The 72,089-nt window shown below is 38.2% G+C and overlaps 1 protein-coding gene across 6 annotated transcripts; it reads left to right on the top strand.

Annotated features, from left to right (window-relative positions):
- Positions 1–27,866: 27,866 nt before the first annotated feature.
- Positions 27,867–71,542, top strand: SAC3C (SAC3/GANP/Nin1/mts3/eIF-3 p25 family). Of its 6 annotated transcripts, none has more exons than XR_014361564.1 (10): positions 27,891–28,315; positions 39,791–39,891; positions 51,966–52,187; positions 58,803–59,024; positions 59,149–59,234; positions 60,316–60,412; positions 64,063–64,155; positions 64,256–64,410; positions 65,026–65,092; positions 71,211–71,542. XR_014361564.1 is itself a non-coding variant. In XM_028268056.2 (10 exons), the coding sequence occupies exons 2-9, from the start codon at positions 38,361–38,363 to the stop codon at positions 64,406–64,408; spliced, it is 1,053 nt and encodes a 350-aa protein (XP_028123857.2). In that variant the 5' UTR covers positions 27,950–28,315; positions 38,221–38,360; the 3' UTR covers positions 64,409–64,410; positions 71,211–71,542. The 6 variants fall into 6 exon arrangements, 5 of the variants coding, with proteins under 5 accessions (XP_028123853.2, XP_028123858.2, XP_082771597.1 ...); XM_028268056.2 differs by lacking the exon at positions 65,026–65,092 and adding an exon at positions 38,221–38,439 and having other exon boundaries at positions 27,950–28,315; XM_028268052.2 differs by lacking the exon at positions 65,026–65,092 and having other exon boundaries at positions 27,867–28,315.
- The last annotated feature ends 547 nt before the right edge of the window (positions 71,543–72,089 follow it).

Genomic DNA, 72,089 nt, shown 5'->3' with positions numbered 1-72,089 from the left:
TGGCATGCGTGTCACACTTGTCATCGCACTGTTTTGTGCATTTCGAAATTGTTCGCGCTGTTCTGCGCATCGCACTGTTTTGTGCATTTCAAACCGCGCGCTGTTCTGCGCATCGCACTGTTTTGTGCATTTCGAAATTGTTCGCGCTGTTCTGCGCATCGCACTGTTTTGTGCATTTCAAAATTATCGCGCTGTTTTGCGCATCGCACTGTTTTGTGCACCTCACTTGCATCTTACATGTATCCATTTCGCGCTATTTTGCGCATCTCATTGCATTTTGCATGCATTCCATCGCACTGTCCTGTGCACTCGCGTTGCCTAACGCATTGCGCTATTTTGCGCATCATACCGTCGTGCAATACCACGGTCTGGCGAGACCTTAAACACGCACGGTCTGGCGAGACCTTAAACACGCACGGTCTGGCGAGACCTTAAACACGTACGGTCTAGGAGACCTTAAATCCTTGGGAGGTGCGAAACCTCCGGTGCATTGATGTGCACGTTTTTTTTTATTATTTGGCATATAAGTCCATTCGCATCAACTTACATTCCATACGGCATGCGTGCCTCATTCTTGCATTGTCATGCATATTGCTAACAATATTGTACCTGTTAAGTTTGTTTTCTTTTCAGGAACGATATTGTATGTACGGTTCATTTGAGGCTGGAGCGACCAGACGAACCGGACAGGTATTTAGCGGTCTGGCGAGACCTTAAACACGCACGGTCTAGGAGACCTTAAATCCTTTGGAGGTGCGAAACCTTCAGCGCATTGTCACGCGTCTTGTAAATACCCCCGTGGTCTGGCGAGACCTTAAACACGCACGGTCTGGCGAGACCTTAAACACGTACGGTCTAGGAGACCTTAAATCCTTGGAAGGTGCGAGACCTTTATTGCATTGGTGTGCACACTATTGCTTTGTACATATCTTAAGCCGCGTGTTGTCGCGCATTCCATGCAACATGCATTTTATACATCATTTGCATTTCAAAAAAACAAACAAACAAAAACATGCATTGTCATGCATACATTTTGCATTCCGGTCTAGGAGACCTTAAATCCTCTGAAGGTGCAATTCCTTCGGTGTTTGTCGTGCCCGAACGACTTTCGGTGGTCTGGTAAAGCCACCTGTCTGTGTTTGCGATGAGTTCCTAGAAGACCAACTGGGACGGTGGAAACTAGAGTTCGAACGGCTTATGCCTAGAACGCAAAGGTTCGGGAGTTCCGAGACTAAAGTCTAGTTTAAATACCCAGAGGTTTACCCTCGGCTTGAAATCTGTATGGAAGCCCCATAGGTTGAGGCGGCATGTCTACGCCTCAATTCTGGATACTGAACCAACCTAGTATATCGCCATGTTGGTAAGATAGGGAAAGTTGCAATCACAGTCATTGCATCATAGTGCATTGTCATGCATTTCTTTTGTAGCTTGCATGCATCCATTGCATTTTCCCCAGTAGGTCGCATTGCACTGCATTGTCATGCATGTTGTAAATATCCGTTCCATTGCATGTTTGTAGATATTGCATTGTAGTTTGCATGCATTCATTGCATCACCTTCCGCCTATGGCTTGCGCCTTTCCAGGTTGAGCTTGGTCTGGTATGTGCCCTTACTTTTCATGTTAAAACACAGTTCTGCATGTGTATCGCGCCGATTCCACGTTGATATGTTGGTTGAGGGTTGCGGCACCTTTTCTGTGTTACACATGGCCCGTATGTGTACATGCCTTTCCTAGGCAAAATTTGGTTTGGCTTGTATGCCATATCCATTGTATCCATATCCGTTCCATTGCATATTTGTAGATATTGCATTGTAGATTGCATGCATTCATTGCATCACCTTCCGCCTATGGCTTGCGCCTTTCCAGGTTGAGCTTGGTTTGGTATGTGTCCTTACTTTTCATGTTAAAACACAGTTCTGCATGTGTATTGCGCCGATTCCACGCTAATATGTTGGTTGAGGGTTGCGGCACCTTTTCTGTGTTACACATGGCTTGTATGTGTACATGCCTTTCCTAGGCAAGATTTGGTTTGGCCTGCGTGCCATGTTTACATATTACATTGTAGTGTAATTTTTGCATCTGGCATTAGGATCGTAGTCTTTTCTCCAGCAGGTCGTTTCCCCACTTATGTCAATTCCACCCAATACTTGTTCTTACGTCTGTCTACAATACTCATAGTTCAGTAGACAGTTCTATGGTAGACAGACTTGTTACTTCCATCAATCTATTTGACATAGGTGTGGTTTTGAACCGCTCGTGATTGGATCACGATTCAAATGCTTTGCATGTAGCTTGCATTGTTTCAATTACATTGCATCTTCATTTGCATTGTTTATACATTGTTTTGTATATATTGCATTTCGTTTTGCATCCACATTTGCAATGTCATGCATGTTGCTAACAATATTGTACCTGTTAAGTTTGTTTTCTTTGCAGGCACGATATTGTATGTACGGTTCATTTGAAGCTGGTGCAACCAGACGAGCCGCACAGGTATTGTATCTCCCGAGTGAGACGTATTGAGAATTCCATAATTCTCTTACATCCTTCCTGCATTGTAGTGTAGTTTGGTATGCTAGCTTAAAACTGTCGCATGTTTGCTTCGTTACAGCTTTCTTTGCATGATCATAAGTTATGCTCGGCTCCGTGCATTGTCTTGCATTTTGCCCCTGCCTTCGGGCGCATATCTTATTTGTCTTGTATGTTTGTCTGAGTCTTCGGCCTTGTCAAAAATGGGTCGTCTCTGGGCTTTGACATTCACTCCCGTCATTGTTATGACTTTCGAGTTCTGTCAAAGAGGGGCAACTGTAGACACCCCATTTTTGACCGTCCTCAAGACCTGGACGTCACCGTTTGAACACTCGGTGATTATCCATGTTTGTGTTCGTTTGGAGTTCCCGAAGGCCTCGGCCCGCGCGCCTTGCCTTAGGATCCCCGAACTCGACTGTTTAGTGTCTGGTTTTGCACCAAACACTTGCTTTTTGCCCTTGAGAGGCAAGGTGGGGTTTGTAGACCATCCCCACCCATCACCGGCAGTGGCTAGATGCCACCGGCTGGTTTTTGCTGCCACCGGCAATGTAGTTTGCCGGCCGGCACTATTTGTTGCCGGTCAGCACTTTTTTGTGCCGGTCGGCACTCTTTTTGGCCAAGATAGCATTTTTGGCCGGCCGATTGCTGTTCATCTGCTTTTGCAGATATTTTTAGACAGCTGTCTTGCTTTTGCATCCCTCCATACACGTGTATGGAGGGATCTCCCTCTTGCAAAGCTTGTCTTGTAAGCTTTACAAGACAATATAGAGAGAAGCTCTCTCTAAGGCAAAAAGAGAGGCTTGGTTAGAGACTTAGGATTTTTTTGAGAGCAAGAACAGCCATTGTTAGGGTTTGAGTTCTAGGGTTAGAGTTAGATACACACTCTATCTCTCTTTCCCTCTCTTTTGTTCACTAGGTGCTTTGTGTCTTACTATTGCACACAAACACATAGTGTTTCACCTTCCTTTGGCTCTTGAGGTTCTAAGGGACTGGTTTTGAAGTTTTGGTGCTGGATTCAAGCTCAAGGAGGCCATTGGAGCACCATTTGTGAAGGGGTCTTCAAGGGTGAGATTCTAGTCCTTTTTTTTTCCCCATTTTTGCATTGATTTTATACCTATCTTAGAGCTGTTTTTGTGATTATTGTATAACATAAAAAAGTTCTGTTTTTAGGCCCTCTTTATTGTTTATTCAGAGTGTTTTGTTGTTTGAGGGTTGTTGACCACCCTTAGGCCTCAAAAGGCCTCATTTTGAGCCATTTTGTGTTAGCTCCGGGATTTTGGTGTTGAGGTCTCTTCACCACTGAAATCTTGAGGGATTTCAGTAGTGAAGATGATGCTTTGAAGTCCCAAGAAGGAGAGGGCCACCCCCTCTCCTTGTTGTCCTTGAAAAGGACACATTTTGGCCTCTTAAGGAAGCCTATGCTTAAGTGTGTGTTGAGCATGTTTGGTTTGTTTTTCATGCTTATATATCCATAATATAACATGATCTTAGGTTGGTTTTGGAACTCCATGCATGCTTAGCATAGTTGCCATGTAATGCCTTGTTGATGCCTTAATGTGCCTTAGGTTGTTAGCCTTTGTTAGAGCATGTTTTAGGCTTAGTCTTGTGAAGATTTTGTGCATATCTTGCCATGTTTTAGCTCTGTCCATAGTCGTTTGGGTTGATCTTTGCATGCTTGATATAGCTCCTTTGTATTTGGGCTTGTTAGCCTTGAGTATGTGCATGTGTAGCATGGCATCCTTGCATTGTTTTGGTGATTTGGGATCATTCTATATGCCATTTCAGTCCCATTTCCATGCTTGTTTGATTGCCTTGTATGCCTCTTTAATGCTTTGGTAGCTTGTGTAGCGATGCTCCATGTTTTGGTGTTTATGCATGCCTTTGTTTTTGAGTCACTTAGATGCCATCTAAGTAGTCCTTTAGCTTTGTTTTAACATGCTAAACCTCTGATTTTGGTCCTTCCTTTCATGCCATGTTTGGTCTTGTTAAGTGTAGTTCAATGCCTCGTTGATTCGCTTTGAACACTTAGGCCATTTGGTGCATGCTTGGCTTGATTTGTTGCTTGGTTTGGCACCATGTATTGGCATGATTTCAAAGATTATAATGCATGCTAATTGTTCATGTTTGTCCCTTTCAAGTGTTCTTGAATGTTGCTTGCTTTATGCCTAAGTATTGGGTCTTAACATGTGTGTGTGTGCATGCCATTTAGCCCTCACTTTTTAGCACTATGGCCACTGTTTTAGGCCTTATTAGAGCTGCCTAATTCATGAATAAGCCCATCTTGCCATCCATTTGCATTGCCATATGTATGCTTGTATGCTTGCATAAGCGCCTCGCCATGCCATGTTGCATCCTTAGCTTGTAAGCCTAGGTTGAATTGCATCTTGCATGCATTCCTTGTCCCTTGACTTAGGTGATAGGGATTGGGAGTTTTGTTTAATTGGTTTGCATACATTTGAAATCAAAGTTGCATACTTGGTTCTTTGGGCCATCATGCATGGAAATGCGTGATTGGTGGTCCGAGAACCGAGGCACATGTCCCTTTGAGTCATTACAATGATAAGAGACATGGTTGGTGCATACATGCTTTGAATTGTGCTGCCATGCTTTGCCTTGCCCTCTGTTGCTGTGAGTTGCAGGTTCTGCAGGAATACTCTGCCGACCGGCAGTGTAATGTGCCGACCGGCAACAATTTCTCTGCCGACAGATTCAATTTTGTGACGATGGCCATACCACACTGCCGGTGGCAATCTCAATCAGCCGGTGGTGATCCTCTCTGTCCAAGGGATCAGTCCTGAGGCTTTGACAGCCTCCAGAGGAGGAAAGGAAGGAAAACAGAGGCAGCCCATGCATGGTGGCGCGCTTCCCGAGGCGTTTTCCTGTTTTAATTAATTTATTTAATTTGTTAATTAAATTAGTTAATTTGTAATATTAATTAGCTTGCGTAGTTAATTAATTTGTAATATTTATTCGGTCCCTCCGAGCGAGGGCAAATCTGTAATAAGTGTGGGTGAGTGTGTGAATGTCTTCCAACCACCACTTCTTTCTTCCCTTTTACTTACCCGCTTTAATGGTTAGTATTAGGACATGTTTAAATTCAGCATACCTTACGCTATGCATGCGTGCATTCATGCATTTTGTATTACATGCATTGGGCTCGGTACATCACACTAACTGCATTCGTATTTCAAATTCCAAACTGAATATGTGATAATTGTGCATTTTCACATGACATGTTTAGGATAGCCGAGCCTATTCTAGCAACATTTTGTATGCGATGCATTAGACACTTAACATGGACTTGGATCATGCATGTTTGCTAACAAGTTCTTTGTTTTGGCATGGAGTACTATGTAAGTATTTCCGCTTTAGCATATCGCGTGAGTGTAAATATTGCCATGACAGCATGCTTAACATGTGGCTAGATGCTTATGTGTTAAACTGTTTTGAACGCCTGTGGGTGAAGGTTGGATTGTTTGAGTTGGAAGAACTCATTGAAATCCGTGTTTTAGCCTACTTGCGAGTAGCAAATTCCAAAGCATTTTCAAAACGAACGGATATGCAATGTCTCTTTCCAAATTAGGGAATCTAGTCTATACTTGTTTGCTGCGCGCATAACATAGTAATTCTAGGCTAATAATTGGTTTAAGAACACATAACATTTTCAAAATCGGATATCACGGTTAGTAGAGGCCGGTCTTCGGACCGGGCGAAAGGGGGTGCTCATAGCTGACCTTCCCCGATCGTACCCAAGCTCCCGAGCCGAGACAACTCCGGTGATGACGGACATGTGGCCTTCGGCACCGAGTCAGGGTTTCCTAAATTTCCCCATTTTAAAAATATTTAGGTGGCGACTTTGTATCTGGCAAAGCAGTCCATGTTTGGCACTACTTTTTCAAAAATCTGTTTCTCAAAACGATTTGCCAGATTTGGACTCTTTGGTTCAGATTAAGAACCGTGACACAAGTCGAGTCCGAACTGTAGTAACCCCAAATGAATAGAACGGGACTCATCCTCCCGGGGCGTTCGGGGACGTCTACATGTACATACAGAACAAGAAGCCACACTGGAGCAGTAAGAAAAGAGCGAAGGTGATCAGAAAGCTGGAATAGCTCAACGCCTTGCGAGAAATGTTTCTGCTGAGGGAACGCTTAAACTGGAACCGGACAATTGCTTGTCGGTTACCGGGGGAATGTGGTAGGAAGATAATGATCTGTATCTTGCCTACATTAATGAAGATTGGGGTGAGGGCCTTCCAGACAATACCTGGTATGTGGAGGAAGTCAACCATATGACAAGAAGTGGCCGATATTTCAAACCACTACATCTAGACCAACCCGAGGCATCCAGAGAGGATAAAGAAGTCGAGAGGCAGAAGGAAAAGCAGTTAGAAGAAGAGGTTGTGCTGAAATAGTTGAAGAAGATTCAGGCCAATATTTCTATCTGGGGTTTGCTCATGGCTTCGCGAGTGCATAGACAAGCTGTACTGTCGGTGATGCATAAAGCCAAGTTATCTATTGTGACTACCCCGGAACAACTTGTGGGATTAGTCTTCCCAGGAGGCGTTGTGCCAACTTTGACCTTTTCTGACAAGGAGTTACCGCCAGAAGGCTCTGCACACAACAAGCCTCTATACATATCCGTAGAATGCCGGGTCAGCAATCAACGTCTGTCCATACCGCACAGCTTATGCTATTGGCCTGAAACTGACCGATTTTGTGCCTATAGTCCAGGTGATCTGGGGATATGACAATACAAGCAGAGAGGTGATAGGAACAGTGCAGATCAGAGTACAGGTTGGACCCGCACAATAGGATATTGAATTCCATGTCTTGGACGTTACAGCCACTTTCAATGTCATGACCCGAACCCGCCCCTATGGGTTAAGGACATAACCGGCCAGTAATCCTAACTTTACCTACGGCCTCAACTGAAACAAACGTAACTCAACAAAGTAAAGGGGCCAAACGAAAGCACAAATTTAAATCTTTGTCCACATAACCGTGCTTATATGCACATCAAAACAAACCACTTACTTATACGTTAATAACCCACATCAAAAGTACAATACCATAAAATTCTTTACAGACAAGATCATCCAAACTGAGTCAACCCCTATCAAAATATATACAAATGTACAGATATGCAAAAAGTCCTTGCCAACAAGACAAAATATAAATACATAACAAAATGGCAAGGATAAGTCTCGTGCGTGAGACACAAGGCTGACTCTCGAAAACTTATGTTGTTCCTGGCAGACTTCACTGGGGCTGGGTTTGGACTTCTCTTGGCTCACCTACAAACACATGAATGAGCGTGAGCGATAGCCCAGTGAATAATATCAAATCAAATACAGAAGTTACATAACAATATAGAACAACATGTTCTAAACGGCCTTGGGCCCAATTCATATTCCTATTTAGCAGATATATAACTATGCAAAATTCAAATCAAGTGACTGTAGTTCCCAACATTCTGGCCTTTGGCCCATTCAGATTTTTATTCATGTCAAAACGGCCTTTGGCCCATTCATTTATGTCAAAACAGCCTTCAGCCCATTCGTTTACATCAAAACGGCCTTCGACCTATACATTCGTGTCAAAACGACCTTAGGTCCATTCATATATGTCAAAACGACCTTCGGTCCACTTATTTCTATCAGAACGACCTTCGGTCCATTTATTTCTAACAAAACGACCTTCGGTCCATTCATTCCTATCAAAACAACCTTCGGTCCATTCATTTCTAACAAAACGACCTTCAGTCCATTCAATTCTATCAAAACGACCTTCGGTCCATTCATTTCTGTCTAAACGACCTTCGGTCCATACATTTCTGTCTAAACGACCTTCGGTCCATACATTCGTGTCAGAACGGCCTTCGGCCCACTCATTCATGTCAAAACGACCTTAGGTCCACTCATTCGTTCATGTCAGACTTTTGTCCACAATCCCAATTAGCAACTCATAAAGCTTATAAGGGAATAAACAATTGGACATTGATAAGCTTTCAAATATTGATATTACTCACAGTGATCGGCTTGTGGATTTGCCCTGGAGCTTGACCATACACATTTCATGAACACAAAAGGGTCATTAACAATTCAATCTGTTCCTTAATTCACATATTCCTCTTTAGGCTTTATTCTTATCTCATTAACTCATTTACAATGCTTAACATATGCCTAAGAGTGATCACAAGTGAAAGAGAACGGAAAACGAAACACAGAACACATGAACAAAATTTCAGAAAACAGGGTCCCCGCTCGAGCGTGGACTTCCCCGCTCGAGCGGACCCAAGAGGCCTGCAAAAGTACTGGTTACCTCAAAATTACGCTTGAGTGTGAGTTAGGGCGCTCGAGCGGAAGGCATGTCTACCAAAGCTCCCCGCTCGAGCATGAACTATCCCGCTCAAGCGGACATCCAACTCTGCAAAAAGTGCTGGGAGCACGATTTTTCCACTCGAGCGGCATTCACCCCGCTCGAGCGGATATCAAAAATCTGGGTTTTCCAGATTAAGTTTTTGAGCTCCAATTTGACTTTTAACCAACAAATCATGCATGTTATGGCTCAATTCTCAAATATAATTATACCAACATGATGCAAACCCCAAATCACAACCCAATGAAGCTCAATTCACAATTAATTCACATGCATGCCCCAATCTCCCATCAAACTCATTCTAACATAACAAATTCATACATTCAAGCCCGTATCTTCATAATTTGTACATACATGTGATGAATTAGCCACATTCTCAACTTAGATGCACAATTGGTGATCAAAACATGAGTTTCAACTACAATTTACATGAATCATACCCTTTGAGCTCAAAACATGCAATATTCAAGATAATTACACACATGCATGCATATATGGGTCTCCATTACAACAAATTCAACTTAATTTCCTTATGATCAAACAAATCCATGCTCTAGACCCTCTATCAAACTTGAATTCACAAAATGATAGTTAAAATTTACATGAACTACTCACCAAGGAGTTTAATCTTCACAATCTATGGCAATTCTTGTGTTATCTTCAAGGCATTCAAGGATTAAGAGCAAAACTTAGATTTTTCTCCCCTCCCTCTCTCTAATAGCCGACCCTCATCTTTTTCTCTTAGAGTTGATCAGCCAAAATCAATGTAAAGGGAAGGAATTGGTTTTAATAAGGCTTATAATAGCCCCACTCACATATTATTTCAACATAAAATAATTGGGTACTCAATTCACCAATTTAATCAGTTTAATCTGACCAGAATCAATTTTCTAATTAAATTTCACCGTAGGTTCTAAAAATTATACCAATCACAATGACGTAAACAATTTCGGGTTCTGTGGCCGATAGGGCCCTCAATTTAATTCCCAAAGCAAGATTATTCAAACAGATATTCCTACGGTGAACAGATAGAACTCAAAATCACATACATTCACATAATGGCATACAAAATCATGTTAAACACATAATCATGTTCAAATTAAGGACCAATTAGCATATTACGGAACAGGGGTATCACATTCAACCTACTAGTTGGGCGACCCTGGCTACACCAAGTAAGAGTTGGCTTTTCCACTCTCCACCAAATGCTCAAGTACCCCCATGGAAAATGAGTGGCCTTAGTGTTCGGGAATTCATCTATACATTCTCTACTAGAGGTCACTACACTTCTGTTGGAGATTGTGCATGGCGAAGAAGATGTGTTTATTTCAAAGTTTACCTTGGCTGAGGCCTGAGTGGTGCAGAATATTTTGGCTGTTGATGAGAGCCTATATGCCAGTGCCCAATCTATATATCTCATGAACAAGTTACAACACATGCCCCGAAATGGGATTAGGCAGAAGTGACCGAAAGGGCGTTACTGTATTGGCTGACGTGCCACATAACCCTCATGTCTTTGGTCTTGGCTATGCGCCCACCAAAGAGGATTGGGTGAGAAAGGGAAAAGAAATGGCCGAAAGAGCCAGAGCAAAGCAAAGCGAGAAGCACTATGAGCTTGTGAACCGACCAATCCGGGGAACCCTGAATGGCTATTTTGTTCGGGAGGGAGAAGACTTCCCATTCTGTGGTTTCCCCGAACCTTGGTTCAACTCTGAGAAATAGCGGGTTCCAGGCTTTGAGATTTTCTTCGACTTGCAGTTACAAGAGAGCAACACAGAGGAACAGGTTGAACTAACTGTTGAGACTGTAAAGAGCACAGAAAGTGATTCCGACAGCAGTGAACTTGAGGTAGGAGCAGCATTAGCATGTCTCCTTTCAGGTCCTCAAATTAACCTAGAGAGCTTGGGGGATGACCTAACCATTTCCATGATCAGAGACCAATCAGGTGTGGACCCTTTGCAGTGGTATCTTGGATGCATCTGGCGCACCGTCCCTCACTTGGTAGCTGGAGGAGGGCTTCCTGTCCAATAGCTCTGAGTCAGGTAGTGAATCAGAATCTGATTCCACAGAGTCTGTGGAGTCAGAATTAGATTCCGGTTCATCTGAGTTTGGGTCCGGTATTCCTGGGGTTAATAACCCCGGACGCCGAAGTTTTGTCTAGATCGCCTTTTTCCTTTTCTTTTGAGTCGGTTGTAACCGAGGAACTGGATGAACTGGACTTTGTGAATAAGAATGCCACTGCAGGTTTTGAGTACTTCTCTGTGCCACTTGTATATTGCATTGATCATGACTTTCAAAATTTTAATGAAAATGACAAGGAAGGAATTCCTCTGATTTTGAAACATTTGATTGATCGGGAGGAGAGGTTTGTAAAACCCCTTGTTGATGAAATTATTCCAATTAATATGAGTACTGAGAAGGATTCGCGTCTAGTCCTGATCGGGTCGCGTGGTCCTACGAAGACGTGCCTGGAATCGATCCTGAGATTGTACAGCACCAGATCCCTCTTGACCTCGAGGCCCAATCCGTCAAGCAAAAGCTTCGGAGAATTGTAGACACTCCATTTTTTACCGACCTTAAGATTCAGACATCATCGATTGAGCGCTCGGTGATGGTGCATGTTGTGCTCGTTCTGAGGTTTCGGAGTTTTGGCTGAGAGCCTTGCCTCTGGGCCTCGGAACTCTTTGTGCTTTGGCTCGGTTTGCGGACCAAGTCTTGTTTTCCCTTCCCGGAGGAAGGGAGTGGTCTTTTAGACCATCTCTCTATGGTCGTAGACTACTTTCATGGTTGTAGGCCTCTTTTCCCATTTGGAGACTAGTTTTCAGTTTTTGGAGCCTTTGGTCGCGCACCTTGTCTCGGGACTGCTTAACATTCTCCGTTTGGTGTGGTTTTTGAACCACACCTTGTTGCCTCTGCTTAGAGGAACACTGTGGTCTGGGAGACCACTTTTGTGATTGCATACCACTTTTGATGCTCGTCAACTAGTTTTCGGGGCTTTTGGCCGCGTGCTTTGCCTCCCGATTTCTCGTCTTGCATCTGCTTTGGTTTGTTTTTGGTAAAAACCTTGTTTTACTTGTTTGGAAGGTGGTACAAGGGTGGGAGACTAGTATTTCTCCTTGGAGACCACTTTTCCTTTTTCTAGTCGGTTTTCTTGTCAGATAACTGGCTTTCTTGGTCTTTGAACCATCTTTTCTGGTCGACCACCACACCACCACCTTGCATTTAGTGTGTTGACCTTTCCCACCTATGGCCGACCAGGTTTTGCTTTGGTTGACCACCTAAAGTGGTCGGTCGATCACTTTTACTAGCAGGCCAAGTGGTCGGCTGCTTTTTGGCACCTTTTTAGAGATATTTTCCTCCAGCTGGCACAGCTAGAGGACATTAGACCCATCCTCCATACACGTGTATGGAGGGATTGCCTTGGTGCTTAGCTGCTCCTAGAAGCTTTGCCTTTCCTTCTCTATAAGAGGAAGTCTCCTCCTCATTCCTCCAGGGTCAGAAAATCTAAGGGAAGATGATAGATATAGTGTTGTATCTATATTGCCTTGTTTACTTCATTTTTGTGCTTTAAAGTGTAGATTTGTCTTACTTTAACACACAAACACACACTCAAACACCATCATTTTGCTACTGAGGTGCTTAGGGGCTGATTTTGGTGTTCTTGGGTTGTCTTGAGCTTGAAAAACCTACTGGATTTGCAGTTATAAAGAAGGTCATCAAGGGTGAGCTTTTGACCTTTAAATCTCCCTTTCTTGCTTAAGCTTTTAGCCTATCTTTCATGCTATTTTAAGCTTAACTTATAATTGATAAAAGTTTTGTTTTTGCATGCTTTTGATCTTTGTTTAAGATCACTTTTGTGTTTGGGGTTGTTTACCCTCGCTTAGGCCTTGTTTGGCCTTGTTTTTTAGCCTCTTTTGTGAGCTTCGGAACCACCTTGTTTTGGCCTTCTCACCACTAAAATCTAGAGGGATTTCAGTGGTGGGGATGGTGTTTTAAGGTCCTAAGAAGGAGAGGGTCATCCCCTCTCCTTGTGTCTTCTTTACATGCCTTAATATGCCTTATGTTTGAGCATCTTTACTAAGCTTATGTTAGCTTGTTCTTAGCATGTATTTGTGGTTATTTTGCTAAGGCATGCCACTGTTTTTGCATGGTTTGATCACTCCATGCATGCCTTATACACTTGTAGTGTAAATCACACACACTAGCTTTGTATGCTTCATGAAGTAGCATGTTATTCTAGCTAGGTTTGTGTCCATTTAAGCATGTCCTTGGGCTTGTTTTATCATGTCATACCTCTGTTTAGGTTTGGTTTGGTTAGCTTAGCCTTTGCATGCTTCATGCACTTGTAGTGCATTTCCATGAAATAGCCTAACATGCATCATGTTGTGACATGTCATTCTAGCATGCCTTTGCTTAACTTCATGAAGCTTTTGTCCGTGTTTTAACATGCTTTAACTCCGATTTTGGTTGTTTTGGCCATGCATGACTTGCTTTGTATAGCTATAGTTCAATCTAGCTTGTTAGCTTTGTACACCAAGTCCACTAGCATGCTCTACTTGGCCTATTTCAATGATTTGGCATCATTCATAATATGATTTCAGCCCATGTTTCATGGCCATGTAGTCACATTTATCACTCATTCAATGCGTTGGAGAGTTTGCCCCTTTATGCCTTAACATGAACCATTGCGTATGCCTTCATGCCCTTGCTTGCGAGCCACCATTTCAGTGTGTTTTTGGGGTTATTTTGCCATGATATAACTCTGATTTTTGTTGCTTAAGTCATCTCAGGCTTGGTCTTAATAGGTGTAATGTAATCCACCTTATTTGCCTTGTATGAATCATGCCTTGTGCCAATCATGCTAGCTTGTTTTGGCATCCTTCCATACATATTTTAGACTCATTTTAACATGTTCTAGGACTGTTTTGGGTTGCCTTAATCACATGCTTCATCTTTTGTATACTTGTAGTACAAGTGCTCTTGCTTGCTTCAAGCTTTGAGTATCATGGCATACTTCATTTGTGTTGTGTACATGATTTAGCATCATCTAGCATGATATTTTAGAGCTTATAACATGCTTATGTTCCTACTTCATTCATGTTTTGAATGCCTTTGAGTATTGTCCATGTTTGCCTAGCTTATGGCTTAGCTTGTATGCTTGCATGCCTAGGTACTTGGGCCCTTATCTCAGCATGTTTTGGTCCATGATTGGACCTACTTGAGCTCTGTCCATGCTTAGTTCATGCATTTGTGCCATTTATTGCATGTCTCCTTTGTGTTCCTCTTCACTAGCCTTCATGCCTTAGGACTCTTGCATGCTTTGCTTATGTTGTTTGAATGATTTGGCATCATTTCTTACTTCATTTCAATGTACTTAGTGTTGTTACACTTCCATGCTTTTAGCTCTTTAAGTGTTCTTGTGAGTTGCAACTTAGTGCCTTAATTGGTGAGCCAATTGGCATGCATGTTTGTATTTGCTTTCGGTGCCTCTGTTTCATCACCAATGGCCACTGATTTGGGCATGACTGAGGTCTACCCCTTTTAGTTTAAGTCCATTGAACATGCCATGTATATTGCATTAAGTATGCCATGTTGTTCATCGCATTAGGTATGCCTTGTACTTTGCATTGTGCATGCTTAGTTTACATCATTGCATTGTGCATGCTAACTGATATTTGCATAGTGCGTGCATGTCCCTAACATTGCTAATTTGTCCTTGTAGCATTGCATTGTGCATGCATGCATTAGCATTGTTCGCATGCCATTAGCTTTGTTAAGTTAATCATGTCACATTGCATTAAGTATGCCATGTAGTTCATTCGCATTGTGTATGCCATGCTTGCTTCCATTGTGTTTAGAATAGGTGTTAGTCCAAACACGGGAAACAAGGGACGTTTCATACTTAAAGTGATGAAACGTGCCTTAATTCCCGAGCGCCGATGCTCTTGATCATCCATGATAGAGTTTTAGGTTTTATGTGTTTACTTGTGCATTCATTTTCATATTGAATTATGCAACTTCGCCTCTCGGTCATCATGCATGAAAATGCACGATTGGTGGCCCGAGGGTCGAGAACCTACACTCTCTTGAGTTCATGACATGATAGGAAGAGCGGTTGTGCACACATATCTTGCAAATACATTGCCATGCCCTTTCTTGCTCTCTGTTGCAGCAAATTGCAGTTCAGCAGCAACAACTGGTCGGCCAAACAGAAAAAGTAGTTGGCCGACCACTTTTCTTGGTTTTCAATAACAAAAAGTGGTCGACAGGGGGCTGGAGAGACCAAAAGTGGTCGGCCACCCTCCCACTGGATTCCCAAGGTGGATTTTCATCTTTCTGGAGCTTGGTGCAAGTTTCTAAAACAAATGAAAATAGAGGCAAATTGGGGCATCGCATTGGATTTTCGAACGAGGCAACCGGACATGCATGTATTCCTCTACCTCTGAGGCTCCTTATTTATTGCTTTCCTTAGCTGCCATGCTTAGATAGCTAGCTTTTGCTTTGGTTTGTACTTTAATTAGTTAATGCGTTAGCTATTCAATTTGTTTTGTAATAATTAGTTAACTAGGATTAGTTAATTAATTGTGTTGTAATAATTAGTTTAATTAGCTTAGATTAGCTAGTTAGCTTCTTATTCGGTCCCTCCCTCGAGATGGCACACTGTTGTAATAAGCGTGCGTGTGTGTGATACATGTCTTCCAATCCCCATTTCTTTCTCTCTTTTACTTAACTGCTTATGATGGTTAGTTTTAGGGCATATTTTGTTTAGCATACCTTATGCTTTACATACGTGCATCCATTCATCTGTATTGCATGCACCGGGCTCGGCGCATCATACTAACTACATTGTATTTCAATTCCAATTTGAATACATGTTATCAAGTTGCATTTCATATGCCATTTCTTAGAATAGCCGAGCCTATCTTAGTAGCATTTTGCATGTGTTGCATTAGCCATTTTAACATGAACTACGATCATGCATTTATTTCTAACTAGTTCTTTGTTTTGGCTTGGAGTACACTGTGAGTGTTTACGCTTTAGCATATTGCATATGTGTTAATGTTGCCATGAAAGCATGCTTGCCATGAGGCTATTTGCTTATGTGATTAACTGCCTGAATGCCTGTGGGTGAAGGTTGGGTTACTTGATTTGGGACAATTCATCAAAATCAGCATTTTAGCCTACATGCGAGTAGCAAACTTCAAACTATTTTTCAAATACACGGATATGCAATGCTTTGTTCCAAATTAGGTGATCTAGTTTATACTTGTTTTGTTGTGCGCATCACATAGTAATTCTAGCTAATTAACCAGAATAAGAACGTATGTATTCTCAAAAACTCGATATCATGCTTAGTACAGGCCGATCTTTGATCGGGTGAGCGGGGGTGCTCATTATATGACCTTCCCCAATCGTACCCAAGTTCCCGAGCCGAGGCAACTTTGGTGATGACAGACACGTGGCCTTAGGCACGAGTCAGGGTTTCCTAAATTTTCTCAAAATAAAATATTTAGGTGGCGGCTTTGTATCTAGCAAAGCAGTCCATGTTTGGCACTTCTTTATAAAAATCAGTTTTCCAAAACGATTTGTCGGATTTGGACTCTTTGGTGATTTATAGGTCTCACATCGCACATTGTGAGATTAGATTCAGAATCATGACATTTGAGTCCGAAGTGTAGCAGCAAGCTTGATTCGGGCGCGTCTACAAGAATACACCCGGATTGGGCTTTGAAGATTAAGGAAGAGGTCACCAGGGAGATAGACGCAGGGTTCTTGCTGGTATCTGAGTATCCGACATGGTTGACCAATATTGTTCCGGTGCCGAAGAAAGATGGTAGAATTCGGGTGTGTGTGTGGATTTCAGAGATCTGAACAAAGCCAGTCCGAATGACGACTTTCCTCTACCGCACATTGATGAATTGATGGACTTCACCGCAGGCCATGCGTTGCTCTCCTTCATGGATGGATTTTCCGGGTATAACCAGATTCTGATGGCACCCGAGGACAGAGAGAAGACTACCTTCACCACGTCGTGGAGAACCTACTGCTACAAGGTGATGCCGTTTGGGTTGAAAAATGCTGGGGCCACTTATCAATGGGCTGCAACCACAATCCTACATGATATGATCCACAAAGAGGTCAAGGTATATGTGGATGACATGATTGTCAAATCCAAGGAAAGAGAGGGCCACTACATCGTTTTGAAGAAATTCTTCCAACGGATTAGAGAATATCGGTTGAGGTTGAATCCACAGAAGTGCACTTTTGGCGTAACAGCAGGAAAAATGTTAGGTTTCTTGATCACACAGAGGGGCATCGAGGTAGATCCTTCCAAAATCAAGGTCATTCTAGAAATGCCACCACCAAGGACTGAAAATGAGGTGCAAGGCTTTCTGGGTAAAATGCAATTCATAAGACAGTTTATTTCAAAATTAACCTTGACTTGTGAACCACTATTTGATCTCCTGAAGAAAGGAAAGAAATTCCAATGGGATGACTGATGTCAATTTGCTTTTGAGCAAATCAAGCAGTACCTTCAAAACCCATCCGTGTTGTCGCCGCCAGAGTCGGGAAAGCCATTGATTCTGTATCTGTCAATAATGGACACAACGATGGGATGCATGCTTGCTCAGGAATCTGAGGATAGAGTAGAGAAGGCCATCAATTACCTGAGTAAGAAGATGCTGGATTATGAGACCTGTTACACCCCGCTGGAGAAGGCTTGCTTAGCCTTGGTATAGGTTACCAGGATGTTGAGGCACTACCTGTTAGCTCACTTTGTAATTCTGGTTTCGAGATTAGATCCCATCAAATATCTCTTCGAGAAACCAACGCTTACGGGTAAACTAGCTCGTTGGTTGCTTCTTCTCTCCGAATTTGATCTAAAGTATGTCACTCGCAAGTCTATCAAGGAGAGGGCAGTAGCTGAGTTCTTGGCATATCTGTAAAACCCAAGTTTTGTATATAATTATTTTTGGATAGATTAGTAATTAAATTAATTTATGTGGGTCATTTATTAATATCAAAGAATTAGTTATGAGATGGCATTATATTTCCTATTACTTAGATGGGTAATTTTGTAACTTTGAGATATTAGGTTAATAAGCCCACCTATTGTGGCTTTAAGTCTTGGAAACAAACAAAACAGAGGCTATGAATTGCTACATAGGCGGCTAGGGTTTGAGAAGGTAAAAGAAAAAAGAAAAGAAAAAGAGAAGAGATGTTCAAGTGAGGCTGCAATAGGTATTGGATGCCGTTGGTGATTTTGGGACACCCACTGGTTAAGGTAAAATCTGTCTTTATTGCTAATTATTAAGTTTATGTTGATGAATTTAACAATCAATGCATTAAGGGGATTTGGAAGATCTATAGGTGCCTACTTAGGTTTTGAGAATTGGGTGCAATGTGTAAGCATAACTTTGGGTGGGTAATAGAAACAATGGAGTTTTGTATCATGGGTAAGGGTGTGTTTGGCTATAAAGTTGGGTTGAATGGTTTGATCTCTTGGATATTAAAGCAATACATTAATCTAATATAGTGGGGCTTTTGTGGGTGTATGTAACATGTAAAAAAATATTAATTTATTTGAGGTTTTATTTATTAGGTTTGTGTGATGGAATTAGTGGAGCAGAGTGTCTGGAGGTAGTGTGGTGGAATATTATTTTAGCTGTTTGAGGTAAGTAACCCTCTATCACTATTGGTTCATTTTTATTCCTATCGAATCGTTTAAAATCATAAATATTTATCTATAGCGTTCATGTTCTCTTAAAATAAAATATAGGTCAAGTATAAAACAACATCGAATATTATTATGAAAATTATTTGAATATTTGGTGAAACTATTCTAAAAAATTGTACTAAACGTTTATTCTAAAAATATCGAATGTTTTATTTAAAAATTGTGTATTGTTTGAATTTTGAACATCACTCGAGTTTGACTATGATTTGGACCCTAGCCAACGGGGGTTATTTATTGGCACAGAAACTGGTTTCTTTTGGGGCTTTACCACCGGCCTATGTGTGGTTCTGGGCCTTATCACGGGCTAAGTGACCGTAGTCATTAAGACTTGGGTTTTGTGAATCAAATCATTGAACCATCTGAATATCGAACCATCGATTTGAACAATGAATTACTTTGAATTATCTTGTTGGCTTTTCATTTAAAATGTATTGTACTTTGTTTATTTTTAGCTATGAAACCATCTTACAAATAATTGTTCATTTATTGAACTGTAGAAAAATTTATATTTATTGGTTATCGATTTATTTATTAATTTTTTTATACTTGATCCAGCTGGCAGTGATGGTTGGTTATTTACTAGGCTGTCTAGCTTACCCTTATTTTATTTTTCAGATTCTGAGGAGTAGAGCTGCGCGGGGTTTTTACTTGTGGGAGTGCCGAGAGTAGGACTATGATTTAAGTACTTGGATTATTATTATTACTTTTATTAGTGAACTTGGTGGACAATTTCATATGATAAGAATTATCTATTTGTATGGTTTTTAGCATTATGATATTTAAGGATTTAATCTGAGTATTTTACATTGTTGGTTATGTGTTGGACTCTTAGCCTTGCATGCTCACTTAAATGAGTGTGCGACGTTGTCATGGAGTTTGGGGGGTGACAATATCACCCGGTGGAAGGGGATGAAACGGTAGAATTCATGTTCCCAGATGAAGTTATTCTGTAAGTCGAGGAAGAGATTTGGACAATGTACTTTAACGGAGTATCTAACTAGTACGGTTATGGGATAGGGGTGTTGCTGATAGCACCCGACAATTCCCTTATATCTTTAGCTTTCAAACTCCAGTTCAAAGTATCCAGTAACGAGGCATAATACGAGGCGTGTATCGCTGGATTGGAAGCCGCCCTAGAACTAGGGGCAAAAAGGTTGGACGTCATTGGGGACTCGAACCTAGTTGTGTCTCAAGCAAAAGGAGATTGGAAGGTCAAAGAAGAAAAGATGAAAATCTATCATCAGACCTTGGACGTTCTGATTCCTAGGTTTGAGAAACTAACCTTCACGCATCAACTAAGAGAGAACAACAGGTTCGCTGACACATTATCAACTCTATCTTCTATGATAGACATTCTATTTGGAGTCTGGATGCATCCTATCATTATTGAACAGAGATATACGTCGGCCTACGAGTTGATCGTCCCAGTAGATGAAGTGCAAGATCAAAACCCCTGGTATTATGATATCTGGAACTTCTTGGAAAATGAGGTTTATCCACTAGGGGAAAATGCCAAAGATAAAAGGGCAACACGGCGGATGGCCGTTCAATTTATCATTTGCAAGGGTAAGTTGTATAAAATGAGTCATCTAGGAATGCACAAGCTGTGTGTTGACGCAGAAGAGTCGAAGTGCCCAATGGAGGCCATCCATGGGGGAGAGTATGAAGCACACATGAGCGGAGTAATGTTAGCCCGAAAAATTCTCAAGCAAGGTTACTATTGGTCTACCATGGAGGAGGATTGTATTGGTTTTGTTCGGCAATGCCAGAAATGCCAAATTCATGCAAATCGCATGAATATCCCGACGTCGAAGCTGTACAACATGACTTCACCATGGCCTTTCTCAGTCTGGGGAATTGATGTCATTGGGGCAATTACACCGAAATGGTCAAATGGACATGAGTATATTATGGTGGCAATTGATTATTTCACAAAGTGGGTGGAATCTCAGTCTTATGCAGTGTTGAAAGCATCGCATGTGGCTAAGTTCATCCGCAACAACATTATTTGCCATTATGGAGTCCTGAACGAGATCATTTCAGACAATGGCTCCCATTTCAAGAAAGAAGTGATCGACTTGTTGGAGAAATACAATGTGGCTTTTCATAAGTCATCTACATATCGGCCGCAAACCAACGAAGCTGTTAAGGTTGTCAACAAGAACTTCAAGCACATTTTGTAGGAAATGGTTGAGACCTACAGGGATTGGCCAGACAAATTGCCATTTGCTCTCTGGGGCTACAGAACTTTAATTCGAACATCTACTAGGGCAACTCCGTACTCTTTTGTTTATGGGATGGAAGCTGTTCTGCCGATTGAAATAGAGGTTCCGTCGCTGCGGGTTATGGTTGAGTGCCAGATAGCAGAAGCGAATTGGGAGCAGAGCAAGTTCAAGGAACTAATGTTGTTCGATAAGAGGAGACTGAAAGCACTGTACCATGTTCAAGGTTATCAATGCAGGATTGCCAGGGCTTTTAACAAGAAAGTTAAGTCTAGAAATCTTAAGGAAGGGGATTTGGCACTAAAAGATAGTCGAGCTCCCATCCATGACCCAAGGGGCAAGTTCAGACCCAATTGGACTAGTCCTTACATCATCAAAACCATTTGGTCGGGTGAAGTCGTTATTCTTATGGACTTGGATGGCCTAGAATTTTCCCAACCAATCAACATGGACAAGTTGAAAAACTATTACCCCTGAGTGGCTCGCTAGGTCGAAAACCTGAAAGGGCGACCTAGGAAAAAATTAGAGCATAAAAAAGTTAGAAAAAAGAAAAACTAAGCTCGCAAGGTTGAAAACCCAGAAAGGGCGGCATTGGCAAAAGTTAGAGCGCAAAAGGAGAGCGTTGATACCCGAGCAAACCCCCACCAAACTATGTAAGGTCTAATTCTCATCTTCGGGATACGTAGCCAACTTCATTCTGAAGTCTGGCTGTAAATACCTCCAAATCAACTATGTCCATATGTTTGCTCAACGCATCCTTGTCTGTTCGTTATTTGAAAGATCGGCTGTGATCCTTACCCTGAGAGAAGAGCTGATTATAGTGCTGAAACCAAGAGTTGGCTTAAGGCATGAGAGAGATGTCATGCTATTGATAATGAATCCCTAAAAGGGATAAAACCATTAAGCATGACAACCTCAATCTCAAGCTTAAAAGAACAATAGGTTTGAAACAACTCTCAAAGCAACGCAAAAGTTAAGAAATGAGAGAGGTTGCAGAGGTGATTAAAGGTGATCATAAGTAAGGAAAGTATGAAATAAATGCTATCTACTCAAATAGGATGGTGGCTAAGGCCTAAAACACCAAACCTATGAGGACAATTGCACTACAAGCATACAATACAAGGCTCAAATGCAATGAACACTTACAAACAGTCCTAAAACAGTGCTAAATAAGTTCTAAAACATGTTGGAATTAAGACAAATATAACTAGAACAATAAACTAAAACATGGAGCTATGTAAGCTAGTAAGCAAGCACAAGGAAGGGAGGCTAACCCCTCCATTTTTGGGATTTCAAAATAACATTTTAGCCACTGAAAAAGCTCTGAAAATCAGTGTTAAAAAGCTCAAAAAAAGTTGAGGAAGAGATGGGAAACACAAGTGTAAAGGCTTAGGAGACAAGGTGTAAAGAAGGGTGGTTAACCCCTCTAACCTTTAATAGCCTTAAACCACAAGCTTCAGCCCATAAAAATAGTCCAAAAATAGTTCAAAAATAGCAAGAAAAGATGAAAGAGAAGTAGTGTAGAGATGCTCAAAATTATACCTCTTGAGGCAAGGTTACTCTTTTGTTCACAAACCACAAAGCTTACACTCTCAAGGGCAGAAATTGGACTCAACAATCTCAGCAAGGAGAGCTCTAATATTGGTTTAGTAAGTTTTTGGGTAAGGTGTGTGTGTGTTGTAAGATAGAGATAGAGAGAGAATTTTAAGTTTTGGATCTTTTGGAAATTTTTGTAACCCTAAACCATGAAGGAAGGTCCCCTATGTATAGAAAAACAACCTCACAGGTCGAAAATATCATGCCTGGAATAGCTGGAGCTTTTGGGGGATAGTTGGCTAAAAATATCTGTGTTTTTCACCAGTGGCCGGCACGCCAGAAGTGTGAATTGCCGGCTACAGAAAATCTGCTTTTAGGCCCAACTTCAAATGGGCATATTTCCTTTATCCGGATTTGGTTTTAGGTCATTCTTAAGTCTAAATTGAACCCCGGAAGTCTAATTTCCAAGTGTGCAAAGAGATATGTCTATTTTAATGAAGATTACTCATTTCTATCTTAATCGAATTGATGCCTAACTTCAAACGGCCATATCTCCCTCATCCAAACTCGTATTTAGGAGATTCTTGAGTCTAAAATGAAGCCCCAAAAGTCCAATTTCCAATGGTGGTATCCTCACAACTAAAGTCTAAGTGTATAAAGAGATAGGCCTGATTTAGTGAAGGCTGCTCAGTTTTCTGTTAACGGTTTCATGCCTAACTTCTTCCCCAACTAGTTTTCTTCCCTCTCCTCCAATTTTCTTCAACTCCAAACCTATAAATAAGAAGTTTAAAAGATTTTTCAAAGAGTTCACCTCTCTTTCATTTATTTTCATTTGTCCTTACTCAGTTTACCGAAAAGTGCAATTTTAATGAAATGCGAGCCTTGTTACATCGTAGTAACATTTTCAAAAACATTTTGAAAAAAAGGGTTTTAAGATCTAAAATAGTTTTGGTCCAAAATGAGGTGTAAGATTGGGATTTAGAAGCTCTTCTTGCTGAAGAAATTGAGCGATTGTACAGCGTAACTTTCATTATCGAGTGATCAACCTGAGGCGCACAAGTCTTAAGGGCGGTCAAAAATAGGGTGTCTACAAAATGAAATGAGGAATAATTTAGAATCGGGTTAATAAATTTAAGATGATGTTCCTTCTTAAGTGTATTTGTTTTCAAAGAGAATTTATGGCTTCCTAATGATTAGAGACAACATTTATGGCAAGGAGTTTTCTTAAATGTTCAAATGAAATTTTAAGAAAAAGATACTCCACGTATAATATTTTGAACTTACAAAATGTCACCTCACTATATGGTATCACCCTGCACGCATGATTATTTCTATCTATGTGATAGTTATTGCTTTAGAACTATGAGATTTTCTACTGGGCATTAGTGTTCATCCCTCGTTGTATTTTTTTTTTTTTTTTCAGGAAGAGAATTCGAATTCATTAGTTGAGACCATGAATCTCTTATATGTAATCTCATTGTAGATGTGAAGGAAATTAATTTTGTACATTAATGTTTGTAATTATTTATTTGTAGCTCCGTAGCGAAAGTTTGGCACGTATTATTGTTATTGTTGTATTCACTGAGGGAGAGAACATGTATTTATTATGTTTCTATTACTCAAGGGTAATAGATATTTGAAGAAAAAAAATGGACCTAAATTAAAGGCTTTTAGTAATGTTTCGAGCAATTAAAATTTTAGGGCGTGACACCATATGAAGCTTTTTACGGACGGAAGTATAGATCACCTATTTGTAAGGATGATATGGGTGAAAGGAAGTTGTTAGGGCTCAAGATTGTGCAACAAATAGTGGACAAGATCAATCTTATTATTGAGCGACTTCACACTGCACATTGTAGATAGAAAAGTTATGCAGATACTAGGAGACGTGATTTGGTGTTTGGGGTGAGAGACCATGTGTTCCTTAAGGTGTCTCCTATGAAAGGAGTAATTAGGATTGTTGTTTTTGATAAATTGAGTCTGAGATTTGTTGGGCCATTTGAGGTTTTAGGTCGAATTGGAGAGGTAGCTTATAGACTTGCCCTATCACCTTCACTTACTGGAGTACATAATGTCTTTCTTGTCTCCATGTTGAGGAAGTATATACCAGATCCCGATCATGTGATTGATCATGCATCGTTGCAATTAAGAAAAATTTGACTTATAAGGAACGCCCTATAAGAATCGTAGATAAGAAGGAACAAGTTTTGAGGTGTCGAGTCATTCATTACATTAAGGTTCAATGGAGAAATCATTTGGAAAGATAAGCTACTTGGGAACTCAAGGATAAAATGAGACAGAAGTATCCACAACTTTTTAAAACCTCAGGTATGTCAAATTTCAAGGATGAAATTTCTTTTAAGGGGGGAAAGAATGTAAAACCCAAGTTATGTGTAGAATTATTTTATTAGATAGATTAGTAATTAAACTAATTTGTATGGGTCATTTAGTAATATCAAGGAATTAGTTATGAGATGGCTTTATAATTTCTATAACTTAGATGGGTAATTTTATAATTTTGAGAAACTAGGTTAATAAGCCAACATTTTGGCTTTGGGGCAAACAGTGGTCTTGTGATTGGTTGCGGAGGGTTTTGGAGGCCATCGCTTAAGGGTTTGAAAAAGAAAAAAAGATGAGGGAGGATTGGTGGTTTTGCTCTATTCATCTCTTAAAGGTAAGATTTTTGTTATTGTACCCCTATCTATGAATTTAGTTTCAATATATCAATAGATGATTTGTATGGGCATATATGATTAAATAAATATATTGATGCAGTCCGTGTTGGGGTGTCAATTTTGCTAGAATTTAGAGTGTACCTAGCATTCCTTTTAGGTCTTTGTATATTGGGGCTGATATGTGATTGGTATACTTAATGGTGGTGTAACTGTGGGATGCAAGCTTGGTTTCTAGCAATTTGAAATTTATATATGCATATAAACAACAATAGAATAGTGTAAGTTTTGAAGAATTGTTGAAACTGTAATGGCTCTATTTTGGTGCTGGGGTTTGGAAACTACTAGTAGACCATAGGATTAGTTTATTCTATTATAAAAAAAATGATGGATGCATTATGATGGTCAATAATAATTATTTATGTGGTGTAATATTTTGTTAGGTATTCGGTTACAACTTTAACTGTGACTAGCACTGAGGATATCATCTTTTACAGGAATTGGATCACGACCTCAACCCTGACCTCGTCCTCGCCCACTCCCTCGTCCCCCGTTCACGTTCAACATCCAATTCATGACGTCTTCTATTTGAAGCAGTAGGTGGCAAACATTGTTGACGTTCAGAATCCATATTATCTGCAAAAATAATATATTTAATGAGCATACAATTATAAAAAGAATATGCAAAATAGAAAAAAAAAATTTATATCGTACGGAAGTTGAAAATGGCCAATATCTCTACTATTCGGAAGTTGAAAACTGGAAAAATAAATTCCTTGAAAGCCAGATAAAATAATAAAATTCGGAAGTTGAATGTCGAATGAAAGTATAAAATTCGGAAGTTAAATGTCGAATGAAATGTTAATTTTTAGACTTTGACTTTTGAACAAAAAATTTATTTTCGGAAAACCAGTTCCAAATGAGGAACAGAGTGTTTGAAGCTATGCGTTCCTTTCGTAAATGGTTAAAGCAAACCCTACATTACAAATGAAATAAAAATGAGGATTAATATAAATAAACTAACCTAAATTCTCCAAATGTAAAGATTTCCCTTCAATGCTTCCCATGATTTTCTTCAGTGCTCTTCAATGCCAATGCTTTAATGAGATGTCTTCAAGGATGTATGAAGTTTTTGGAGATGAATAGTAGAAAGTATAAGAGATGGGTGTGTGTGTGGGAGATGGGTGGTAATCTGACAGAGATGACGTGTGTACGATGGGTGTGTGTGTTCTCTAAGGGTGTCTAAGGGTGTGTGCACAATTTACTTTTGAGGGTAAATTTGGAATAACAGGTGTCTGGAGTGAGCAAAATAAATTGAGATTAATTTTTTAAGTGTGTGAACTGAGAAAGATGTGTGCAGAGAGGAATGTGCATGTGGAAATAGAAGCTCCCTGGGATGAGTTATCCTAGGATTTGTGTGCCACCCCCCATGGGATAGAATAATCCCATATATTTGGGATTAATAGTCTGGATGGACTATTAGTTTGGTGTAAAATTTTTGAACTGAACAATAGACTATTTCATTCACTGAATATGAATCCTATCACATGGTTTAATCTCTCCAAATAGACACCCCCTTATTGTACAAAAGATTATTTTATTATTTTTGTAAAATGACGATTGTCTTGTCTTTTCATTTTCAATCCCATGAGATAGGATTGTGAATTCCACCTTCCGTAGGATTATTAATCCCACATTTTACACTGTGCTTGGTTTAGAGATTTGTAAAGCAATTTAGAAAGACAAAGAAAAAAGATGTATAAAATTAGATGAAATATAAGTATACTAGTGTATACCTGTGCCTGAAGGCACAGTGTAAATAAAAATAAGTGAACAAAAATGAGAAAATAAACAAAATAAATAGGGAGAAAAATAAAAAAAGGGAAAAATAAAAAGAAAATAAGGCAGGTGGGACCGTGGGATCATTCACAAGATCTCGTTCATAGGACTATTCATGGAATCATGGGAGGGTGGGTGAGAAAAGGAAAAAGTAAGAGAGAAAACGAGAAAATAAAAAATATACAAATAGAATACATCATAACCATTGTTTTGTAGTTTGAATAGATCTGAGCCGTTCAAATGCCCTAATAGGACAAAAATATGTTGAAAATTCAAAAACCTTCCTACTTTGGGGGTGTTTGGGAAGCAACTTTTTGACTTTTTTTGGTTAAAATAGCACTAAATGACAAAATAAGTTAAAATAATCAATGAGACAAATTGTCACATCAAACCCATAATCATTTCACTTTTTATTTCACAAATATCACATCTAACTACAAAAAAATCCAACAATCTTCTCAAACATAAAAATTTTAGTCTTCTAAAATAGTCAAAAATTAAAATAACTTACTAAAATAGCAACTTTCCAAATACTCACTTTATTATATAGATTTTATTTATATTTCACTTATATATATGTATATATATTTCAAATTCTTCCTTAAACTCTCAACAAAGCACATGATTAAAGTAACAATCATGTAAAATCATTAGTCCACAATTATTGCTAGAATCAAATGACCTCGTTTGAGAACAGATTTTTTTAGTAATTTTTTGATTTTTTAATTAAAATATAATGTAAAAGAAATTAATATATTTAGAATGACTTTTTGACTTTTTACTAAAAAATATACAAAAAGTAAAAAAAAAAAATTTAATTTTTTAATATAAATTATTAATTTTTTAATTATTTTTTTAATTTTTTAATTAAAAAAATCACTTATCAAACGAAGCAAAGTTTAAGTACGATCCACCTCAATTAATCCAATCCCATCATTTGGGACGGATGACATACATGGCCTCTGGCCAAACCCTGGAACCAAACGGGGCTGCGATAGTTTTAACGGCACAATCATCTTACTGTGCACACAAGGCTAGTGTTGTGTAACTAAAAAGAAGTGTGAAGAAAATAAGTCCTGCGAGAGAGAATTTGCGAGGAGCATAGATGGAGAAAGGTCAACCCCATCCCCATCCCCATCCCCATCCCCATCGAAGAAGTAGAGCAAGAACTATAAGCACCCACTCCTCTTGTTCTTCTTCTTCATCATCATCATCGACTTTCCTTTCGAACAAATTCCAAACCAATCCCATGAGAAATGCCACGAATTCAAACCCTAACCCTATTAACAACCATGATTACGCTAAGAGGAACACAAAACAACTACAAGAAGAGGGAGAAGAAGATCTCCTTCTATCCTCCACATCTATAGTTGGAACTTGCCCTTTTATGTGCCCTGGTTGGTATCTTCTATGTTTTTATCAATTGCATAACATCTTATATTCATTCATTCCTCATTTTCTTTGTTATTGTTTAGTATTATTATTATTATTTTTTTATATTTATATTTGAATGGCAGAGCCTAATTGCCTTGAGAAACTCCCAACCATTTAATCATGTTTTACCCATAATTATATTAGTGTTTGTGTGATTGTACACTATCAGGTTTTAGTAAACTTTAGTGTTTTGTGGAGACTGACTGTTGTATGTGTACATGAGTCATATTTTGGGTCAAAGTTATGTTATTCGGTCTTCAATAGTTTTAGTACTCAAAAGAGTCAAAGTTTCCTATTTTGAGGTATTAGTTATAGTAAAGAGAATTGAAGCAGCCTATAAATGCCAATGCATGGACACAGACAGAGATATGGCAATATATATATTTGCTATGTATATGAATATAAAAATTGGGTATAGAGACGTCAGTGTACATATGGGTGTATTTATATTTTTTCCCACCTTCTCTCCTCTTTGTTACTGTATATTTTACTTCGAACCCCAATCGGCAATCTAAAATTGTTAAAAATTGCCCACAAAGTTGTCATGAGGCATGTCCAAACACAAGACTGTCATGACCCTATCCACCCCAAACAAAGATAAGGTAGTGACCGGCCACTAGCCATAGGCTATCAAAGGCCTAACTATACAATTCTAGAGTACTCCAGAAGACAATTGGGGTAAAATCATTATAAATAGCTAAAGTCTTTAAAATTCTTTAATCGGTTTAATCTCAAAACATCCATTCAGAGCAAGTGCGTAGATAGATGAAATAAACACAAACTATTGCTTTATTTAATTATTACAACTTTCACTTCACAACAGAGTACAACTTGAAACAAAGCTACTGTACATCTCAGTCGCCAAACTAACTATACACAAAGAGTCATTACAAAACGTTTCTCTCAAAGAGAAGGCACAACATGTAGGTCCTTTACGTCACACACACACATACACACATATAAAGCTGGCACAATCTTCATTCACTTTTGTCACCCGCATATATATAGGGAGGAGGGGTGAGCCAAAGCCTAATGAATAACATTTAATCAAAGGTGTAAAATAATGGATATTAGCATTTGTACAATAAAAAGTACAGTTGAACTTGAACTAGGAGTTTAAATAGTTTGAGAACAAAATAGTCATATACATTTTATTTCAAAACAATGACAATGAACTCCTTATACACTCTATGTACTTTGTCTTAGTTCTGTTTATCTTAAATCCTTTAGATTCAAGTGTGTCTCTCCAAGGCTCCAACTTAATGTTAATTCCTTCTCTAATCTTATCTACTAACACGATATCATTTGCAAAAAACATATACCATGACACATCATCCTGAATATTTTTTGTCAACTCATTCATAATTAAAGTAAAAAGATAAGAACTTAAGGTTGATCCTTGGTGTAACCATACAATAATTGAAAATTTACTTGTTTCTCCAACAGGTGATCTAATAGTGGTCATCATACCTTTATATATGTCTCTAATCACATCAATGTAACCTTTTGTCAATCCTTTCATCTCTACCACCCACGAGATTATATCCTGAGGCACTCTATCATATGCTTTCTCAAGATCGATAAAAACCATATGAATGTCTTTTTTCTTTTCTCTATACTTTTCTATTACTTTCCTCAAAAGATGGATCACTTTCATTGTTGATCTACTAGGCATAAATCTAAATTGATTCTCTGACACCTCTGTTCAAGGTTCTGAAAAGCGGTTGCGGTTGCCGTAACGGTGGTGGTGGCGCGGTTGCGCTTGCGGGATGTAAAGGTCGTAGCGTAACGGTTGCGGTAACCGAAACCGTAATTTTTTTTTATTTTTCGCATAATTTGAAAAAAACCAACCGATACGCATATTTTTTTTCCATGATCATATTTATTGGATTTTAAAATAAATATGGATCAATTTTTGTAAATTTTTAAGTATGATCCAATATATTTCATATTTTTAAATCACTATAAATTGAGTTTTTTACATTTTATTTTAATAATTAATGACTTTATATTATACAAAAAATCAATCACTAACTATTATATATAAGATAAATAATGACAAAAGTAAGAGAATAAATAAGAGCCTAAATATATATATATATACATATTTTAATCAAGCCAAATAGATAATGACCACACTTATTATTGTTATTATTATAATTATCATCAAACAATATATAGATAGACACATACAAACAAAATGGTTAAGTGATAGCAGCTGAATAGAACAGCATAGGTCTTACAACTTCAACAAATCAATAACATGTTCTACATCTTCCCTCTTTTCTCTCTCTATCTCTTGCTCCTCCATCTTCCCTCTTCTCTCTCTATCCCTCTTTTCCCATTTTCAGCTTCTTTTTTTTTTTTTGTGTTTTTTTGAAAGAAGAGTTCGGAACCGTTACGTAACGGTGCATAACAGGCCGTTACGGTTGTTACGGCACCGTTACGACCGCTACGGCCGTCACACCTGTGAATCTCAATCACACTACAAAAACGGCCGTAATGGGTGGCGGTAACCACCACAACCGTTACATAACGGTTGCGGCCGCTTTTTAAAACCTTGATTGGGATACAAGTATTTGAATAAGGATTTCTTAATAAACCCCCCTATAGAAGAACACGAATATTGCCTCAATTCAAGCTAAGAACAAGTCTAGGTCAAGAATCTAAGTTTTTCCCTTTCTTCCTCTTCTTCTCTTCTCTTTTCTCCTTTCTTTTCTTTCTTTTCCAGCAGATTTTCTCTCTTTTATTTTATTTTGTATATGCAAGAGGGACACTTGTCTCTCATATTTATGTGTATATCTCTTACAAGTAGGAGGTGGCATCTCTTTAAGTGAGGGGTGTGTGTGTGTGCGCACTTGTCTCTACTATCATACCACTAACTTAATTAATCTAGATTAACACTCCCTCCATCCCATTTTGATAGTCCCTTTTGGAAAATTCCAACTTTTTAGGGGACATGTAATCATTGCATTTGAATTCAAATTTTAGTGCACTTATTCCAATAATACCCTTCTCTTTTTTATTTTTTAATATATTTCTAGCTATTTAAAAATGGTAGTTTCAAAAAACTAAATATTTTTGGGTACTCAAACCATAAATCTAAATTTGGATTTCTTTTGCCCGAAGGTCCATGCGCGAAACTATTGAGTTCATAAGGACATGATTTTACAAAATGACCTAACTACCCATTCTCCATTCAGTGTGTTACCTATTGAAAATCAAACCAATTTTCTCTTTCTATTTGTTGAAAATCAAACCCACTCTATATCTCTCCATTTTCTCTCTTTCTCTTCCCCATCTCTTTTTTCTGTTATCACACCCCTCAAACAAACCCTAGAACACCACCTCTCTTTCTTCGGCAAAGGCTCGCATCCCTCTGTCGTCCCCTTCTCGCCTTTATCTCTCTGCCACCAGCATCGCCGTATCGCCATCGCCATCGCCATCTCCATCACCATCGCTGTGGACCTCAGCGACGAGAGAGCCTTTGCCGTCAAGTGGGCGATCGTTCCATCACCACCACAGCCATCCATGTTCCGCCTCCTCTTCTCCTCCAAACCCCCTACCATTCATCGCTAGATCTGTCGTGAAATTGAGATCCTTTGGAGTCGGAGTTGTCTGACCTACAGGTGTCGGTGGTGGCTCCTCCAATGTCTTTTGGCCTTCTGATGATGCCGGACAACTGGCAGAAGTGTATGAACTCTGATCATCCATTGGCCGGGGCAGAGGCCAGCCTCACAATGACTTGCCTTCATCAGATGTGTGATGCGGAAGAGGTCGTGGTGATGTTGGACAGCCCCTACTTGGGCACGGCCTCTGTCACTGGTTAGATAGCCTCCAGTGGTTTCACATTCTCCTCCACCTTCTCAAGCACCGTCGAATGAGTGTGTGAAATTGAATGAGGGTGGTCTGTGAAGCCCTAATCTAACAAAAACATATCTCCTCCTCTCTCTCTTTCACTCTCTTTCTGTGCATACATGTTTTGTAGTCTCAGATCTGGTTATGGAAAAAGATGATGATGATGAGTTCTATGTGTAGGTGTGTTTGATCTATTCAGAGAAAACCCCTTCATTTCGTCTTCTTGTTTAATTATTTAGATCTGTTCAATTTTTTTTTTTTTTTTTTTTTTTGTAGTTGTGTTTATTTCCCAGATCTGATCTGTTCCGATATGTTCAAATTTTTTTGTTGTAATTGTTGTTGATGATGATGAAACAACTTGTAACAGATAGAAGGGGGGAGAGAGAGAGAGGGGGGGGAGAGAGATTGATCCAACAGTTCTTGGCAACAGGACAGTGACAAAGATCACAAATAAAGATCGAGTCATTCTCTTCCTTTGGAAATGAATAGAAGTGAGTAAGCAAGTGTTCATGATCATCACAATCTTCCGGCTCATGAGGCAATGAAGCACAACCAACATGAAGATCAAAACTACATGATTGCAATAGATAGATTTCAATAGAGATTTTTTCAATAGATAGAGAGAGAAAAGTGAAAAAAGAAGTGGAGAGAGAAACATATAGAGAGAGAGAAAAAGGGAAGTGGAGAGAGGACATATAGAGAGGTTTGAAAACGGTGTGAATTTGAACAAAGAGGTTATAAAAATTGAACAAATAAAAAAATTAAACAGATAGAAAATAATTTGAACAAATAGATATAAATTTGAACATATAGTCAAAAAAAAGTCAACAAATAAATTAAGGGGTAAAATTGGAAACAAAATGTCCTTCAAAACAAACAGAAGGACTTTTCACCAAACTATTTCACAAAGAGTGGACCTTTCACCAACAAAAAAATATCCACTCAACGTAATGCCTTATGCCCTTCTTAAGTTGAACTTCTCAACAATTTTCTCAATATTTTTTACTTTGACTTTTCAAATAGGACTAACATTTTGGGACACCCTAAAATGGGAAAAAGGACTAACGAAATGGGACAAAAGGAGTACTAATTAATCAAGTTTAGGCCACTAATCACACCTAACTTAATTAATCATGTTTATGGCTAATAAATCTTGATTAATAACGCTAATCGCGCTTAATTACTACTAATCCCAATTAAGTTTTCACGTAAATATGAAAATGTCTAATCCATTGGACCAATACAATTAAGCATCTTGATTATGGATTAAAAGCACACATGAGCATACTAGGTTCAAAAGGGAAACTTTCTAAATTTTGTACCCTTAAACTTCAATTCATTTCCTACCAAAGTATATTTCAAAGTATTTCAAAATATCGAAGGTACTAATGCAACTCAAAGCACTTAAACATAGAATAACACATGCATATGTCATGCAACAACATTAGAGGTGTTACACTTGTTGGAGCATGTGTGAAGGTAGAGTCTCACATTGGATAACGAGTAAAAGAGATGAGTCTTAATATACATTAGATGGGCTATTCACTTATAGGCTTAAGCTTTTAAGTGGGTATGAGTTACAAATAATGTATGTTAAGTTCTAGTGTTAGGTATGTGGACTCTAGAGTTTTTCCCTGACAAATTGGGCTTATTGACTAGATGACCGCTCTCCAAACCAAACGTTCATTATAGAGGTACAAAGGGTGAAACTTCTGATCCCAAGTCATACTAGACGTCCGTTGCCTTGAGCGGACATTCGCTAGAGTGGCCGGACATGAGAATCTAACACTTGGTCTCACGTCCACTGGGTTGTGAATTTCAATTTTCAATTGGGTTTTCTAGTTTTCAACACCCAAAACACAATTCTAATCGGTCTTTAACCATTATCTTTGTAAAACATTTAAAAACAAGGGACAATTATACTTTATTCCCAAACTACGTGAAAATGTGGTTATTAAACACACTTTATGAAAGTGTGTTTAACCCACTCTTTTAAATTTCCTTGTTTTGAAGTTAGATTTGGAGTAGAAGTCAGATGATAGCCGAGAAGTGTTGAAAAAGTGTGGTTTGATTTACAACCATGTTTTTTTTATTAAAATTGGTAGGAATCATGTTTTCACCGAAGTTTGAATATAAACAGAAAACTAGAAAGTGTGCTTACTTGACACCTTTTTTTGAAAAAACCCATGGTTAGCCACCACGTTCTCAATCAGTTTTATATTTTGAGCATTTTAAAGTGATTTTTGGGCTCAAGATTAATATGAGTAAGAGTGTTGTGGTGGGTATCAATCGGGTACATGATAGATTGATTTAGATTGTTTCTTAGAATGTTCTATTGAATCTTTACCAATGATTTGAAAATGGAAAAAAAAAAAAAAAACCAATTAAGTGTCTCGGTCTTCCTTTTTTTTGGGGGGGGGGGGTGAAGAGGGGTTAATCCTAGGAGTGTTAGTTTTTGAGATTGAGAAGATTGGGAAAAGATTGGAAGGGTGAAGAGGGCATTGAATTGGGGGTAGGTATACTTTTAGTTCAATGTATTTTGTCCAATGCAGTTATTTGCTTCTTATCTTTGTTTAAGAATCTAGTGGGGATTGGCCAATATAATTGAGAAGATGATGATAGATTTTTTGTGAGGGAAAGAAAGATCATTTAGTTAGTTGGGAGGTGAGGTGGTTTCTTGGTTTTCGTGGAAGTTCATTTCTTACAGTATTATTCATTACTTTTCTCTGTACATTTGGTTTTAGGTAAGGAATGGGAACAGGATTCGGCTAAGAAGCATGGATACGTGACACAACACAGACACTCCAACACGATAATTTTCAAAAAATGCAGTACACGACATGTAGGGTACTCACACATAATATATAATTTTGTATATTTTATTATATATCATATATGTGAATATATCATTGTAAGACAATAAATAAATGCAATATAACACTAATTTCTATAAATTTACGTTGTTTTTGTTATATCATCATATTCTAAGTTATTTTGTTTATACTTATGATTAGTTTCATGTATGTCTAATCAATGGACATGTGTTTAAGCAATCAACACATGTGTCCTCTAAGTTTCCGAGCCTAATATATATATATATATATATTTATAAAATAAGACACGTTTTGATAAGTGTCAGACACGTGTCAAGAAGTGTACGACAAGTGTTCGTGACACAACATGGACATGCAACATTTTTTAGAAGTGTTCGTGCTTCGTAGGGATTTGGCTTTGGGAGGATGTGTGGTTGGGGGGATTCATTTATCATTTGTTCTCTCATTTTATCTTGGATTGAAGCATAAAAAGTTGTAGTGTATTGCCTTTCATGGTAACTAATGGCAGAAGACTATTTGATTTGTTATATGGAACCAATTTCATGTACAAGAACTGCTGAATAACAACATGAAGCAGAAGAGTGCCTCAACAATCTAGCAGAAATAAATTTGCTAGATCTACCTATAGATTTGGCTATGGACAATGATGAAAGTGGAAGCTCACAAAACACATGAATGGTGCCAACCACAAGATTTTCCATTATCTGAAGACAGTGTCTTCATGCACAATCTGGAGAACATGATGGAATCAAAGTGGGCCCATGAAGATTCGTTGTAGATATACTAGATCGACTGCAATCTTATCCAGCACACATGGTAGCATCTGCAGCAACAAGAAAAAGATAAGGTTAACCAAATCTTATCCGATACAGTTTCTCTTTTTCAAAAAGGAGGAAGGAGGACTGAATTTGTATAATATGTACAAAAGATAGACTAGTCTTTTGAATTTTGTAACAATAGGTTTTCTTTTTAGACTAGGTATTGACTTTGCTAGTTTTTGGTACATGATGACCCTAGTTAGTCTTTTTATAGGCTAGACTTTTTATTTTTGTTTTTTATGTTTCTGTATTCTGTAAAATGGTATTGAAGCTTGAGAAATAAAACAAGTGTACATTCCAACAATTCTCTCATCTTGTTACAATATTTCCTTTCTGCACCTTTTCATACTTTTGGTATCAGAGCCTAAGTTACGAACTTGGTGAAGAGCTTCATAGCAAGATCAAGTTATATGCAAGTATACTCTTTTAAATTTATTTTTGTTTGGATGGCTCTGTAACTAATAAATTGTTGTGGTATTTTTGTTTCACTTTTAGCTATCAAAAAACTGCCAGTCAAAGGCTCCTAGGGTATTAGTCATTTTAGGACACGGTTTTAGGCACTTGAAGAAAAACAAGAAGGTTTTAAGTACTATTGATAGTCTAATATGGCGAAAAGTACACAAGAAAATATTAGATGTATGGCTACACAAATAGGAAGGTTAGAATCTGAATTTGAACATAGTATGCATATAGACGTAATTATAATAATTTACTTGCTGTAACTTCTACTATTAATGGTATGTGATTTATTTTCTTCTTGGTTTGAAACCACAGAAAAATCACAAACAAAATCATATATATATATATATATAAGAAATTAGATCCTTTGCATCGAACTCTAGTAAATGTGGAACAAGATGTTAGAAATCTTGGTAATATAATTTATATAGATTTAAATGAAAAAACAAAAAAACAAATGGAAAATCTAATAACAAAATCAGATTTATTTGATGAACTTAACGAAGGTTCGGATCTTCCTGAGGATACTCAATCCTTCGTTTATTTTATGGAAATGACGAAATAAATGTTGTTGAAAGTTCAGTTTCTTCTTACAAAAAAGAAGAATATGAAAATCTTGTTGAAGTCATCTAGTATCGGGAAGAGCTTTATGCAAATCAACATCAACTGTTGAAGAATGCAGCAGGTTGATTACTTAACTTCAAACTTTATATATGGAAAATGAAAGTTTGTTTACTCATTTTGGGTATCAAGCTTTTACTCTTGATGATGACTCCTCGTCTCACTTTATTAATGCAACCAACGTGGTGATCAAGGACAAACAAAACACCTCAGAATCTGAAGCCTCCTTAGACTCTGAAACCTCTAATGAGGAAACCAAACCTGCAACCACAGGTAAAGGTGAAAGAAAAATAGATGAACCATTAGATCCAGATGAATTTGAAGCAAAACCAGAATTTAATCAGTTCATAAAAACTACTGAACAAAAAGTACTGACCCACATCCACTAGTGAAACTAACCTATGGATCCAAAACCATCTTACCGAAGAAAAAATGATTTAAACAAAATGCAGTAACCCAACACAGTACTTACTTGGATTTAACACATGTTGCTTTCAAAGATCAATTAAAAGCAATTGATGATTGGGCGTAATCCATGTCTATTTTAACAAATTATAAGTCAACATGGATCAAAGACTGATTCTTGGATTATATTGCAGCAACCCTACAAGGAAATTGTTTGCAATGACTAAGATAATGGGAAAAATATGATTCTAGAAAATACCATAAGACAACCCTTTTATCAAACTTTTTAAGTTTTGATAAAATGTTGAGTGATTTTGTCACTATAATTAGGAGAAATTAATTTGCAAGAAGATGCAAATTATGCTCTAACCAAACTAGAACTACGTAATATTTGTCAATATGAAGAATATGTGACACTATTCTAAAAATATAACTATGTTCTAGATCCTCACCACAATACCTATTGGTTAGATCAATTTTTTCATAAACTCCCAAATCCATGGGATGAATTAAGTGTTAAAAAATATCCTAATTTTTTAGGAAAAATTGAAAAAGCGATAATCTTGGATTTAGGATAAACTTTGTCTCAAGACTGATAAACTTTTTATAGGCTTCAATACTGTTTTATAGAATATAGAAACATAAAAAAACAAAAATAAAAAGTCTAGCCTATAAAAAGTCTAACTTAGGCCATCATGTACAAAGTCAATACCTAGTCTAAAATGAAAACCTATTGTTACAAAATTTAAAAGACTAGTCTATCTTTTGTACATATTATACTTATACAAACTTAGCCCGGCTTCCTCCTTTTTGAAAAAGAGAAACTGTATTGGATAAGATTTGGTTAATCTTATTTTTTTCTTCTTGTTGCAGATCCTACTATGTGTGTTGGATAAGATTGCAGTCAGTCCGGTATATTTGCAACAAATCTTCATGGGCCCACTATGCTTCCATCATGTTTTCTAGATGAAAAATACTAGGGAACCCAAGAGATTGACCAAGAAATTTACCAAATGTCTCTTGGGGTCCCTAGCATTATTGTTTCCAGGTTGTGCATGAAGATACTATCTTTAGATAATGGACAATCTTGTGGTAGGGTATATTTCATATATATATTGTGTGAGATTGTGAGATATTTTATTTCCTTTTTGGTCTTAGGGTTAGAATTGTTATATAAACAAATGTATTCTTTGATTATTGACATATTGAATATAGAAAACCATTTAGAAATCTTACACTTGGTACCCTTGCAAATCATAGTCTTGATTTAACAACATTAGACGAAATGATTTCAACATGTTGCTTTTGGTGTTTTGTATATTTTATTATATGTCATATATGTGAATATATCATTGCAAGACGATAAATAAATGCAATATAGCACTAATTTCTATAAATTTACGTTGTTTTTGTTATATCATCATATTCTAAGTTATTTTGTTTAAACTTATGATTAGTTTCATGTATGTCTAATCAATGGACACATGTTTAAGCAATCAACACATGTATCCTCCAAGTTTCCGAGCCTAATATATATATATATATATATATTTTTATAAAATAAGACACATGTCAAGAAGTGTCCGACAAGTGTTCGTGACACAACATGAACATGCAACATTTTTTAGAAGTGTTCGTGCTTCTTAGGGATTTGGTTTTGGGAGGATGTGTGGTTGGGGGGATTCATTTTATCATTTGTTCTCTCATTTTATCATGGATTGAAGCATAAAAAGTTGTAGTATATTGCCTTTCATGGTAACTAATGGCAGAAGACTATTTGGTTTGTTATAAAAAGTTGTAGTGTATTGCCTATGCTTAATGTGCCATTATGAGCCATGTTCCATGTAAAATTTGTCTATTATATTAAAGAATCCTTGCACTTATTTTCTAGTGTGTATTCGAGTTCTTTTTATTGTTTTTATTTAAAAAAAGCTACTTGATATGAACCTTGTTACATAGTTTATTTGTTTGAATTTAACGTAGGCTCAAACTATCTTGTGGGTTTGAATCATATAGAAAACTAGAAGATTTATTTGCACTATATGTGGGATTGAATCATATAGACAACTTGATGCATTCGAAATGCAAATCATTATCAATTTGAGCGAGAGAGAGAAGACAAATCCCCAATGAGGGGGTAAACCCTTAAGGGAGGTTAGAGAGAGAAACAAAAACTTTGCTCCAACCAATATGTGTATTCTTTTTTATAAAAACTAAGTACAATGGAATTACATCACCTATTTATAAGCTACTACTAAGTACAAGCCTACAACTAATAGGCCACTTAATATACACTTAAGGTATTTATTCTACTACATCACAACTAGAAGATTTATTTGCATTATACACAGTTTGTTATTGACATGGAAGTTACATACTAGTCAAACAATAACACGATCTTGCTCTTGAACAACAATTACTTCTGTTTCTTTCACTTACGCAGTTGAGGAAAGGGTACAACGTGAGCGTTTACGGGATTTATCTGTCTTTGAGAGACTAAATGGAAGTTCTGTGAAAACATCTCCTAGTCTTGCTGTGAAAAAGGTGATACTCTACTAAACATGTTTGCATATTGCATTGTATTACTGCTACCTTCATTTAAGTATGCTATATGCAACTAGGAGACTTCTCCATTTTTGTGGTGTTAAATTCATTGACAACATGTGGGGTCATTGTTTTAAGCTCCTGCACTTGTGTGGCAGTCCATCTATATTCAGCGATTTATGTTGGATTCCTAGAATCTATGTTGGATGCCTTGAATCTGTGTTGGACAGCTAAGCCTATTTCAAGCACTACAGCCTGTGTTAGAACTTTTTGTAGACCTTGAATTTTAAGCTTCAGTTTCCTGGTACTTCAGATGTTGTGATTAAGTTAAACTTGTTTCCAAGATGGCAACCCTTTGGTCGTTAAGTGGACTGCAACCAAATTGTTAAGTATTAGTGTGTAAGGGTAGTTATGTCATTTGTTCCTTTAGTCTTTTATTATAAATGTGTAACCCTAATATGTTTAAGAGCAAGATAATAAGCACAGCAGTCTCTTTGTTCTTCTTTTCTAATTATTGTTGTTCTTCTTTTCATATGTAAATCTAACATCTAACATGGTATCAGAGCTACATCTTTCTCCTTGAAGATTGTGGTCTTTCCTTGTTCCTCTTTTTCTTCATTTTTCTGCCAAAAAAAAAAAAATCCCTCCAGGTTCGAAATTTCATGGGTTTCTTCCCCATGATTTTCTTTTATTTTTTTGGGTAATTATTTGGTGGTTTTTCCAATTTTTGTTGATTTTTTGGAAAAAATGGCTATTTCTCGGAAGCCATTGCTAGAGCCCTTTTAGGGCTGTTTCTTCCCTTCCTTCCCTTCCTTCCCTTTCCTTGGGAGCCGACTGGACCATTAGAGAAGGCTAGAGTCACTGTTTTGAAGGATTGGTGGGGTTTCTCTTTGTTTTTGTTCGTTTTTTGCTTTCCTGGCTCGTTTTTGGTTCTGTTTCAGTCTGTAAAGGTATCTTCCTGGTCCTTTGTTGAGTTTTTGGCACTGTTGTTGGCTTCCTGAACTGTTATTTATTGTGGGGATTAATTTTCAATGGCTGGAATTGAGGATAAAGACCCTAGGGTTAGTGAAGAGGGTGGTGTGCATCGTGTTATGACTCTTAATGATAGTCCCCATTTTCAAATCAGTCCTGTGAAATTTGATGGCTCCAATTATCTGATTTGGTCCCGTTCGTGTAGCCTTGCTATTGCTACTCGCTGTTTGACTGGCTACATTACCGGTGACCTTTCCCAGCCTGCTAATGATGTTGCTTTGCGTACTCAATGGGTATCTGAGAACGCTTTGGTTATGACCTGGCTCATTAACTCTATGTAGTCCATCATCAGTCGGCCTTTTCTTCTCTTAGATACTGCTCATAAGATTTGGACAGCTGCAACCTAGATGTACTCCCAACCTTAGTTGCACGAAGCGGGAGCGGGGGAACGTGGCCACTTAGAGGAGTCGTAGATTAAGAGCGCTTATGTATTATTTTTATTAATTATATTTTTAATTTATCTGTATATATATTTTTTATTTTTAATTGACATACATGTATATATTTTTTTAATAAATAAATTGGCGCGCGCGCACACACACACACACACATATATATATATGTTATAAATGAAAAAAGTAGAGTTGCTACCAAAATATAAATATTTTATAAATTCCCATTAGATAGACAAAATTTATCACTAAGTTTGGGCACCATAATTCATTCACTTTATAACAAAACATTATTGAATATGCATTTATTTATAATAATGACATTGTCACATCATTATTGTAAATTTTTTGTATGAATGAATAAAATTGAAAAAAAATAAAAAATAGAAAAATAGAAGAAATAAAAGAGAGAAAAAAAGTGGGTCTCAAGTATAAATAAATAAAAAGGTAGGGTTTTTGTTATTAAAAAAAAGTATATTCAATCTTTCATGAGAATAAAAAGAAAGAAATAAATAAAAAGGAAGAGAGAGAGAGGCTTTCATGAGAAGAAAAAGAAAAAAATAAATAAAAAGGGAGAGAGAGATGAGACAATCAATAAGAGAGGGAAAATCAGAGAGGGACAATCTGCGAGAGAGAGAGATGAACTGAGACAGAGAGACGAAAAGCACACACAGAGAGAGACGCCCTTTGAAGTGATGAAAGGAGAAAAACGAAGCAAAGAAGGAGAAGGACATACCTCGATCTAGGGCTTCAACTTCGCCCTTTCTTACACGATTCTAATTCGGGAATGCAAAATCGCGTTTCTTGCAGAAAATCGTCACCTACTGTAATGATTCCTGCTACTAAGCTCCAAATAGGGTAATGATGCACAGGCGTATGGGTTGAGGAAGAAGCTTTGGAACTAAGATTAGAAGGATAGATCACTCGCAGTATATACTATGCTGAGTTGAGTAGTTTGTGGCAGGCACTAGACTATTACCAAAGCTTCTAGGCTATTTGTTCTCGAGATGCTACTTTGTTTCAGCAAAACATAGAGAAGAAGCGTGTGTATGACTTTCTTGCTGGCTTGAACTTGGAGTATGATCAAACTCGCGTCCAGGTGTTGGGTCGTTCCCCTTTTCCCACCCTCCGCGAGGCTTATGCCCTTGTCCAGCAAGAGGAGAGTTGACGTAGTGCTATGGTTCATTCCTCTATTCAGGATCGTTCTGCTTTGTTTGTTGCTCCTCTTACTCGAGCTCCTTGGCCTAGTCCAGTTCAGTCTGGTACCCAGGGTACACTGGTTGATCGAGATCGATTGAAGTGTGATTATTGTGGGAAAGACAGATATGATCAAGAACATTGTTGGAAACTGAATGGTCACCCTACTCGGGGTCGGGGTCGGGGTCGAGATAGTACAGCTCGTCCCCAAGCCTATGTGTCTGAGATTGCTGTGAGTCCTTCTGAGCCTAGCACTCTTTCTCAGGATGAGTTATACACTCTCAGGCGTTTGTGGCTCGACTTGATTCTCTTTCTACCACAGCGTCTTCCACGCCAATTTCTTCCAATTTTGCCCACACAGGTATTCCTGCTAGTGCTCTTAGTACATCCTCATCGTCTTCTTGGATTATTGGTTCAGGTGCCATCGACCACATGATAGGTGCTTCTAGTCTTTTTTATTCTTATTCACCTTATTCCGGCCAAGACAAGGCTTGAGTGGTTGATGGCACTTTATCCTCTGTCTCTGGCAAGGGTTCGGTTCATTGTTCATCTTTACTTTCTTTTTCATTTGTGCTTCATGTTCCTATTTTTTCCACTAACCTGCTTTCTGTTAGTAGTCTTACTACTTCTCTAAATTGCTCAGTGACCTTTTTTCCTACTTATTGTGTCTTTTAGAAACTGGCTACGGGAAAAACGATTGGCAATAGTAGAGCACAAGGTGGACTATACTTTCTAGATGCCATTCTTCCTGTTGTCCCATCTCAGGCTCTAAGTGCACTACTGGCTCTCCTCTTCATCTCGTTCATCAGTGGCATTGCCGTTTGGGTCATCCTTCCTTTAGTGTTTTAGGGAAACTTTTGCCTTTTATGGTTCATGATTGTGATAGGAGTATTTTTGGTTGTGATGCTTGTGAACTTGCAAAGCATAAACGTATTTGTTACCCTTCAATTAATCAAAGAAGTACTTTTCCTTTTATGCTTATTCATATCGATGTGTGGGGCCCTTCTCCTATGGTTTCTACTTCTTAGTATCGATGGTTTGTTACATTTATTGATTGTTATTCCCGTGTGACTTGGATTTACTTGCTTCGAACTAAGAGTGAAGTTTTTTCTTGTTTCCAAAATTTTTCATAAAATGGTGACCAATCTTTTTAATGCTCAAATCAAAATTCTTTGAAATAATAATGGGACTAAGTATGTTGATGGAGTTTTTCGAGCATACCTAGAGGAGCATGGCATCCTTTATCAGACTAGTTATGTTGGTACTCCTTAGTAGAATGGAGTTGCCGAACGCAAGAATGGCCATCTTCTTGAAGTTGCTCGCTCTCTCTTGTTTACCATGTATGTCTCTAAGTCTTTTTGGGGTGATGCTGTTCTTACCACTGCTTACCTTATTAACCGTATGCCTTCCAGTGTCCTCCAATTCCAGATTCCTCTTTAACTACTTCCTGTAGCATATCCCACCTCTTCTCTTCCTCCTTGAGTGTTTAGGTGTGTCTATTTTGTTCATTTGCAACCTCGTACTCATGGGAAACTCAATCCTAAGGCTGTGTGTTGTGTCTTTATTGGTTATTCTACTACTCAGAAGGGTTACAAATGCTATGATCATCACACTCGCAAAGTGTATGTTAGTATGGATGTCACTTTCCGTGAATCAGAGGCCTTCTTTCCTTCTTCTCTGCCATCTCGTCCGGGGGAGAGTAGTGTTATGGATGAGATTGCGGATGAGGAGATGGCCTATTAACACAAGTTCCCTTTTTTCCTTCCTAGTAACCGGAATGTTATTTGTGGAGAGGGGGAGCCTAATAGTTCTCTTGATGTGGAGCCTGACATTGGTGGTCGTTTGGACAGGGTTGATCTTAAGACTTATTATCGGCGTCCTAAAGAGCAAGCTTCCCTTGTGCCACCATCATCCCCCATGCCAGTTCCAGGTAATGCACCTCAGTTTATTCCTCTATCTGTAGTTGATAGTCCTATTGTCGATGATTTGAGTCTTCCTATTGCTCTTAGGAAGGGGGCTAGGGCATGTCCTCAACACCCCATTTCTAAATTTGTGTCATATGATTTATTGTCTTCTATATATCGTACTTTTGTTTTGTCTTTGTCTTTTGTGTGTATTCACCAGGGTTGGAAGGAAGCTATCGATGAGCCTAAGTGGAAAGTAGCTATGGTAGAAGATATGCAAGCTCTAAGCAAGAATAACACTTGGGAGTTGGTTCCTCTTCCTAGTGGAAAAAAGCTTGTACGGTGTAACTGGATGTTCACCATTAAGTAAAAAGCAGATGGAACAATTGAACGGTACAAAGCACGACTAGTGGCCAAGGTGTTTACTCAATTGATCGCCAAGAAACCTTTGCTCCTATAGCAAGGATGAATTCCATTTGAGCTATTCTCTCATGTGCAGCTAATTTGTGATGGCCTAAAAGCAGTTAGATGTGAAGAATGCATTTCTCCATGGTGATTTGGAGGAGGAGGTACATATGGATGTATCACTAGGATTCTCATCTCAGTCTACAGTTGGGAAAGTTTGTAGGTTGAGAAATGCATTATATGGTTTGAAATAGTCTCCTCGAGCTTGGTTTGACAGATTCCTGAAGGCAATGTTCGTCAAAGAAGTGACACAATATGAGAATGGGATAGAAGATACAAAATGGAATAGCTCGAATGGAATCTGTCAAACCAAGCTCGAGGAGACTGTTTCAAACCACATCTAACAAAGGCATCCAGGTACTTTCTTGGGATTGAAGTTGCCAAATTTGACAAAGGCATCTTTATTTCTCAGCGGAAGTATATCCTAGATCTTCTGGAGGAAACTGGCATGTTAGGCTTCCGACCTGCTGATTCGCCAATTGAGGCTAATCACCATCTTTGTAGTGGTGTTGGTGATCTTGTGAAGGAAAGGTACCAGCGACTTGCGGGAAAGCTTGTCTCACACTCGTCCAGATATTGTCTATGCGGTTGGGATAGTGAGTCAATTTATGCATGAGCCTCGTGCACTTCATTTGGATGTAGTATATCGCATTTTTAGGTATCTTAAATTTGCTCCTGGAAAAGGGATTTTATTTCCCAATCATGGTCACTTGAGGTTGGAGGCGTTCACAGATGCTGATTGGGTTGGTTACTATGCATTTGTGTGGGGGGGGGGGGGGAATTTAGTTACATGGTGTAGTAAGAAACAAACAGTGGTGTCCAGATCTAGTGTAGGGGCAAAATACAGGGTTACGGCGCATGGTACATGTGAATTGATATGGCTCCAGTCTTTATTGAATGACAATAAGTTTGTTTGTAGTGAACCATTGACACTGTATTGTGACAACAAAGCTGCCATTAGTATTGCTTACAGTCCTGTTCAGCATGACAGAACAAAGCATATTGAGATCGACTGACATTTCATCAAGGAGAAATTGAATAAGGGTTTAATATGTATGCCTTTTGTGAAGACTGAAGATCAGTTGGCTGATGTCTTTACTAAGGGTCTTAGCAGTAAAGTTTTCCACCCCATTTGTTGCAAGTTGGGCACGAGAGATATCTTTGCACCAACTTGAGGGGGGTGTTAAGTATTAGTGTGTAAGGGTAGTTATGTCATTCCTTTAGTCTTTTATTATAAATATCTGTAACCCTAATATGTTTAAGAGCAAGATAATAAGCACAGCAGTATCTCTGTTCTTCTTTTCTTCTTATTGTTCTTCTTCTTTTCATATGTAAATCTAACATCTAACACAAATCACAATGACTTGAAAGTCTATTATAAATGGACTCATTAGCAGATGGTATTGCAATTATGAGTGTCAGAGATTGGGTCTTAATGTGTATGTTGTGCTGGATGTGATGGAGCCAATCAAGAAATGGATTTCGTTCGAGAGAGAAAAATCCTAAAATGGGTACAAGAGCTCTCAAGCTTTGAAAATTCAATATCAAAATATCGTAAATCGAATACTAGAGGGGCTTACCTATTTATAGGATAAAAGACGCAACTAACTCTTATGGTACTGGAAACATAACCAACATAACAATTGTAACTACATCAGGATGAACTTTCGAAAATTTTACCTTTTTATGTGAGGGAAGCTTCTTTGTAGAAATGTTGGCATGGTATTTTGAAACCTTGTTACTTTCAATTCCATAAGAAAGCTGTGTTAACCACATTAGGCTCATGCCATTCACTTAACCATTGCTCGTCCTTTGACATCTTCCTCTCCTTTCTTCTACTCTCTTTGTTCCTTTCGAATTTTTCTGATTGATCATGAAACTAAAAACCCCCTTCTCTCTCTCTCTATCTCTCTCTCTCTCTCTCTCTCTCTCTCTCTCTCTCTCTCTCTCTCTCTTAAATTTCATCTTCTTTTGTTGTTGTTGTTGGTGGGGTAAATAGTAACAACAAAAGTTTATTAATAAATTAGAAGAGGAAGATACAAGAGAAGGTGGAGAACAAGAAATCAATGAAAAACAAAGGGAGTTTCCTTGAAAGAAAAAGAGATTGAAGCCTAAAAGGAAGATACATGAAAAACCCTATCCCACATATCCCATTTATATCCTTGAATTTGTATTAAGAAATACTTGCATATGCGTTCCTTGCTAACCAAATCTCCTAAATTATAGTGAAATTGACAATCTTGAAGAACTCAAGCTTTCTTATTGTTGCCAAATCCCCTATAGATAATTGAAAGGATCTGTATACAAAGGGGAGCCACTCTCTCCACATCCACCTATAAAACAAATTACGCCATAATAACAAAGCTGCAGGACAATGCACACACACACACACACACAAAAAAAAAAAAAAAAAAAAACGCACTGTTTTCTTTATCCCTACACAAAATGCATCATTGTGGGAGCAATGAGTAATTGGGCCTCCTTCGAAACAAATCATCGGTACTAACCTTATTATGAGCCAAGGAAAGACAAGTATTCAAAGTCACTTTATTAGTATCAAAATGAGGAACCTCGAGATTTATCAATTAACTTGTGAAAGAAAGACCTGCTAGAGAAAAAATCCAAGGAATGAATAGACTACATCCTTTTATCTATAGAATCCTGTCTCGAAGAAATATTGCGAAAGATTAGCCAACAAGGATATCAAATCATTAGCCTCCCTATCATTTAGTTTTATGAAAAGAATTAAAATTTCAAGAAATAATGGCCTCAAGGAAATAAGCAGTAGAAGAATGGATGCATTATGAGAACGGGGATAGACGATACAAAATGGAAACAAATGAGCAAAAGAACCATCCCCTATCCAAGCATCCTCCTGAAAAATGAATACGGTCACATTCCAAGCCATAAAATGAATGAACTCTGAGAATGGACAATTCCCTAAGAAATGCACTTCCACGGAGATCTAGAATTTCCCCTATAAACATCATAAAATCCCAACCATTGGATTGAAACTCATACTTGCTCTTAATCACAACATGCCAACAAGCATCTCTTGATAGGGAATCTTCTTAACCATTTGTATAACAATGCTTTGTTCTTAGCAATAATGCTTTCAATGGCTTGAGCGCTTCACATTATGGGAGGGTTACCACATATTTAACCTATCCATTGGGAAATTAGCACTCACAATGGCGCTTTTATTTATATTCACCCCAAGTACAGAAGTCACCTCAATAGTTCTCAAAATGGAAAGCTAATTAATAATGCTATTTTCTTCACCCGAAGGAAAAGTATGGTGTCATCTGCAAACCATAAATGAGACACTAAAAACTATCCCTTAAATTCCCTCTCCCCTCCAAAACCCCCTTTCTTTGGGAAACATACAAAAGGTATAACTTTTGAATTCCATTGGTAAGTTTTTGAGCTCACCGACATTCAGCTCTCTTAACTTTTTATCTTTTTCTGGCTCAATTTTCTTCTTTCTCTTATATTTTTTGATTTACTGTTATATAACAAATCTAGTTATCCTCATTATGTGAAGTTCCTTTGACTTATATAATATACAAGAGGAGATTTTCTAGCTTTTGGACTTGGGGTTTTTATATAGCATTCCTTGAAAATTTGTTGCAGTTATGGGATATCAATGTTTGACCTGGTATTTAGTTTGTGAAGTTCCTTTTGAGGAATCTAGGGTAAACCAAATCAAGCCTTAAGTTCTATCAAATGGGGTCGGCTGCATGAATCATTCTTTTTTACTCAATTCTATCCAAAGTCATTTCATTAGTCAAATTAAGGAGATTCATATCTCTATTTATTACACTAGTTCACGTCAATCTAGGTCTACCCTTTCTCCTAACACTACCATCTACTGTCCCTGTATCGCATCTCTTCACTACTACCTTTGTTGGTCTCCGTTGTATATGAACAAATCATCTTAATCTATTCTCACTCAACTTATCATCTATCGGTACTACTTCTACCCATTCTCGAATATACTCATTCTTAACTCTGTCTTTTCTAGTCTTGCCACACATCCACCTTAGCATCCTCATCTCAGCAACACTCATTTTCTCTACATGTTTCTTAATTGCCCAACATTCCGTCCCATACAACATCGTTGGTCTAATAGCCGTTCTATTGAACTTCCTTTTAGTCGAATGGGTATTCATTTATCGCAGAGTACTCCAGACACACTCCTTCACTTAAGCCATCCCGCCTTAATTCTGTGGATCACATTAGCTCCAATCTCCCCAGTTGTCGTGATAATTGATCCTAAATAACGAAAATGTTCACTCTTAGGTAGTTCTTGATTCTCAATCTTTACTTCTCTGCTTCCATTGTGACTGGTACTAAAATTACACTCTATATACTTTGTCTTACTTCTGTTTATCCTAAATCCTTTAGATTCAAGTGTTTTTCTCCAAATCTCCAACTTAGTGATAACATCTTCTCTAGTTTTAGGCACTAACACGGTATTATCTGCAAAAAACATGCACCATAGCACATCGTCCTGAATATCGCGCGTCAACTCATTCATAACTAAAGCAAAAAAATAAGGACTTAAGATTGATTCTTGGTGTAACTCTACAGAAATTGGAAATTCACTCGTCTCTCCAGCAGGTGATCTAATAATGGTCACCACATCTTCATACATATCCCTAATTACATCAGTGTAACCTTTTGTTACCCATTTCTTCTCTAACACCCACCAGATTATATCCCGAGACATTCTATCATATGTTTTCTCAAGATCGATAAAAACTATATGAATGTCTCTTTTCTTTCCTCTATACTTTTCTATTAATCTCCTTAAAAGATAGATTGCTTCCATTGTTGACCTACCAGGCATAAATCCAAACTGATTCTCTTACACCTCTATTATATCTCATAATTGTCGTTCCATCACTCTCTCCCACACTTTCATTGTGTGATACATTAACTTGATTCCTCTATAGTTGTTACAATTTTGAACATCTCCTTTATTCTTATATATTGGCACTAAAATACTCTTTCTCCACTCCTCTGGCATTTTCCTAGTCAACAAAATCTTACTAAATAACCTAGTCAACCAAAAAACCCCCTTCTTACCCAAACATTTCCACGCTTCAATAGGTATAACATCGGGTCCTAAAGCCTTATTCAATTTCATCTTCTTAAGTGTAAACTCTACTTCAAAGTCCCTAATCCTACGATAGAACTTAGAGTCCTGGTTTTCCTTATTATTGCCTACTTCCTCCCCTTTTGACCTACCTCCATGTTCCTCATTTAACAACTTCTCAAAATAGTTCTTCCACCTCTTCTTAATCTCTTCATACTTCATCAACACCTTAGAGTCCTCACCCTTGATGCACTAACCTAATTAAAATCTCTTATTTTCCTCTCTCTTATCTTAACAAGTCTGTATATCCTCTTCTCTCCCTCATTACTATCTAGTCTAGTGTATAGGTCGTCATAGGCTTTCAACTTAGCCTCTCTCACTACTTTTTTGACCTCCTTATTGTCCAATCTTTAGCATTCAAGGTTTTCCTTAGTTTTGTCATTCTGTTACCTTTTAAAGCTCTCTTTTTTCGTCTTTATTACCGCTTGGATCTCCTCCCTCCACCACCAAGTTTCCCCAAAGTTGGGGTCCTTTTCCTTTTGATTCTCCAAGAACTTCCCTTGAGATTCTCCCCACAGTGTTAGCATCATCTTTCAAGTCCCAAGTACCTTTTTTATCCATTCTATTCTTAAATGTGTTTAGTTTATCTCTTTTTAGGTCTAACCATTTAGTTCTATGACGTCCACTATCTTTCCGAGTTCGGTATTGCCCTTTACAGCATAAATTTAGTACCAAAATCCTATGTTGAGACATCAAGCTCTCTCTAGGAATCACCTTATAGTTGTTGCATTTTAGACGGTCCCTTTTTCTTACTAGAAAGAAATCTATTTGGCTCCTAATTGACCCACGCTTGAAGGTTATTAAATGCTCCTCTCTCTTCTTATACATAGTATTGGCCACTACTAAGTCAAAAGTCAACGCAAAATCTAAAATGCTCTCTCCAGCATCATTTCTATCATCAAAACCATACCCACCTTGCACCCTCTTATACCCTAGTTTATCTACTCCTACATGGCCGTTGAAATCACCACCTATAACTAGATTCTCTCATACGGGTATCTCCTGTAATACCCCATCCATTTGGTCTCAAAAAATTGTCTTAGTTTGATCATCTGATCATCTAATCCTACTTGGGGGGCATATGCACTAATAACATTCACTATATTCTCTCCAATAACTAGTTTAATTAACATAATTCAATCACATTTCCTATCGACCGCAACTACATTTTCTACAAGACTCTTGGCAATTATTATTCCTACCCTATTCCTGTGTCTATCCTTGCCACTATAATATAGTTTAAAACCGGTATCCTCTATTTCCCGAGCTTTCTCACCCGTCCACTTAGTTTTTTGTACGCAAGCTATACTAACTCTTCTCCTAATCATGACATCTACCAATTCCATAGTCTTACCAGTTAAAGTTCCTATATTCCATGTGGCTACTCTAAACCTATAATCTTGGACTAGCTTCGTTATCCGTGCTCGTCCAGAACAACGCGGAAACCTTTGCCCATTTTTTACTGCACTCAGCCATCAATTTGGCACCCCTTGCTCACTTTTCGAAACACCTAGAGGCAGGAGTAACACGTCACATAAGGGGAACGACCTAGTATTTAATTGATTCAAAGTATTAGGCTTCATGTCATAAAGGATCCGAGCAACTTTTTTATGTTTTGGCTGTCAGTACCTAACACACAATCCTCCTTCTTTACAAGGGTCTTGCGATAAAGTCTTGAACATGAGGTATGCATCTATTTGGCTTGTATTCAATGAAGGGTTCCTTGTCCTTTCTTTGGACATTTTCTTTCTATAAAAGTTCAGATTTGGTTTCGTTTTAATCCATACTTTTATGATGAATGACAAACTTTCCTGGGTTCCTCCTTGTTTTTCCCTTCTTATTTTATTTTTCTTATTTGCTATAATGTTATGCAATGTTTATATTTGATGCAGAACTCCGTTCACCCTCCATATCTCTTGCTAGTTTTGCAGAACTATATCCACAAAAAATGTGCAAGCTTCAGATGTGCGGCCTTTCCCGGTTCTGGAAGATACTTTAAACTATCTCTTAAACTTGTTGGATACTAAGGAACATCCCTTTGAAGTGGTACATGACTTCATCTTTGATCGGACAAGGTCCATAAGGCAAGATCTTAGTATGCAAAATATTATCAACAATCGAGTAATCCAGATGTTCGAGAAAATGGTAATTATTTTTATTATTGTTGTTTTTGCTATTATTGTTTCTTGCTGGAAACATCAGTCTGATTTATCTAGACAATTATTTCCCTCTAGGATTTAGTATATCCTCTTGTGAAGTTTCACTCTTTAATTTTTGCTATCACAATTCAGAAAGCTGGTATGAGGATACACAAGTAACTTACTATCATATGATAGTTATTTTGCAATGACAGTAATCTATTATGTATTTATATAATGAAGTAGATGATAAATCACAAAATTACCCCTCAGTAATCTTTTGTGTATTTTTGAAACCCATGATTCTTTCTCCTCGGGCAAGACTCTGCATAACTTGATGTCTTAACAGTTATTTTGCAATGGCAGTAATCTATTATGTATTTATAGAATGAAGTAGATGATAAATCACAAAATTACCCCTCTAGCCCTAAAGTCTCTTGCCGCCTAAAACTCTGCCAAGAAAGCGCTGCTTTACGTTTGATCCTATGTGCCTAGAGAATGCTATGCGTTCTCCACTTTCGGATCTCACAAAGAGATAACGTGTTTTTTCCTCTGACTTACTCTCTCATTCGTGGAGCGAAGAAAGCGGGCTTTGCCCCAGCTACCGTTATCCTTGGGAAACCAAAAGAGCTACCGAGGGAAAAGGGTGTAGTCTCTCCCTTGGCCTTTGGAGAGGAGAGGGCAGAGAAGAAAACGTCCTTCGCACAAGTTTTTTTGCTTCCTGCACCCTTACTAGTAAAGGGGCCCTTCGTCCAAGGAGGCATTCTAGTGGGAAGGCCGACCACTACATAAGCTGCCATCAGTCCAGGAGAGAAGGAAGCTACCTTTCTTTGATCCACCTTCTCGGGCAGGGAAGAGAACGAAAATGGACCGCAGATGGTGGTCGTGGTAGGTTCGAGGATCTTACGTGGTGGAGCGAACTCTTCTATCGTGTTGCATTTTCTTTGGCGGCCTAGCTGCACCCCCTCGATCCATCGTACTGAAGCGATTCGAGAAGAACGATTAGGGTCATATTCTATCCTTTCTACAATGCCCATAGACGAAGTGCTTCGTTTCAGATCAATTCTTTGCTGCAATCGCTTTGATCCACCCCCTTAGTGAAAAACCGTAGTACGCCCTAAGGAATTCCCACCATCAGACTTCCCTGTACTCAAAGTGAATTGTCTAAGTGCTCTCCCCTCTTGGCTTTGTCTCATTGTCTATCTCGTAATCATTCGATTCCGTCCTATTCGCACTCCTCTTTCATCGTCGTTGGTCCTTCTTTCACTTGCTAGTAAAGATGCTCGATTGCAGCTGTCAGCTACCTCTGCCTGGCTGCTGCTTGCTCGACCATCTCTTAAGAGATTTCCAAATAGACTATTTTCATCCTGAATCCCACCCATTCTAATCCAAGAGAAGCATTGGATAAGACTTTCTTCCGGACTATTCTGTGACATCACAAGTCTATAACAAAAGAAAGATGGGTCCGCTATCTCCATATTGCTTTCTAAGAAGCTAGACCCAATAACCAAATCAGCCCTTAGGTGCAGCCATCTCTTTCTTTCTGGAGGTATCTTCCGAATTGACTTTATACGAATTGGGTTTGTTAAGCATATAAAGAGGGTTCTTCCTTTCTAATAGAAGGGGGGCTCGGGGGATCTCAAGAATCGGAGAGGGAACGAGGAAGCGGTGTTAGCTTCAAGAGAATCTCCTCTGGCCGGCCGAACTAGCATTGGCGATGGGGGTTGCAGTCTTGCTTTTATAGGAGCGAGACCTTTGATTGTACTAGATTGGGTACTTCAAATTAGAATAGATGAAGTGAGCTCGGGGCTAATGCTAATGTAGGACCCGAGCGGTACCATTCATTGTCTACACTAGTGGGAGGGAGTGAACGGACTGACCGCTTTCCTCTTATATGTCTCTTTTTCTTTCTGTTTCGAGTAGATTTTATGTCTTTTCCTCCATTCTTAATATAATACTATGAATAGCCCTTTTATTTTTGAGGGAGGGGTAAACCCAACCCAATCTCAACATTCAAGGGCTTGAGTCAATCTCCTGAATCCGCTGGATCAACTACCACTTAACACTACTAGGACTTAATTTTTTCATATCCCCTCTACAGAACCTACTTTGGAATACAATGAGTTGCAGGTTTTTGAATGAAGGGGTAGTCTCTGCCGCTAGTGAAAGCGGGTACGGTAAGGGATGGGCAAAGGAAGGACACTACTTGACTGGATCCAAGGTCAACGACCCGTGGTGGAGAAGAGTCTCTGCTTGATGGGCTCGAGAAAGCCTTAGCTTCCCAGGGTTTCTGGACCCCTTAGAAAAGAGATTAAAAGTACACCACGAATCTCTTGTCTGTTGGAGGTGATTATTCTCTTTTTAGGTGGTAGTTTTTAGGTGATTGTTATGCGCCCTTCTCTCTTTGTTCCCGTCTTAGTTCTATGCTTCCTATACCGCATGCTCCAGTAAGAGATCAGTCTGCCAATGACACTGCCAATGTGGATTGGTATTCGTCGTATCGTAAGTCTTGCTAATAAAAGACTTTCAAGCCTATGTGGATCGGCAGTGTGGTCTTTATAGTAATAGTTGTTGCGTTGCCAGGGCCACCCCACGCGCAAATGGCATAAATCCAATTGGGTAGGAGCGGTTCTCTCTTTTAAGTTAACGAGTAAGCTCCCTTGTGCAAGCGCTAGTGAGTCCTCCAAGTGAGTGGAATGCTTAATGTACTTCGGTCGAGTGACTTTCTTACGCTTCTTCTCTCTTTCGTCTAAGTGGCTTCTCCTTTTGTTTTAGTCGAGCCAAACTTCATGCTTTACTGCCTGCCTTTTTCTTTTATATTAAAAGGCTATACAGACTATTCTATTGTTACCGTTACCTCCTCCTAATAGGAAGAAGAGGGGGGAAATTCCCTTTCCTTCTATTCAAGGTGGGCCAGTGAGAGAGAGCTTTTGACAAGAAGTGGTATCTTTATTGATCAAGATATAGTGAGTGTGAAGTATACCGCTCCGTGGGTACAAGATCGAAATGGATTGGAAGCCAAGTGAGATGTCTATCTAATAGTAAGGACGTCTCTAATGGAATCTAGTGGTAATGGATGCCCTACAAATATCCTATATAATCTAAAATGAAAAGTGAAGCGAAAGGCCCCTTAGTTTAGTAAGATGAAAGAGTTCAATCAGGCTCTCTTTAGTGACTTTACTTCATTGAAGCAAGCGCGAAGACGGATGCAGCAAGACCGGAAGACCAGCAACCCGAAGACCTGGCCTGGTACTCTAATTCAAGACAGATTTCATCCCCTCTGGACAGCAAAGACTGGAGCGAACTCAAGCAAGCCCTAACTAAAGCAGCTTACTGAAAGTGGCTTGAGCATTAACCTTTTCTTTTCATTTAGAAGAGAAAGAAATCCAGCAGAAGGGAACCCATGAACCAAGGGTAGCAATTCCTAATGAAGATAGATTTTCTGCTATTCCGCCCATTGATTCCTTCTACCATTCGGGCTTAAGCGGGTAGGACTAGAAAGCTCTTTCACCTTAGAACAAGCAGTGGGTGCATGTGAGTCTCATCTCTATTAGAAAGAAGGACTACAAGCACGGGTTAAGCAATCGCCTATGGAACTTTTATTTGGTCTTCCGTCTACTCGGATTAAAAGTCGAGTGAGTATCCCCGTCTACTTTGTCTCGCTCCTAGGATTTGAGCTTATGGAAGTGGTGGCTTTGAATAGAATAGACCTGCCTTGGCTTGACAAACCTAGTTGTAAGAATCTATGTATTATTGATTGATATAATGTTATTGTTGTTTTTATTACAATGATTCATGATTCCTATATATAGAAGAGGGTGAGTGTGTAGTAGGTAAGAAGTAGGTGAAGTGGAGGTGGTAGTGGTGTAGTGGGTTAGGTTTAGTGGAGTAGGTGAGGTGGTAGTGGTGTAGTGGGTTAGGTTTAGTGGAGTAGGTTTAAGTGGGTGTAGTGGGTTAGGTTTAGTGGAGTAGGTTTAAGTGGGTGAAGTAGGTGATAAATTTTAACACTAGTGATCTCGGTATAAATTGTGGGCGAAATTCCTTTCTTTTTCAGCCCTTTCTATGCTGTGCTTCATCTTTCTCTTTTTTCGGTGATCCCAGTCCTGCTCTTTTGAATGAGAATAGACCCTTCATTAGACCTTAGAATGAAAGAGGAGCTCATCAGTCCCAAGAAGACAATCTCCCTATAAGGAAGTGTAGCGAGCTCGTAATACTGCTCTGTGTCTTCAAACCTGGGAACAAGTTTGAAGACAACCTCTTTGTGCATTTAATTTGTGAGTTTGATCTGGATGTAGTCTACCCTCCCAAAGTGTTGGGAGCAGGTGGAGAAGGGGTTCTTTGGTGATTGTCAAATGACGATTAACATTATCCGTTGAAAAGTGAGAGGGTTGAGTGTGGATGATAAGGGGTTGGGGGTGAAATCTCTCCTTCAAGGTTGAATGGCGGATGCAGTGTATGTCCAAGAAACAAAAATAGAAGATTTGATGGTTGAATTCGTGAAAAGCATGTAGGGGCATTTTGTTGTTATGGGATAGGACAGTGGGGGAAATAGAGGAGGAGGTGGGCTTGTTCTCTGTCTCTTGCTTATTTAGATGTATGGGGGATGTGCTTTATTTGGTGTTCTCAAAGGTTTATGGCCTGACGGAGGATAGAGTGAGAAGGGAGATGACTCCCTTCAGATGGGGGATTCCTTGGTAAGTGGGAGGGGAAGTGGTTGTCTTGTTTTTCTTGTGAGAGGGATATATGTTGGAGGTGGGTGGTGGCGGAAAAATATGGTTCTTTGTGGGGTGATTGGACGACATTAGAGGTCTCTACCTCTCATGGGGGAGGGGGGTTTGGAATGGTATTTAGTTAGTATGGGATGAATTTTTTTGATACTTGTCAGGTGCAGGCAGAGAGGTGAGAGGGTGATGTTTTGGCATCACAGGTGTGGTGGTGAGTAATTGTGGAGAGTCTTCCCTCCCATCTTTTTGGCTGTTGATACAGAAGTCACAATGGGGAACTACATTCTGAGAGTGGTCTCTGATGTCTTTTGGGATTTGAGTTTAGGGGCATTGGAGAGGGTGATTCGTTGTTGTGGCCTGTGGCCTGGAAATAGGAATTGGAGATTTGATGTCACGTCCCTCTGTGAAGCTTTATTGAGGGGAAGAGTAGGGGTGACTTTCCCTTGGAAAGGTGTTTGGTTTGTAAGGGTCTTGTTCAAATTGGCTTTCTTTTTTTGGAATGCAGCTTATTTGAAGATTCTCACCATTGATAATCTTATTAGAAAATGTCAGATATAGTAAATTGGTGCTTTTTAGTAGTGTGATGAGGAGAGAGTCTGTCATATGCTCATTCATTGTGGCATGGTGACAGAGTTTTGGACTTTGGTTTTGTCTTTGTTCGGCATGTGGTGGGTATTTCTTAGAGATGTCTCAGGGGTTATGTTTGAGTGGTGGGGAGGTCGGGTCATGAGGCAAAGGCGGAAGGTGCTTTCTTCATTGTACTTGCTGTGGCTGTTATGGAGGGAATGAAATAAGAGTACCTTTCAAGGAGTGGAGGAGCTTTTCATTAGGCTCAAAAGTTATTTCTGGCTACTTCATATAATTGGATTTCTTGAAGAGTTACGCCTAGCCTTGATCAATTTGTTGATTTTTTAGATTTTCTACAGACGTAAAGAGTTATCGGCCTTTTCTTTCTTGAGTGTATAGACCTCTTTTGTTTTGAATGCTTCATGTTATCATGGTCTAACCTTTTGTACACAGATTGCATCCCCTTTGATGCCTAAACTTATAAAACGGAAAAAACTCCCCCATCACCCATTATTGCAGGACCAACATTGGGTAATTTCCTTTTTGACTATGCAATAGTCATGTATAGACAACATTGCCTATGTTTGGTGATGTTTGGACATGTTGAGAGTCGAGACCTAATGTAAATATTGACACGTCTGCATCTTGGTTCCAACACAAGTTTGTCACAGGCTGCCTTGCAGAGTCTAATGATTAAGAGGATCAAAGATTTGGGAACTGAATTTTTTTTTGGTGTGGCTATAGTTGAGGTAAAGGATGATAACATCTTTGATAAGTTCGGACTTGCTATTTTTGTTGTGGAAGTGGTCATATCCTGAATTTTCCATGAAGATTGTTTCTTGTGCTGCAGTCTCAAGTGTGAGTTCAGTTTCTTTATTTTCTTTTTTCTGTGATGTGTTTTTGTCATGCTTGCTCCTAAAACTTGATAGATTCTATTCTTTCAAAACTGCCTAAAAGTTTTATAAATAAGGAACTACAGATATTAATGCTGTTTCTGCTGAACTGCAGGACACAACTTAACAGGTTTTCATTTCTGATGGAACGTTCAACTCTATTTTGTTAACAGTTTAATATTTCCTTGAAAATTTTCATCAGGCTTTTTTTGTCCTTCTCTTGTTGAGGCTGCATTAAAAATTGTGCATATTGTTGTACAGGATTCCAAAATGCACCATGCCTGAAAATCATGTCTTTATGAATCTTCAAGCTACAATACATTAAACCTGTTTATTTATTTATTTATTTATTATAAGTAATTTTTTTTTTTTTTTTTTTTTTGTACTTCAGCCATGCACATTTATGAACCCAGACTTACAATATATTTTATTGTACAGGTTAAATTTCATGTCATTTCGCACCACAAGCTTCGAAGATGTAGTAACAGTCCAAATATTTCTTCAAAGTATTATCTCAACATGGAACAGCTTACGAAGGCTCTGACGTCTCTATATCATCTTTATGAAGCAAATCGAAATATCCAGTCCATTTATGAGAATGAAGCTGAATTCCGTTCACTTTACGTGCTTCTTCATCTTGGTTGTGACAACAAACCAATGGTTCAGCTTTCTTTTAATTCCTGTGGTTAATTCTGCCAGCTCAATTCATTTTATTATTATTTTTTTTTTGCAGTTTTGTGCTAGGTCCTGAATTCACTAAATATATCTTCTCTGTATTTGGCAGGGGGAGTCACTGTCATTCTGGTTTTGTCATGTTGCTTCTCCCATTATACAATCAAAGGAAATGTGTTTTGCCCGAATAGTTTTAAGGTAGCATTAAAATTATGGGAAATTCTGATTTATCAACCCAAAAAAAAAAAAAAAAAACTATGGGAAATTCTATTTGCATGCCACTACTCATCTCTATACACGCCATCTTCAAAAAAATAAAAATAAATAAAAAAAAAAAATAGTTAAAAAAGTTTTATCCCTCAAGCAAATTACTCTTTTGGACAAAATCCTGAAACCTAATTTCTTAGTACACCACCACCACCAGCAGCCACAGACACTGCCAACGCTACAACCTCCTCCCTTACTACCGACCACCACCACCACCACCACCACCACCACAGCCAGAGACACCGCCATGCCAACGCTACAACCTCCTCCCTTACTGCCGACCACCTCCACCACCACCACCACCACCACCATCACCATCACCATCATCATCATCATCAGCCCCCACCATTGTCCAGTGCCACCATCAGCATCACCACCTCCTCACCAGCCCCCCACTGCAGTCAACGCATCTCCCCAGCCCCTACCACCGTCAACACCCTACACAACTGTGAGCCAACCCCCTCCCAATGGCACCCTTTGCGGTCACTCCTGCAACAACTTCAAAATGCAGTGGAGGACGACGAGGGAGGAGCTCTGGTGAAAAAGGAGAAGGAGAAAGAGTTGGTGAAGGAGGGATGGGGAGAGAGTGACTACCGACCGGGGGGGGGGGGGGGGGTGGGTAGGGGGCTGGGAAGGGGGTTATGACTGGAGGGGAGGGTTGTGGGGGAAGGGTGTTACGACAAGGAGGGGTGGTAGCTGGCGCTGGCACTGGCGGTGGTTAGGGTTAGGGTTTGTTGGAGAAGATGAGGGAAATTTGGTAATATTTGAAAATTGATGGTGTGTATTGAGAAAATATCAAAAAAAATTAATTTGTGTGTGGTGTGTACTGAGACAACTAGTGGTGTGCAAATGGAATTTCCCTAAAACTACTGCTCTTATGACATCTTTGCTAGTCTATTTGCATTTTAGTAACGCCTTGAGGGGTAGTTTTATTTTTAATAAACTCAAGCAATGCTACATTTGTTTTTTTTCTAAAGGATTTTGTCATTTTATCTACTTTTATTTGAAACAGATACTATCGTTTTGGCAATTACAAGCGCTTCATCTGTACTACAGCAGCTGAAGCATCCTATTTGCAATATTGCATAATTGAACCTTACATTAACGAGGTTGTTTTCAATCTCTGTGTGTGTGTGTGTGTGTGTATAGTGATATATCTGTGAGCAGCCCTCTGTGCTTTTTTCATTTATCAAAGATTTATCCAAAATGCCTAGTTCTTGGTTTCAGGTACACTCAATTAACATTGTTGTCATGGCCGTATAACAGAGATGGAGTAGTGACTATCTCACAAGCATCCGTCTCACTTTTATTTATAACAACCATCCCAGGCTTAGTTACAAAAGGAAGGAGTATAAAATTAAACATAAAAGAGAATTTAAAAGCTGAATATGTACAATGCCTTCAAACTTCAAGTTTTCAGGAACATTAGGCTATGATAATTAAGCACCTTGATTAAGGGATTGAAAGCATGTATAAACATAATGGCCTTGTTTGGTTTGCTTTTGAGAGAGTAATTTTGGAGAAATTTTTTTAAAATTTTGTTTGGTTTACTGATTTTGGAAAAAAAATTTCCAAAATCACTTTCTCTCTCTTACACATCAATCAATCACTTTTTCTCTCTCCTCTCTCCTTCTCAATCACTTTTTCTCTCACTCACATCTAATCAACTACAACAAAATATCGAATCATCCCAAACTCCCATACTCCAAAACTATTTCTAAAATATACAACCAAACAAACCAAAAAAATTTCTAAACTCTCCAAAAAAATTTTTGAAAATTTATCTCCCAAAACCAAACTAAAAACATCCAATATGCTCAAAAGAGAATCTCTCAATCTTGCATCTCTAAATCCTAATCCATTTCATATAAAAATAAAAAATAAAAAATAACGTATAGAGATACAAATCATATAAGAAGCTCGTAGGAAATATAGCATAGCAAATTATATTTCTTAAGACAATTGATATGGCATGCTTCTAGCATTTCATATAGCAAAGAAAGCAAATTTAACTCCTAGGCTTTCAAGAAATGAAAGATATGCTAATGCCATTAAAAAAACACCTAGGGTGTTACAATTGTAGTTTGGTCTATCACATCTTTTAATTTTTTTCTTTATCTTTTGGGGTGAAATCCTCTTTACCATCTTTTGATTTTGGCCTAGAGCACTTTACTCTCCTCACATTTAAATATATGCAAAGTGCTCTCCCATGGTTTTGACCCATCTTGCACTCTATCTCCCTACCCTATGCAGCACAAACACCTCTCCGAAGGCAATGTACAAGTGTCCGACACGTGTTGGACACTAACATGCGGTGGACACGTGTCAAACACTCTACAAGACGTGCCTTGGACACGTGAGGACATGCAAGGAAAAATAAACTTGAGAAATAGAGAAGAGGTGATTAAAGAAGCCCTAACCAGTTGGAAGGGGGAGAGAGAGAGAGAGCGAGCCCTGAAGCTGTTCAAAGAGGTGAATCAGAAGTCGATCGAAGGCCTGAAGCTGTTCAAAGAGGTCGATCGAAGAAACTTCTTTTGTTTTTCTTCATCTTCTCCTCTATTATGCTTCTCTTTTCTTCTCTTTGATTCTGCTTCTCTCTTCTTCTCTTTTCTTTACTTCGTTTTTCTTCTTTTCTTTTTTTGATTTCGTTTCTCTCCTCTTGGTTCTTTGTTTTCGAGGTTTTTTTTTTCCTCTTCTGTGTAGCGCCGCCCCCCCCCCCCCCTTCCTTTCTAACTTTTGGGTATCCTTGTTTGCTGAACATGAAATGCATAGAACAAATTAGTTTTATTTTATTTGAAGAAAAAAAAATCAAATTTTATCAAAATCTTTTGGGTATTGTGTTTATTAATTACCTTCCAATGATTATTTTTTTATTTTTTAAAATATTTTAGACATAATAAATAAATAAAAATTATATATATTGAACGTGTTCCCAACGTGTCGTGTCTCCCATTTTTTTAAAATTTGCGTGTCCGTGCGTCATAGTCCCTACCATTACTAATTTCATTTAAATTGATAGAAATTGTGCCACATACATAGATTTTTAGAGTTGTCCTAAAATAAAATAATAAGTCAGTCAAATTTAGTGTAAAATAATAATTTTTCCATTTCATCATCTTCCTCATTCGGAAACCCTAACTTAAAAGCTCTGTCCCTAACTCACCTACCTTCTCTAAACACCACCCCTATCACCTCCAACCACCTGCCATCCCACCACCTTGCTGCCACTCTCTCACGCCCTCTCCACCTCATGTTGGGTTCTCAATGCCCAAGAAACAATCATGAGCAAAGCAAGATTTATAGAAAAGAGAGCAGTGCGATGCAGATCAACAATGAACATAGACACGGCACTTATACATATCCATACAGACAAAATATTGTATATATACACAATATACTATACAATATACATAAACACAAACACTTATATATGTCCATACATACAAAAATCAAATTGAAATTGAAATGAAAAGTCAAATAGGCATCATGTGATGCAGTAAGGGTCTTGTCTTTAACCATGATTTTGACTGGATCTTACCGTGTCAGACAAATACAAGGGAGGGTATTAAAATCATTTTGCAATTTTTGTTAGCAGAGTTAATTGTGCATTTTAGTCCCAAAACACATGAAGATGAATTGCATATTTTTTAATGAGGGAGCTAAAGTGCTCCTAAGCTAAACCACAAGGTGGTAAAAAGGATTTTTCCATATTTTTTAGTTTTGTTTTTCTTATGCCTAGCAGATTCTTTCCATTAACTAGTGAGAACTTTTTGTTTATTTGGAATAGCTGAGGTGGTGTATTTGTGTCACACCCCAAATTCGTGGTCCGATTGGCATGGCCCACATGGCCTTATCCCAAGGCACGCACGTAAGGCTAAACAAGAATCCACAATCGATTACTAAATGATTGCAATTATTATGGTCTAATGTCATAAATAAGCCAATGCTCAATCTAGTGACATGCCAAATTATAAAATGGGCAAAACTAGTTCTACCAACACCATAAATATACCAAGTGGAACACAAATAGCCCACACAATAACACAATCCTAAACAATACTCAACCATAATGAATATGCATGATAATCAACATGATTAATTAAATGTATCCTAAAGATCCATGCAATAGAGTCCCTTCCAAGCTATGAACTCTAAGGCCTTCTTTCACTTGAAAATGTTAACAACTAAGTCACCAAACTGGAGGTTAACTTTTATCTTTATTGACACTTGACTTTGATCTGTTGATTTGTACTTCAATACAAAAAGATGTAGTAACTTTTAACCCATCATTGACCCTTTTAAGCCTTTCATGTGGCATATCAAGGCTAATTAGATGAGAATTTCTTAATTTTTTATAAGGTCGCCATCCATGTGCCCCCAGATTATTTTGTTGGTTCTGAATGTGGCAAACATTGATTCACCATCTTGTGATTAATTTTATCAGTGGATGCCAGCGTCAATTTGTTTGTTTGTTTGTTTTTTTTTTTTTTTTTTTTTTGTGTCTATTTCCTGTCCTGTTTGTCTTCCCAGATACATCTCTCTATGTTTATTTTAATTGTTGATTGCTCATGCATATAGTGATGTTCAGTCTATAATTTAATAAAAATTTGGTTTACTAATTAAACTACACTGATTTAGTCCTGATTGTATGCTTGAGAATGATGTAGTACTTTGCACAATAAGTGTGCACTTGTTACAAAAAGTATAACTGATTCAGCATTTTGTGTTCTTGTTTGCATCTTTATTGAATATATAAAAGATTCGAGTATTGGCGGTGTCCTGTGTGAATTTTGGAGGTTACAAGCTCCATCCATATCCGCTGGCAGACCTATCCAAACTATTGATGATGAAGGTAAAATTTGTATTTTTTGGCATTAGTTCTTTGATTTGTGTAGTATGAAAGTCAACTTGTATGTGTGGTCTTGAAACATTCGTGGTCATGTGTTCTTTAGGAATCAGATGTGGAATCCTTCTGCCATGATTGTGGTCTTGAGACCTCCACAGATGAAGTAGGGAATAAGTTTTTACCTACCAAGCAAACAAGTTTTTGCCATCCAAAGGGAGGTTTTCAAAATTATTGCCTAGTAGGTTCAGCATTATTCTAGAGGTGAGTGTTAAAACAGTTTAAATTTTCCTTTTGCTGTGTATTCATTTATCATTCAAAGTAAAGAAAAGCAATCATGGAAGCCAATTTTAGTATATTTTTATTGAAGACAAATGACTCAAAAAATTGTGCCGTTTGACATTTTTATATTTTGAAAATTTATCTATTGTTAATCCTAGAAATTGTAGAATATATGTGTGTGTGTGTGTGATATAACAGATCTGATTATCATAAATTCTCATTATTAATATTATTTTTGGTTAGGGTGGTTAAGTTGTAGTTTATACATTTCGGTTGTTGATCCTATTATGTTATCTCTTAGTTTTGTGATGTGTTATTAACTTGTCAAAACATACAAATTTCAAAGTGTGGAGACTTTATTCTGGTGGCAATTAAAATGCTTCCTTTTTGGCTTTTGACTAGGCAATTAATAACCAACTAATATTTTGTGTACAAAGGTGCTGAATGTATGTGCTGTATGAGTGGTTTGGTCGCTACCAAAACTCACTCACAGCTTGGAACACCTTTAGTGTTATTGCATGACATATGCATGTTTTTATTCCATGTTTGAGTGCTTTAAGTTGAATTAGTCTCTTTGATATTTGTGATGCTTTGTAGTATGCCTTGATATGAAATGAATTGAAGTTTAGAGGTCTAAGATTGAGAAAATTCTCATTTGAACAAGGTATGCTCATGTGTACTCTTAAATTCTGAATTAAGGTGCTTAATTGTATTGGTCTAATGTGCTAGAAAATTTCATGTGTTTTGTGAAAAACTAATTGGGATTATTAGTAATTAAGTCTAATCAAGATTAATTAACTTAAGTATGATTAGGTCTTACCTAACTTAATCTTGTGATTAGTTGGCATGAAGTAGGCACATGTCCTACTTAGTGTAGATATATAAGTATATTATAGAGACAAGTGTCTCTTTATGAAGGAGAAACCCTTCAATACGCATCCCCTTATATACACCTCGTTATGTATTTTTTGGGTACATGTATCACATTTTTGTGGCAATTGTTACGTTTTCTATTAGAGTTGCAACAGTTTGTGGTTCAGAAATAAAGTAACGCATTTTGTGATATAATGTTATGCATCTTTTTCATCTAAACATTTTTTAACCACCACATGAGTAATTTCATTTTTTTACTACAAATTGGTGTAGCTCTATCAAAAGATTACGTAACATTTGCCATAAAAAATGTGTAACGTGTACCCAAAAAAAATGTGTAACAAAGCGCATATGGTATACACACTACCAAGGAGTTTTACTTTACAAAATAAAACAAACAAAAACAAGAGAGAAATTTGCTGAAAAGAAAAAAAGAAAGAATAAAGAGAAGAGAAGAGAGGGAAAATAAGAAAAAGAGAAAAAGCTCAATTTCTTGTCCTAGAATAGTTTCTAGCTTGATTCAGGGAAAAATTCATTCTCGTACATGACTTTATGATCCTTTGATTGGTAAAATTTGTAGTGAAAATGGATTTGGGAAGCAAAATGGGAGAAGATAAGTTTGGAGAATTGTTTTCATTGATTCAAGCTTTTGATTTGGAAATGTCCCAATCTTTTCTATAAAAATGGAATTCATGGAGCTCTCTTTACTTCCTACAGCTTCAGAATGATAAATTTCATGCTTTTGGGTTTTGAAATGTTGAAATAATAAGGTCTTTGTTCGAGTGGAGATTCAGAAGGCAGAGGTGATGGCGTCTTTGCAGTCTTTAGATGATCGGGAGGCTCATGGGGGTTGTCCAGTGATGATGTGATTCGAAAGGAGGTGGTCAGGCAGGACTTTGTTCATTTGTCCCGTATGGAGGCAGCGTGTTTTCATCAGAAGTCTAGGTGCTTGTGGCTGAAGGAGGGTGATTGGAATACAAAAAATTTTCATAGGATGGCCAATGCCCATTGTCGGGCTAATCAGATTATGATACGGGTGGATGGGAGGGATCTAAATTCTAATAAGGAGATTAGGGAGGAGATTGTGGTCTTTTATCAGAGGCTGTTTCTGGTGCAAGGCAAGGAGTGGTGGCCAGGTATGGATGGAGTTCTGTTTGATGTGATTTTGGGCAGGGATAAGGGGGCCTTGGAGCAGGCTTTTACAGAGGAGGTGCTTGGGTTGGGGCATTGAAGGCTATGAGTGGGGATATGGCTCCAGATCTAGACGGGTTTACAATGGCTTTTTTTACAGCATTGTTGGAGTGTGGTTAAGGAGGATGTGATGGCGGTGGTTGAGTCTTTTTTACTACTAGGCAGTTTTAGAGGAGCTTTAATGCGATTTTTTTTATTTTGATTCCGAAGAAAAGGCGGGTTGAGGATATTTGGGATTTTAGGCCCATCAGTTTACTTGGGAGTGTGATAAGCTTTTGGCTAATAGGCTTAGGTGTCTTGCAGGATGTGGTGTCAAAATCTCATAATGCGTTTGTAGGGGTTCGTCATATTTTGGATGCAGTTCTAGTGGCTAATGAATGTGTTGATTCTCGGATTCGGGAAGGGCGCCCTTGATTGGTTTGTAAGTTGGACATTGAGAAGGCTTATGACAATGTAAATTGGGAGTGTTTACTTTATGTTATGGGTCGCATGGGTTTTGGCGGCGGCGTGGTGCCGGTGGATGGAGTTTTGTGTGTGTACTATGTGGATTGGTGAACGGCACACCAGAGGGTTTCTTCCCAACGTATCGGGGTCTTCGGCAAAGGGATCCTTTGTCACCATTGTTATTTATATTGGTTATGGAAGCCTTGGGTAGATTATTATTTAGGGCAGTGTATGGGGTTTGGTGGAAGGCTTCATGGTGGGTGGTTCTTTTGGGTTTTAGTTGGTATGTCTCATTTGTTGTATGCGGATGATCCCTTGATTTTTTGTGGAGCAGAGGATCAAGTGTTCCATGAAATTCGAACTTGTGAATTACACTTTCTGAAGCGCTAATCACTACTTAACTTACCACTAAGCTAACTCCTTGAGGATTTGTCTAAATCCATTGAACCTCAAATAACTTTGGATCAAGTTTGTTTGGGGGCTACATTAGATGAGATTGTCAACCTCTTTCAATTGTTTATCATATCTCACATTTGGATTGACCTAGAATTATAAGGCAGGAATGACAAAATCATATCAATTTTTTAATTTACCCTATTAGTCTGAATCTCTCCGTAATCACTTGATAGGGCCGCGTGGAGAAGAAGGATTCATGTAGCCGACCCCATTTGATGGGACTTAAGGTTTCGTTTGGTTTGGTTTGGTATTATTCCATTTCTAAGATCATGCCCTTTTACAAAGCAATAGACTGATTGGTAGCCATAACAAAATGATTATCAAGATTTGTGAAGTCTCGCATCATCACCAAATACGTTAACCATCGAAGACACGAAGCTGTCAAGAAGAAATGAGTAAAAAAAACAGCTCATCTCATAAAATTGAAGGATAATGGGAAGTCAATATCAACACCATAGTAAACAACAATGAAATCATTTCAATTAACCCACATCCCCCCATTATATAGCCTCTCAACTCCGGCAAAAACATTGCGAGTACATATGTTAACCAAACCAAATAAAGCCTTAAATTCCATCAAATGTGGTCGGTTGCATGAATCATTTTTCTCCACTCGACTCTATCAACGGTCATTTGGTTAGTCAAATTAAGGAGATTCATATCTCTATTTATTTATGAAGAATGAAAATACCAACATCATAGGCTAATACCAACAAAACAGAGAGGTCGACTCAAACTGGAAGTGATCTAATGGACCTCCAGGGCTGCCGACAATCCTATACGAAGGAAGAGAAGGTGCCGACCTAGAGGAAGGAAGAGCAGGCTTCGGTTGCCCTGGAGGGGGGCTGACTAACCTTCGGCAGCCCTAGGTGAGAGCCGACAGACCAAGAGGGACCTTCGGCTGGCGTGGGTAGGAGCCGACTATCCCATACAAGGGTTTGGGTGGCCTGGGTAGTCCTTCGATGGAAGCAAGGTGATCTTTGGTTGGTCCAAAATTTTTGGCTGTGATAGCATGTAGGTTTAGAGAAGAGAAAGAGTTAGGGAATAGGTTAGACCTTATCTCCTTTTTATATTGATAATAATGAGTAATTACAAGAGTGCCATAAGGCATAAATTATGGGCCAACCCATTATACATCAATCAAGGTAAATATTTTTTGCTATTCTAACACTAATCTACTTTTAGAAACTTAAGGTAAGTAGTGTTTTTTCAAAGTTAGGCTTTGGCTCACTCCTCTCCCCTATATGTGTGTAGATGAAAAAGATGATTGAGGCTTGTGCTAGCTTTATACATGTATATATGACGTGAATATTTGGATGATTTGCCTTCTTAAGATAGAAGTATGTTATGAGGACCTTTTTATATAGGTGGCTTGTTAAATGAGATGCACATTGTTATTGTCCATTGTGACTAAGTCAGAATGTTGTAACAATAAATAAAGTAGTGGTTGTTTCCATTTCATGTATCTACGTACCAGCTCTAAATGGATGCTATGAGATTAAACATGTTAAAATATTTGAAGGCTTCCGCTATTTCTAATGATTTTACCCAAAATTTTAATAGGAGTGGTATTGAATCATTCAGGTAGGCCTTTGGTAGTCTGTGACTATTGGCTGGTCACTATATTTTAGTTAGGAGTTGATGGGGTTGTGATGTAGCTTATGTTCGTTTCAGTGTGTATGCTGAGAGCCTCAAAGCTCCTAATGGGGTTGGTTACTATAATGATGCTGTCTCATTTTGTTTGTTGAGAGTTTTGGAAGGCAAGTTGGCTAGGTGGGTGGGTGGGTGTAGTTTGTTATGCATTTGGGAGCTGGGTGAAGATTGCAGTAGGGGTAGGGAAGGGGCACGGACACGATCACGGGCACGGGCACGGTCATGGTCATAGTCACACTTGCACTACATTTGAGCCAGGGCAGTCTGGTGTCTCCCCAGGACCAAAGAATATCTTTGTAGCATTTCGGATATTAAACTCAACTCGTTTATGTTGATTGGTACCTATTACTTAGTGCTTGTGTTATTTTTAGTCTCTTGGGAATGATAGGTCTACATTTGACCCCTTTTATTATTATAATTAGAACCCCCTTGACTAATATTACAGCATTGATTGATGTGTCATCAGAATGGTTGCGTAAGATTGGACCAAAAATCTCGATTCACATATTTGTTTCTTGAGTAGCCTTCACTCTTGTACCATTTTCTCTATACACTTTGAATCTTGATGTGAGGTTAAAACCATTGGAAAGCTTATTTTTGAGGCTTCGATTTAGACACAACAATGGCCCAAAATGGAGTTCAGACGAGGGAATTATGCCTGTTCGAAGTTTAGGCACCAAAGCTATCAGCATAGTTCACTTGACCACTCGAGCGGTCCATAGACCCAAATAGCTCTGATTTTCAAAAATAGACTTAGATCTTGCAAGCACTCATCCATCGCTCGAGGGCATTTAATTGCTCGAGCGGTCTGTTCTAGAAAACAAAGATCCAACAAGCCTTCAATCACTGCTCGAGCGCAACTTTGGTTGCTCGAGTGATCTATTCGAATTCAATGCGTGAAAACTGTACCTTTAGCCAGATTTGTGGGCCCCAACTTTTATGCTTGCACTATATATATGGGCCTTCGATAATTCTCTCAACTCTCTTTCTTTACATTTTTTTTTTCTCTTCTTTCTAAAAACCTAACCCAAACCGTTACAAATCCCTCATCCAAACCAAATCAAGTGAGAATTTCACCCTGGTTCTTTAGACAAAAGTGGAGAGCGTGTTGAGCGCATTGTCGATTCGACTTCCTCGAAAAATTCAAATTTCTTCCTTCTCCCTCTCAATCCTTGAGGTAGGGATTTTCTTGTCCTTGTACAGGTATTTTAGTAGGATTATGTGGTATTTTGTTAGTTATTGTTGTTTGAGAGATTAGGGTTTTGTTTTTATTAATATCATTGCACAAATTGGGGGTTTACTCAAATTTTGGAATGTTTCCTCAAACTATTCTTTTATGACTAAAATATGGCATAAGAATTTATGAATTTTTGCTCAAATTGAGAAAGGCCCAATTTTTCTAAAATCCTAGGAGTGTGGAAGATAAGGATGTGATTTGTGTGTTGAGGAATTTATGGAAATTCTTGGAAAACTATGAATATTTGGAAAATTTTGAGGAATGATGAGATTCTTGGAAATCATGTTTTATTTTGAAAATATTGTGGATTGTTGAATTATGCTCTAAATATTACCATATTGGAATATTTTGATAGAGATAATTGTTTAGGCAATCGGTGGAGGATTGCGTTGATGTGTTGTAGAATGAATATGAAATTATGAGAATTGAAACCATTTTTGCAAGGCATGCATGACATTGACATATTCATGATTTTATGTTTTTATCTCCTATTGCATTTGAGGAACGTGTTATGTTGGGTCATTGAGAACTTTTTGGAAAATATTGAGAATTGGGGTAAATACTTTGGTAAATCCGATTAAGGGGTGTAGATTTGATTGTGAGAATTAAGTTGGCTTGTGGTTCTCAGTGAAAGTCTAAAAAATAGCGCAGGGTAGGATCCAATTTCCTTCCGGTTTGTAGCCGGTAAAGTAGAGTATTTGGTAGTTCTTTCATAGACTACTAGCAGACACGTACTTTGGGATTTTCAGTGTTGTATTTACCACCCAAATGGTTTTGATGAAATGAAGCGTTTGCATTGGTTGTGTTTTGGAAAGTGCATGGCATGTCATTAAATTTCATGATCATGATTATGTTAAAACTTACGCACTTTGTTAAGATTATCTCTGTTGGGCTTTATGCTCATCCGTTTGTGTAAAATCATTTTCAGGTGTTGACAGTGTGTCTCCGCTAAGATGAAGGCCATGGAAGATTTTGGGGGCTAAGGCTCATTGTTTGTTATTTTTGTAAAGCCCAGTGCTTAACTTGTATTTGGGTTGAAACCCTTTTATTAATTGTAACAAGGCTAGGCCCTTGAAATGTATAAGCCCCTCGAAATGTATAAGCCTTTAAGGCATTTATCTTGGTTATTGTTCAATTTTTATAGGTTTTTAGGGTTATGATTGTACCAATGTATGTAATTAACTTTTGAAATCTCACGGCAATGTTTGGAATGAAATATATATATATATATATATATCTAATGAAAGAGATTGTTTTATTGAAGAATGTGGATACAAACTGGTGATTTTTATCAGCTTTCTCATGTATATGATTTAATCAGTTGATGGAAATGAATAGTGAACATGGTTTATATGCTATAAAACGTGTTCTATAAAATAGAGGGCGTTACAATCTTTGTGCATCACCAAGTCCCAAGAGAAGGCTAATTGGAGTCCTCTAGTTGTTTAGACACATTCAGGGTGCCATAGGGCTCTTATATATAATGTTTTTACATTTTTGTTAACTGAGAGGTAATTCATATTATACCCTAATGTAAATTTACTAATGAGGACCACACATTAAATCCTAAAATAAAATATTTTTTTTTCACATAGTACACCCTAGTTACTTATACGTATTATGCATATTCTTTCTCAAATTTCAATTGTTTTCTTTTTCTTTTTCTTCTTCTTCTTCTTCACTCTAAAATTCCAAATCATCCTATCAAAACTCACCGTTATCATCATCATTATTTCTTATTCTTGGGAATAGAAGAAAGTTCAAACAAAACCAAACAATCGATGAAAATAATAATGAAAACTATTTT

Source organism: Camellia sinensis, chromosome 2, assembly GCF_055761805.1.
Source record: "Camellia sinensis isolate YWXY chromosome 2, ASM5576180v1, whole genome shotgun sequence".
NCBI classification, from domain to species: Eukaryota; Viridiplantae; Streptophyta; class Magnoliopsida; order Ericales; family Theaceae; genus Camellia; species Camellia sinensis.
Note: the sequence above shows the minus strand (reverse complement) of the source record. Positions and strands in the feature narration are given on the sequence as shown.

Bases quoted from the DNA above. Each gene is read 5' to 3' on its own strand.
- SAC3C (XM_028268052.2), top strand. From the start codon at position 28,024: ATGGAGAAAGGTCAACCCCATCCCCATCCCCATCCCCATCCCCATCGA. The intron at 52,188-58,802 runs GTAATTATTTTT...TTTATTGTACAG, and splicing joins TCCAGATGTTCGAGAAAATG to GTTAAATTTCATGTCATTTC. The intron at 59,235-60,315 runs GTAGCATTAAAA...TATTTGAAACAG, and splicing joins TTTGCCCGAATAGTTTTAAG to ATACTATCGTTTTGGCAATT.